A 72,089-nucleotide genomic window follows, 5' to 3' on the forward strand; every position below is an offset into this window, starting at 1 on the left:
CTTAAACGCAAACCTCCAATTGGGGAAAGTAAACTTTTCGAAAATCCTGTTCTGGGAATAGGTCACGTGTGTTAAAGATACCAGGAGAGAGTCCTGATGAAAGCGATTCCAGAATAAGATCCCGAGGTACTATAGAGCTACCAGGACAAAGTCCTGAAGAAATATGCCATGGGTTACGATGGTAAGATGTACATTCATGAGCTATGTGATTCCAGGACAGGGTCCTGAGGTTCAAGTCAACAATATTCCTGCAGGTTAGAAAAACATTGTAAAAGAAAATGTATGAATCAGTGTACTGGTAAAACAGTTGGTTAGGATTGGGAAACCAGCTGTAAATGTAAAACCTACATGGAAATGTGCATAGGAGGAACTACCACGTGGGTATAGCATTTAAAGTTACATAGAATAATTTCATATATTAAAAAAAATGTAAAAAGGAAGACGTTCCTAATTAAACATTGTTGTTTGTGCGTTTGTGCTTGAGTGTGTGTGTATAGTGGAGTTTCACAATGACAGCCAAGAGCAGCAAGGGAGAACCTTCCCTGCCCGATCCACTGACCAGACCAGTGAAGGTCATGGCAATGAATGGGGCAGGGGCATTCTGTGGTCTCTCTCTCTGCATGAGCATGACCAGGGGGAGAGAGTCTCCGCCAGGAATTTACGATCTGAGATAACAGAAACTGGGTGCAGGAGAGCGTGAGAGAGGGGGAAGCCACAACATACACCTAGAAAGGGCCACATCATGACATTCCCACCACTGGTGGTTTGAGTCTTGTGATTATTCTGCAAGTTACAAATCAACATAAAAAGAATTACCACGTGACGTCCTGTTCGTAGATGTTCGTTGCCGCCCCCCTCTGGTGGTTGAACTTGGTAGGGTCTTTGACAGCGGGGCAGGCCTCCACAAGGATGGGCGACTGGGTGTCTCAGGTTTGGGATCGCCGTTCCGGACCCGTCATCTGGTCGTCCAGACTGGAAGATCTGGGCAGTAACTTAGGCAGATGTCAACAACGCACACACACTCACGAAATATATAATTACATTAATTCCCCAATGAGCGGCGTTGTGGCACTAAGTGATAGTTGTATGGGGACTTTGTTTATGGCTCTATCGCTTCTTAAGTGATCCTAGCATAAATCCTAATTGGATGTTCCGTTGTACATGTGCATTTATGTCAAGGGAAGAAAACCAAGTATCCTGGCAGACTACAACTTGTTCAGAATGAGTCTGACGTAATCAGGTAATTTTCAGGTCAATGTCTGGAGGTCAGTCAGAATTGGTGTCGAGGGTGTCTGTAGTGGTTTGTTCAATAACAAAATATAATAATACTTATTATATCAATTTCACAGCCTTGTTGTCTTCAATATCTTGCACTGCCGTCTCATGTGCTTAAATTACAGATATGTCTAAGAACTTTAAACTCCATCCTAATTATCAATTCTACACATTTCCTTAAAGTTAGTATCACATGTGACCCTTTTTCTTCATTATCCAAATGGCCCTCCTATGCGGCTGATCAGACCCCACAGGAGAGCCATAATTGAGGTCAAAGTCATACCACTCCTTCACAGAAGGGCTTCTTCCTAGATTAGACAAATTAACAAAAAAATCATCCAACTTTATCTACATATTGTATCTCAGGTTCCCGGAACTTCCCTTATAAAAATAATTCACGTGTTTAATTAAAACTCAGAAAATAAAATTTCCAAAATACCATGTGTGTATACCCCTTTAAGATATCCTGTCCCTAGGAATTTTTCCAACGAGAGACAACTAAGCGCTCCTTTTTCCATAAAATAACCACAAACATTTGGTCATCATTCCTTACACCGCTTCACAAACCCAAACGTTGACTACAAACAAAACCTAATAATAACTCCACTGTTCGTCCTCAAATCATTAATAATTTGTTTTAAACTTCCTCGATGGTTCTGTGTACTTTAATTGAACATACACTACCCTTGGATACAATCCTGTACTGCAAATCTATGAAACTCCCATATTTAACGTACTATTTGACTAATTTGACCCAAACTTGCTTTACAACATTAAAATCCCTTCAGTTTGTCTGCAAACAGGCCCATTCTGTTTGCTAGGAATACCCTGCTATTATACACACAACTGTGTTTAATGTGCATCGTCCCTGTAAAATTAAAATTAACTCAACCTGCAATTCACTTTACTGACTTTACATTTTTCCATGCAATGGAAACAGATTATAATGTTAGCTTACATTCACTTCCTGTTCAATTCACTGGTGTTACTAATCAATCAAACCACGAATCAATAACCAGAATTTATCACCAAACTTTTACGATTCCATTATTCAGACCCGAATCGCTTCCAGCCACATATAGTCCAGCGCTCACAACCAACTCTCCACTTTTAACCCGTAGGGTAAAACATGACCTCTTTTCCAACAACTTTCTGCCTTACCTCTATCGTAAGATTAAGACCAATGTTACAACTTTGTCCTCTCTTTCGGCTTCACTCTTATGAAATGTCTTTAAAAATACCATGTATATCGCCAAATTTATAAAATACTTCTTTCAACTCTTTTAGCATAAAAATAAACACCTTTCGGTGGTTACAATTCTATCGCAATTACCTATCCGCTCCTTATAATTCATTAGATTTAGGTAACTGCCTTCTCCTTGATTCCGTCATTCAAATACAACTCCCATTCTCTATAAATCCTTTAAGCAGGCCTTTTAGACCACAAACAACGTACTTTATCGAATTCGCCTCGCTATTATTTTGAATGAATTAGTCTTTCAATCTAAACTAAACAAGCTATCAAAACGTTCGGTTTCTATCTCAAACAAACACTAACAACCGTATCGTTCCAGTCAAAACATAACAATGATTAAATTAACATTAAGTCCCCTGGTGCATGGGCTGGGATCTGAACACAGGCCTTCCCACATGGCAGGCAAGAATTCTACCGCTGAACCACTAATACTATTGCTTAGGGCTGCAATTTCAGTGGTTGTGTCCTACTCTGTCACAATGTTTACAGGGAGCCTTACACTCCCGGACGAAATGTCCTGTCTTATTAAAAGGCTTTCTATCGTCTGGTTCTATCCCTTTTCTACTCTCCCTGTTTCCCACTTTCTCTTTCTCCTTTTGACAATCTCGGTTATTTTGTCCCGTTTTGTTACAATGTTTACACGGTGCCTCACAATCCCTTGCATAATGCCCCAACTTCTGACAGTTGAAACATGTATTTGCCTTATTCCTATCCCTTTTTTATTTTCTTTTTTCTTCTTGAACACAGTTACCCCTACAGTTACTGTTAGATGCTCTACCTCAACCGGTTCACTCTTTTTACAGTTTCAGTGATTATGACCTACTTTATTGCAGTGTTTACACGGTGCCTCACAATCTCTAGCGAAATGACCCGGTTTGTTACAGTTAAAGCATCTATCTCCCCCTTTCTTTTGACTGTCTCTATCCACTTTTCTCAATAAGTTTGCTAAATCCTGTTCTCCTTTCTGCGTCTCTGTGGGGAACTTGGGAGTCCTCTCCGTCTGGGAGGATTTACTACTCATGTTCGTTCAATTACTATCGTTGTTATTATGCTTCTCCTCACAATCTATGTGTGCGTTCTATTACTCTCTATGTATGTGCTTACACCGTTATTTATCCTTAACCTATGATGATAAATACCTATCGTTAAACTTTCCTAGAATTTTAGAATAATTATTTGCATGAATCCTGATATTTTACTTAAATCTCACACGTATATTACTATAAGTTATACTTATCGTTTCTTGCGACTTTCGACTGTTCAATATATCTATCTCACACGCAAATAATTATCTTCTTATTCTATGTGTGTGCTTTCAAAACTCTGATTCCATTACCTCTGTGTATTCCTTACCTACTGTTCATTTCCTCTAGGATCTTAGAATAATTATTTTGCTGACTTTTGATAGATTATTAGGTCTCGTCTCACATGTACACAACAATAAGCTATTTCCCAGAGGTTGCAAGGCCCTGGTTAACAACCCATTTTTCCGTTGTTTGTTATGACTTTTGACTGATTCATATATCTATCTCACACGTAACTATCTTCTTACCCCCGTGGACATTTCCCAATGTGTCTATGTGTTGCTACTACTCTCTATGTGTGTATCTCTTCTTCCTACTACGCCCGATTCCTATCTTCCAATTACCTAGAATACTACCTATCAGGGTTCTCTATACAACATTCTAAAGACAGGTCACCAGGGTCTTTTAGTTTATACTGGTAGTGCAGATACCCATTTACATGTACGTCATTTAGCAGACGCTCTTATCCAGAGCGACTTACAAATTGGTGCATTCACCTTATGATATCCAGTGGAACAACCACTTTACAATAGTACATCTATATCTTATTTGGGGGGGGGGGGGGTTAGAAGGATTACTTTATCCTATCCCAGGTATTCCTTAAAGAGGTGGGGTTTCAGGTGTCTACGGAAGGTGGTGATTGACTCCGCTGTCCTGGCGTCGTGAGGGAGCTTGTTCCACCATTGGGGTGCCAGAGCAGCGAACAGTTTTGACTGGGCTGAGCGGGAACTGTGCTTACGCAGAGGTAGGGGGGCCAGCAGGCCAGAGGTGGATGAACGCAGTGCCCTTGTTTGGGTGTAGGGCCTGATCAGAGCCTGAAGGTACGGAGGTGCCGTTCCACTCACAGCTCCATAGGCAAGCACCATGGTCTTGTAGCAGATGCGAGCTTCAACTGGAAGCCAGTGGAGTGTGCGGAGGAGCGGGGTGACGTGAGAGAACTTGGGAAGGTTAAACACCAGACGGGCTGCGGCGTTCTGGATGAGTTGTAGGGGTTTAATGGCACAGGTAGGGAGCCCAGCCAACAACGAGTTGCAGTAATCCAGACGGGAGATGACAAGTGCCTGGATTAGGACCTGCGTCGCTTCCTGTGTAAGGCAGGGTCGTACTCTGCGAATGTTGTATAGCATGAACCTACAGCATCGGGTCACCGCCTTGATGTTAGCGGAGAACGACAGGGTGTTGTCCAGGGTCACGCCGAGGCTCTTAGCACTCTGGGAGGAGGACACAATGGAGTTGTCAACCGTGATGGCGAGATCATGGAAAGGGCAGTCCTTCCCCGGGAGGAAGAGCAGCTCTGTCTTGCCGAGGTTCAGCTTGAGATGGTGATCCGTCATCCACACTGATATGTCTGCCAGACATGCAGAAATGCGATTCGCCACCTGGTTATCAGAAGGGGGAAAGGAGAAGATTAATTGTGTGTCGTCTGCATAGCAATGATAGGAGAGACCATGTGAGAATATGACAGAGCCAAGTGACTTGGTGTATAGCGAGAATAGGAGAGGGCCTAGAACTGAGCCCTGGGGGACACCAGTGGTGTCCTCCATTTCGGACAAAGTCACTGAGGACTTAACAATTCCTAGGTGGCTTCTACTCCCAATTCCTATCTTCCAATTGCATAGAATACTACCTATATCAGGGTTCTCTATACAACATTCTAAAGATAGGTCACCAGGTTAGAATGCACAATCAAATCTAGAGATCAATGTCCAAACCACACAAGAATCAATATTTATCTGAATGTAGCATAGACGTCAATTCCCCAAATCCGTGAATAAAGATTTACTGACCTTCGTCTTGTAGGCTGGGAAAAGCAATGTAGGTTGGATTCCGTCACCGTCTCTGTCGACCTTAGATATTTACCGGCCTGTTATGGAACCCCAATTTCAGGGGACAGGTCTTTAATTAACGAGTCTATGACCCGCCCGTGCACGGTTTTCGGCGTGTTACCTTAGGAAGACAGGGACAGATTTTTGGATTCGGCTCAAAGGACCAATTTGTTAAGAGAATTATGTTCTCAATGTTAACTTCATCCAGTCTGCCATCCAGAATGTGTAAGATTCTGGTTTACAAGCTTACATAATCAGAATAGTTTATTCAGGAGGGCGCTCTGCAGTTCATACACAAAACATCTATTATATAACAGGCTCCTCATCTACGCACACACATTACACACTAACACTAAGGGAATTTAATTGTTCTTCCCCAGAACTCTCAACACCGTAAATTCTTACCCAGCTGACAGTTTCAGTACTCTGAGATTAGGGAAACCTGGAAGGTTCAAGCTAGGTCAGGTCAACCACAGTTTAACAGTTCTTGATGTTTACTTAAACACACAGACCTCCATTCCTCTCTTATCCTAGTCAATCTCATGAGACTTATACTTAACCCTTTAGTTACCTATGCTACAGGCTATATAGACCATATCCCTAAATTCAGGGTAGAATTATTTAATCACTTACACTCAAGCAGGAATTCCTTTAACAATGTCCAAACCTCCCATGTCAAATGAATCAGTTACCAATGTAGGAGCCTCGGGAGTGACTATGAAAGAGTTGCTCACGATGCCCCTACCTGTTAAAGTTGACAACACATGCATAAACCATCTATTAATTCTTTCTGCATGTTGTCCTGTAAATTTGTCAGGAAGATATCTTCTCTGTAAATTGGGAATTAATATTCTTTGTAAAGGAAAAGGTCTCACTGTTGTACAGCCTCAGGAGACATGTCATCGCATGATGTTGTCCGACACGGTCTCAACATGTGATTGGTACTATGCGTGGGACGTACAGGATATTGATGGGTCACATTATGACCCTACTGACAACATTTTCTCAACTGCTCACAGAAAGGCAGTTTTATGTCACAGACTGGCTTACATTGCACTGCACATTTCTCACCATTGACAAGAGATTTAGATTATGAACAAAATTAGCTGACAGGAACCATACCCCAAGAAAGCTTACTTTGCAGTGACATGTATAGTGGGCGCCAATTTTGCGCTTTAAGTGTTAAATTGACTAAAGAGCAGGCTTTGTTGTATGTATTTACAGGGTGCCTCATGTATCAGTAGCTAAAACAGATGATGTTGCTTGGGAGGATACTGGTATTTGGTTGAAGTCTGTCTTGCAGGTCACTGACTGGGAATTCAGAGTGGATGGGTCTAAATTCTCCCCCAGCATACATACTTATTGTGTTCAATTTTTTGGGCTGTACATGTTCAATGAAGTGTAGCACTAAACCAACTAAACAGATGATTTCTGTGGAGAATGAGTCACCCTTGTTGATTGGTCTCCCGGACTCTCTATGGGCTAAAGATAAGTATGACATTGGGTGAATGAGGGGGGTTGAACCACTTACTGTCACACCTAAAGGAACACACAGACCAAGCAGAACTCAGTATCCCCTAATTCAGGAAGCTGTCAAGAGGATTACCCCTGTTCATTGGTAGAAAGAGGAGCTATTGTGCCTTGTATCGACTCTCCCTGTAATACCCCTATTCATCCTGTCCGAAAAGCCTCAGGTGATTGGCGTATTGTTCAAGATCTCAGACCTGTTAACGATGCAGTTTATGCAAGGGCTCCTGCTGTGCCAAACCCCTTGAATATTCGAGCCAATCACGGCGCAACTAGAGAACATTACCAACCCCTACACTCTGTATTTTCTGCTGGTTGACACCACAGAAAGCACTTACTCAAGAAAACAAAAAAGACCATGTTGTATTTAGCTTTATTAACTCAATTATATATTTTTAACACTGTTTGCAAACTGATATGTGACACCAATAATGTCAAAATTACATGCAAGAAAGGCAACAACCAAAGCATTTTTGTTTTTGTTTTGCTAAACAGGTGGGGCTGAAAACAGGTTGGGCTCTGCCCTGAATGACGAGTCGCCATTGTCTCCATAGACTCCATACTTCATTTACTGACTCCACACTATAAATACTCCTCCTTAATGGCTTGATCTCTCTGTGGCTTTATATGGCTCGTGTTCAAAGTGTAATCTAAAAATCTTTTATCATGTGACCCAGATGTTTTGAGTTCATCCATGAGTTCAGCCTGGTCCCAGTTTGTTTGTGCTTGTCTGCATTGACCACAGACTTTAAATATGCACTGACAAGCTGTGAATAGAACAACTATTATTTTCACAAAATATAGATTGATGCTGTTGCATGACAAACAACTTGGAAAAACAATCAGATGCCAAGTTTCTAGTTAGATTCCTCCAGTCCAATGGTTATCTCCTGTTATCTGGACAGAATAGTGACTATTATAATGACAGCATAGTGGATATTATAATGACAGATTAATAGATATTATAATGACAGAATAAAATATATTATAATGACAGAATAGTGGATATTATAATGTGAATACTGAATACACAGTATCACTTCCTGAAGCTGCTTGCTGCAACGTAACAAGGGTGTGTATTTCAGCAGGAGTCGTCATTGTTGACAACCAGTACCTAACAGACATTAAAAAAAAATGCCTGAGAGGTGTTTCTGTCTTTCTGGTCCTGATGAGAAAAAGATGAAATGTTGGGGGAGGTTCTCTTCTGTCCTGTTGAACCAATCCAGTAAATGTGGAGGAGTTAAGATGTAGTGTTGCTTTGTTAACGTCCAAAAGAGTAAGTCACATCACAGGATCTCTTTCCATTTCTCCTGAATGTTTCTGACCACACAGGGGGTGTTGTACCAGGGATGACAAAGAAAGGAGATTCCCTAAAAACACACTACTAAGATACAGCTACGACCCCATTGAAGGTGACATTTTACACAGTTAAGATCTGTGTGTATGATCATAAAATCTTCCTTTTCAACTGAATAAGACCCTTTTCTATGTACTGAACACAACCCCTATTACTGTACTCTATTTACTGTACTGTCATATTCTGATCAATATTAAAACATTTACACCTCTCTTCTTTCATCTGGTTGATGAACCTTTAGTGGTCAAATCTGTCACATGTACATTTCATTCAGTGGAATTGAGTTTATACAGAAACAAGATTGTTGTGTCAAGAATTAGACAAATAAACATTTTACAGACAATATTTACAAACACCAAGAAGCCCAATAACAACAAGATCAGTGATTTGTAAATGAAACCAGGTTTTACAAGACAGTGTTGTGATTCATTCTATTAATAAATGACTCTAGTTAACAATGTCTGACAAGTTCAATGGTGTTTATTCATGAATATGTACAATCATATGTTTACACACTAGAGAGATATTCTACATTGTTGCCCCTGTGTGTCTTACTGAACATGACTAGAGAGATATTCTACATTGTTGCCCCTGTGTGTCTTACTGAACATGACTAGAGAGATATTCTACATTGTTGCTCCAGTCTGTCTTACTGAACATGACTAGAGAGATATTCTACATTGTTGCTCCAGTGTGTCTTACTGAACATGACTAGAGAGATATTCTACATTGTTGCTCCAGCTTGTCTTACTGAACATGACTAGAGAGATATTCTACATTGTTGCTCCTGTGTGTCTTACTGAACATGACTAGAGAGATATTCTACATTGTTGCTCCAGTGTGTCTTACTGAACACGACTAGAGAGATATTCTACATTGTTGCTCCAGTGTGTCTTACTGAACATGACTAGAGAGATATTCTACATTGTTGCTCCAGTGTGTCTTACTGAACATGACCAGGATTAGAGTGAAACATCATGTTGTGTTTGACACAGGGACCACCTGACACAGGGACACTGAGGTGTCATACCAAACATAAAACCCTGGGTAGAGGGGCTCAGTGAATGTGGTGTGGAATGTGTACAGGTGGGTCAGTGTGTCAGAGGAGACTCTGTAGAAGGACAGAGTGCCGGCTGGCCAGTCCAGATACACTCCTACTCTGTAGGAGCTGGAGGAGGGGACGTCTATGATAGTGTGATTATTATTGTGCCAGGCAGAGTAACTGTTGCCAGAGCAATTCAGACTCCAGGACTTGTCATTGTATCCAATATCACAGTCATTGCGCCATCCTCTCCTGCTGATTTCTTTATATGTCACTCCTATAAGAGCCATACTCCCACTCCACTCTGCCTCCCCTCTCCCACTCCACTCTACCTCCCAGTAACAGCGCCCAGTCAGACCCTCTCTACACAGCACCTGTTTATGGTCCTGAAATCTCTCTGGGTGATTAGGATACGGCTGCTTCTCTCCCCTACATGTCACCTTTCTGTTCTCCTCAGACAGAGAGAGGAGTCTGTTTACTGTGTTTGGGTCCAGTGTGAGATCACAGCCATCTGATGGATGAAACCAGACACAATATTAGAAATCATCATTCACAGTAGAATGTTAACTCATTTTCACTAATTCATTTCATGTTTCTCGGTATCAAAAGGAAAAGTTAAGGTAATTTGAGACTTGTTGAATGATCATATGTTATACTGTATGGTAATATAAAACACAATTATTCCCATTAATTACACACACACTGTCACAGTTGTCGTAAGGCGAGGACCAAAACGCAGCGGGAATATGTGCACTCATCTTCTTTTATTAAATTGGCAAAGAAGGAGAACCAAAATAAATACGTACACCAAAAAAAAACACAATGCCGAATACCATGCCGGTGACAGTGTGTGTGTAATTAATGGGAATAATTGTGTTTTATATTACCTGTAATGTCACTAGGACTGTAACTCTCTGTCAGACACTGTAATGTCACTAGGACTGTAACTCTCTGTCAGACACTGTCATGTCACTAGGACTGTAACTCTCTGTCAGACACTGTAATGTCACTAGGACTGTAACTCTCTGTCAGACACTGTCATGTCACTAGGACAGGCACAAAGCTATAGACAGCACAATCTCCCATAAAAACCCATGAAAACAAACTCCTAATTATAGGACTTTCAATCAGAAGCAACGATAACCAGCTGCTTCCAATTGAAGGTCCAACCCCAATAAACTAAACATAGAAATAGACTAGACTAGACAGAACATAGAAATACACTAACATAGAACAGTGCCCAAACCCGGAAATAATAAATCAAACACCGTTCTAAACAACCAACCACCCCGAACCACATAAAACAAATACCCCCTGCCACGTCCTGACCAAACTACAATAACAAATAACCCTTATTACTGGTCAGGACGTGACACACACACACACACACCTGTATGCACGCATGAACACACACACACACACACACACACACACACACACACACACACACACACACACACACACACACACACACACACACTGGACACACACAAACACCTGTATGCATACACGAACACACACACACACACACACTGGACACACACGCACTTGTACACATGAACACACACACACACATTTCTAAAGTAACACGAACACGCCACACATATACACACACATTGTCAAAGCAACTCTTTCTAAACTTTGGTGTCCCTGATTTCTGCTTCTGTAGAACTACAGCTGATATTTAATATGACCAAGTAAGTTATGATGGTGGTCTTTGACTTTGACTTAACTTGAATTAAGACTTATGCTTGGTCATATTCTTCACAGTAGTCAATACTCACATTTTCTAGGCCCAGGTTTCATTGTGTTCTCTCCACCATGTTCCACACTGTAGCGGTAAGCAGAAGAACAGACAGTCATTGAGTGATACACGTGAACTCAAGCATTCACACACGTGCACATACACACACGAACACATACACACACAGTCAGCATATAACTTTGTCCAAGAGGTGGTAAGAATGTTTGTCTTAACTAGCCTGATGACTCAAACATGTCTGATGTGAACATTGACATAAACCCTCAACATACTTGAGTTTCTCCAGTCTGCAGTGTGGATCCTCCAGTTCAGCAGAGAGCAGTCTGACTCCTGAGTCTCCTGGGTGATTGTAGCTCAGGTCCAGCTCTCTCAGGTGTGAGGGGTTTGACCTCAGAGCTGAGACCAGAGAAGCACAGCCTTCCTCTGTGACTAAACAGCCTGATAGGCTGCAAAGAGTAAAATCATATTAAAATCACACTGCTTTTCTTTGGTGGTGAAAATGGAGTGGCAGTATATTTTTTCTACATTTTCAGATAGATCAGTGTCCTGAAACCTGCCATATCTATTCATAAATGAATGTATCATTGTTAGAAATGACAAAATATTGAAGTATTGCTTGTTGAGAGAAAAATGTATAGTACAAATATTTGAGTAGACTGACCAGACCATTTTAAAAAGCAGTATCAGTAAAAAGACAGACAGAGAGGTATCAGATTTACATTGTGTTGAGTCCACACCCTATCTAGTTTGACAGTGAAGCTAACATTTTAAATTAAATGACAGGACATTATTCACCATTCAGTTTCTATTGGGAAAAACATCATCCACAACACAACCAAAACAAACTGCAAATGCATTCATCAATTTGTAGAATCACAAGCTTGATGTAATCCTTGTGAGTAAGGAATATGGGACCAAATAATTAACTTATGACTACTTTAATACAGTATAAGTGAATATGCCCAAATTATTAAGACTTATTCAAATGGAAGAACTAGATACATCAAGTGCTTTCATTTCTGAACAGTAACACAGATACATTACATTGCCATAAGTATGTGGACACCTGCTCTTGTCGAACATTATATATTCCAAAATCAATGGCATTAATATGGAGTTGGTCCCCCCTTTGCTGCTATAACAGCCTCCACTCTTCTGGGAAGGCTTTCCACTAGATGTTGGAACTTTACTGCAAGGACTTGCTTCCATTCAGCCGTAAGAGTATTAGTGAGGTCGGGCACTGATGTTGGGAGATTAGACCTGGCTCGCAGTCGGCGTTCCAATTCATCCCAAAGGTGTTCGATGGGGTTGATGTCAGGGGTCTGTGCAGCCCAGTCAAGTTCTTCCACAACGATCTCAGCAAACCTGTTCTGCATGGACCTCGCTTTGTGCACTGGGCATTGTCATGCTGAAACAGGAAAGGGCCTTCCCCAAACTGTTGCCACAAAGTTGGAAGCACAGAATTGTGTAGAATGTCATTGTATGCTGTAGAAGATTTGCCTTCACTGGAACTAAGGGGCCTAGCCCGAACCACGAAAACAGTCCCAGACCATTATTCCTCTTCCACCAAACTACAGATTAGTAGAATGTCAGATTAATTTAAATTTTTTATTTAACCTTTATATAAATAGGCAAGTCAGTTAAGAACAAATTCTTATTTACAATGACAGCCTACCAGGGAACAGTTTGTTAACTGCCTTGTTCAGGGGCAGAACGACAGATTTTTACCTTGACAGCTTGGGGATTCGATCCAGCAACCTTTCGTTTATTAGCCCAACACTCTAACAACTAAGCTACCTTCATCATACAGAGAACGCGTTTCCAATGCTCCAGAGTCCAATGGCGGCGAGCTTCAAACTACTCCAGCCGACGCTTGGCATTGCGCATGGTGATCTTAGGCTTGTGTGTGGCTCAAGACAAACAGTTATTGTGCTGACGTTGCTTCCAGAGGCAGTTTGGAACTCGATAGTGAGTGTTGCAACCGAGGACAGACAATTTGTACGCGCTACGTGCTTCAGAACTCAGCAGTCCTGTTCTGTGAGGTTGTGTGGCCTACCACTTCGCGGCTGAGTCTTGTTGCTCCTACACATTTCCACTTCACAATGACAGCTCTTACAGTTGACGAGAGCAGCTGAAAAAGCTGAATCCACAAATTTGAAGGGGTGTCCACATACTTTTGGCCATGTTGTGATTGTATGAATACCCTCAAATAAAAAGGTGACATTCTGTACTGTCGCCTAATATGAAACATTCTATCTTAAATCCAAAATGCTGGAGCACCAAATTTAAAACTGTAAGCTTCACTGTCCAAACACATATGGTGTGGACTATGTGTGCCTGGTAAACACATGTGGATCTGGTGAACAGTTATCACTTGTTGACCAACTACAGGAATACTGACCTCAGAGTCTCCAGTTTACAGTGGGGAATCCCAAGTACAGCAGAGAGCAGCTTCACTCCTGAATCTTTCAGGTCATTGTTACTCAGATCCAGCTCTCTCAGGTGTGAGGGGTTTGACTTCAGAGTTGAGACCAGAGAAGCACAGCCTTCCTCTGTGACTTGACAGCCTGACAGCCTGCAAAGAGTCAAATCATATTAAAACCACACTGTTATTCTTTAGTGGTGAAAATAGTGGCAGTATATTTTTCCAACATATTCAGATTTATCAGTGTCCTGAAACCTGACATATCTATTCATAAATTAATATATCATTATTAGATATAATCAATCTATTGCTTGAGGAATGAAAAATGTATAGTACAAATATTTTAGTAGACTGACCAGGCCAGTTTAAAAAACAGTATCAGTGAAAAGACAGACAGTGAGGTATCAGATTTAGATTGTATTGAGTATACAGTCCACACCATATCTATGTTGACAGTAAAGCTAACATTTTAAATGTGGCTCTCTACTCCAGCATTTTAGATTTAAGATCAAATGTTTCATATGAGGTGACAGTATATAATGTCACCTTTTATTTAAGGGTATTTTCATACATATCTGTTTCACTGTTTAGAAATGAAAGCACTTTATGTATCTATTCCTCCTATTTGAAGAAGTCATAAGTATTCTGACCAATTCACTTATAATGTCTTAAAGTATTCAAAACTTTAGTATTTGGTCCCAAACTCGTTGCTTGCATTTGCAGTTTGTTTTGGTTGTGTTTTGAGTTATGTTTTTCCCAATAGTAACTGAATGGTGGATGATGACCGGATTAATCTTCTTTCTAAGTGAGTAGATAACATGTTTCTAAACACTACTAAATTAATATTGATGCCATGATTAAGAAAAGCATGAATGAATCATGAATAATAATGACTGAGAAAGTTACAGAGGCTACAACAAAACATGCTAACCTCTCACCATTACCAATAACAGAGGCTACAACAAACATGCTAACCTCTCACCATTACCAATACAGAGGCTACAACAAAACATGCTAACCTCTCACCATTACCAATTACAGAGGCTACAACAAAACATGCTAACCTCTCACCATTACCAATAACAGGTGAGGTTGGCATTTTTGGGGGGGTGGGAATATGATATTTCTGCCTCTAACTTTCTCATTCATCATCATTCACGATTCATTCATAATTAAGGTAGTATACACATGTTTGTAGAAGTGTTCAGAAACATCTTCTATTTTTACTTACAACGCAAGTGAAGTGACTCCAAAATAACAGTACATTATTCACTATTCGGTTACTATTGGGAAAAACATAATAAAACACAACCAAAACAAACTGCAAATGCATTCAACAAGTTTGTAGAATCACAAGCTTGATGTAATCACCGCAGGCAAAGAATACTGGATCAAGCACTAAACTTTTGACTAAATTAATTTGTCTAAATAATTACAATTTTTTCAAATGGGAGAACTACATACATAAAGTGCTTTCATTTCTAAACTGTAAAATATATATGTGTGAATACCTTCAAATAAAAGGTGACATTCTGTACTGTAGCCTAATATGAAACATTTTATCTCAAATCCAAAATGCTGGAGCATAGCACCAAAATTAAAACTGTAAGTTTCACTGTCCAAACACATTTGGTGTGGACTATGTGTGCCTGGTAAACACATGTGGATCTGGTGAACAGTTATCACTTGTTTACCAACTACAGGGATACTGACCTCAGAGTCTCCAGTTTACAGTGGGGATTCCCCAGTCCAGCAGAGAGCAGCTTCACTCCTGAATCCTTCAGGTCATTGTTACTCAGATCCAGCTCTCTCAGGTGTGAGGGGTTTGACTTCAGAGCTAAGACCAGAGAAGCACAGCCTTCCTCTGTGACTAGACAGCCTGACAGGCTGCAAAGAGTCAAATCATATTAAAACCACACTGCTATTCTTTGGCTGATAAAATCGAGTTCCAGTATATTTAAACATATTCAGATATATCAGTGTCCTGAAACCTGCCATATCTATTCAGAAATTAATGTATCATTTTTAGAAATGACAAATTATCAAAGTATTGCTTGAAGAGAGAAAAATATAAAGTACAAATATTTGAGTAGACTGACCAGAACCGTTTAAAAAGCAGTATCAGTCAAAAGACAGACAGTGAGGTATCAGATTTAGATTGTATTGAATATACAGTCCACACCATATCTATTTTGACAGTGAAGCTAACATTTTAAATGTGGCTCTATACACCAGCATTTTGGATTTGAGATCAAATGTTTAATATAATGTGCCAGTATATAATGTCACCTTTTATTTGAGGGTATTTTCATACATATCTGTTTCACCGTTTAGAAATGAAAGCACTTTATGTATTTAGTTCCCCCATTTGAAGAAGTGAAAAGTATTCTGACCAATTCACTTATAGTGTGTTAAAGTAGTCAAAAGTTTAGTATTTGGTCACAAACTCGTTGCTTGAATTTGCAGTTTGTTTTGGTTGTGTTTTGGGTTATGTTTTGCCCAATAGTAATTAAATGGTGTATGATGACTGGATTAATCTTCTAAGTCAGTAGATAACATGTTTCTAAACACTAATAAATTAATCCTGATGGCACCATCATTAATACAAATCGATAATGATGTTGAATGAGAAAGTTACAGAGGCACAAAGATCATACTCCACCCCCACCCCCCAAAAAACAATGCATACCTCTCCTGTTGTTGGTAATGGTGAGAGGTTAGCATTGTCTTGTTTTTTGGAGGGGGTGGGGAAGTATGATCTTTGTACCTCTGTAACATTCAACATCATTCACGATTTTTCATGATTATTCATAATTAATGAAGTATCGACATGAATGTAGAAGTGTTCAGAAACATCTTCTATTCTTACTGACAATACAAGTGAAGTGACTCCAAAATGACACAGGACATTATTCACCATTCAGTTTCTATTGGGAAAAACATCTCCCAAAACAACCAAAACAAACTGCTAGTGCATTCAACAACTTTGTAGAATCACAAGACTGATGTAATCACTGCAGGCAAAGAATATGGGACCAATTACTAAACTTTTGAATACTTTAATACAATATAAGTGAATTGGTCAGAATACTTATGATTTCTTCAAACGGGGGGACTGGATACATGAAGTGCTTTCATTTGTAAATGGTAACACAGGTATGTATGAATACCTTCAAATTAAAGGTGACGTTCTGTACGGTCATCTAATATGAAACATTCTATCACAAATGCAAAATGCTGAGCATAGCTCCAAACGTAAAACTGTAAGCTTCAATGTCTAAACACATTTGGTGTGGACTATGTGTGCCTGGTAAACACATGTGGATCTGGTGAACAGTTATCACTTGTTGACCAACTACAGGAATACTGACCTCAGAGTCTCCAGTTTACAGTGGGGATTCCCCAGTCCAGCAGAGAGCAGCTCCACTCCTGAATCCTTCAGGTCATTGTTACTCAGGTCCAGCTCTCTCAGGTGTGAGGGGTTTGACCTCAGAGCTGAGACCAGAGAAGCACAGCCTTCCTCTGTGACTTGACAGCCTGACAGCCTGCAAAGAGTCAAATCATATTAAAACCACACTGCTATTCTTTAGTGGTGAAAATAGTGGCACTATTTTTTTTCAACATATTCAGATATATCAGTGTCCTGAAACCTGACTTATATTTTTACAACTTAATGTATCATTATTAGAAATGATCAAATCATCACTTTTTGAGTAGACTGACCAGACCAGTTTAAAAGCAGTATCAGTCAAAAGACAGACAGCGAGGTATCAGATTTAGATTGTATTGAGTATACAGTCCACACCATATCTATTTTGACAGTGAAACTAACATTTTAAATGTGGCTCTATACCCCAGCATTTTAAATTTGAGATCAAATGTTTCATATGAGGTGACAGTATATAATGTCACCTTTTATTTGAGGGTATTTTCATACATATCTGTTTCACAAATGAAAGCACTTCATGTATCTAGTCCCCCCATTTGAAGAAGTCATAAGTATTCTGACCAATTCACCTATAAAGTCTTAAAGTAGTCAAAACTTTAATATTTGGTCCTAAACTCGTTGGTTGCATTTGCAGTTTGTTTTGGTTGTGTTCGGGGTTATGTTTTTCCCAATAGTAACTGAATGGTGGATTATGACTGGATTAATCTTCTAAGTGAGTAGATAACATGTTTCTAAACACTACTAAATGAATAATGATGATTCCCTGATTAAGAAAAATAATGAATCACTCATGAGAAACTATGAATAAGAAAGTTACAGAGGCTATAACAAAACATGCTAACCTCTCACCATTACCGATAACAGAGGCTACAACAAAACAAGCTAACCTCTCACCATTACCAATAACAGAGGCTACAACAAAACATGCTAACCTCTCACCATTACCAATAACAGAGGCTACAACAAAACATGCTAACCTCTCACCATTACCAATAACAGAGGCTACAACAAAACAAGCTAACCTCTCACCATTACCAATAACAGAGGCTACAACAAAACATGCTAACCTCTCACCATTACCAATAACAGAGGCTACAACAAAACATGTTAACCTCTCACCATTACCAATAACAGAGGCTACAACAAAACATGCTAACCTCTCACCATTACCAATAACAGAGGGGGTATGATATTTGTGCCTCAGTAACTTTCTCATTCATCATCATTCACGATTCATTCATGATTATTCATAATCATGGTAGCATCCACATGAATATAGAAGTGTTCAGAAACATCTTCTATTCTTACTTACAATACAAGTGAAGCGACTCCAAAATGACAGGGCATGATTCACCATTCAGTTGCTGTTGGGAAATATCATCCAAAACACAACCAAAACAAGCGGCAAACGCACTCAACAAGTTTGTAGAATCCCAAGATTGATGTAATCACTGCAGGCATGATTAAAATACTACTACTATTTTGTCCAAATATTTAGTACTTCTTCAAATGGGAGAACTAGATACATGAAGTGCTTTTATTTCTAAACGGTCAAACAGATATTTATGAATACCCTCAAATAAAAAGTGACATTCTGTACTGTCGCCTAATATGAAACATTCTATCTCAAATCCAAAATGCTGGAGCACCAAATTTAAAACTGTAAGCTTCACTGTCTAAACACATATGGTGTGCACTATGTGTGCCTGGTAAACACATGTGGATCTGGTGAACAGTTATCACTTGTTGACCAAATACAGCAATACGGACCTCAGAGTCTCCAGCTTAGAGTTGGGATTCCCCAGTCCAGCAGAGAGCAGTTTCACTCCTGAATCCTTCAGGTCATTGTTACTCAGATCCAGCTCTCTCAGGTGTGAGGGGTTTGAGCTGAAAACTGAGAGCAACACTTCACAGGATGTGTCTGTGAGTTTACAGCCAGTGAGTCTGCCAACACAGAAGAAATACAATGGCAGACAGGTTGTATTAAAATGTTACACTTAGCTTTCCTTGCTCCCACTGTTTGCCGTGAACTAATAATGTGTACGCCGTGCATACATGGCTCAATGTTATACCTTTTTCTGATCAGTTTGTATTATAGTTTAAGAGTTTTCAGATGATAGAAGGTTTAGTCAGCCAATGAAAATACTGTTGTTCCTACGTACAGTAAAGTTTGGTCTGAGGGATAGTCACATGAGTACTTACAGAGCCAGTCAGCCAATTAAAATGCTGCTGTAACTACAATTTCTTTTGTTGTGCAATATTTACATTAATACTTACAGGGCTTTCCTGCAGCCTCTCACAGCTGGGAGCAGTCTCCTACGACCCTCTTGTGATGTCTTGTATTCCTTCAGGTCAAACACATCCAGAACCTCCTCTGATATCTGCAGCATGTAGGCCAGCGCTGAACACTGAGTAAGGGAGAGGTTTTTGGATCTCTTCTCTGACGTCAAGAACGCTTGGATTTCCTCTTGTACTGAATGGTCTTTCATCTCTATCAGACAGTGGAAGAGATTGATGCACCTCTCAGGGGAGATGTTCTTCCTCTGCATCACCTTAAGGGATCGGATTGTTTTCTGGACACTCTCTGGACTGCATTCTGTCTGTGCCACCAGACCTCGTAGGAGTTTCTGATTGGACTCCAGTGACATGCCATGAAGGAAGCGGACAAAAAGGTCCAGGTGTCCATTCTTACTCTCCAAGGCTTTATCCACGGCACTCTTCAGCAGCTCATGCAAGGTTAGCTCTTCAGACGTAGCTCTAGACTTTCTCTTGAGGAAGGTCTTCAGTTCATCCATGTTCTTGGTTGTGTAACAATGGTACATGTAAACAGCTGAGAGAAACTCCTGAATGCTCAGATGAATAAAGCAGTACACCATTCTCTGAAATAACACAGACTCTTCTTTGAAGATTTGTGTGCACACTCCTGAGTACACTGAGGCTTCTTTGACATCAATGCCACACTCTTTCAGGTCTTCTTCATAGAACATGAGATTACCCTTCTCCAGATGTTCAAACGCCAGCTTCCCCAGCTTCAGAAGAATGTCCTTATCTGACTCCATGAGCTCCTCTTGATCCATCTCATCTCTTCCATGATACTTCCGGTTCTTCAGGCTGGTCTGAATGAGCAGGAAGTGTATAGACATCTCAGTCAGAGTCGTGGGCATCTCTCTCCTCTTGTCTATACTCAATATGTGTTCAAGGACTATTGCAGAAATCCAACAGAAGACTGGAATGTGGCACATAATTTGGAGGCTCCTTGATGTCTTTATATGCGAGATGATTCTGCTGGCCAGGTCCTCATCACTGAATCGCTTCCTGAAGTACTCCTCCTTCTGTGGGTCATTGAACCCTCGTACCTCTGTCACCTGGTCAACACACCCTGAAGGGATCTGATTGGCTGCTGCAGGTCGAGTAGTTATCCAAAGGAGAGCAGAGGGAAGCAGATTTCCCTTGATGAGGTTTGTCAGCAGAACATCTACAGACGATGTCTGTGTGACATCAGACACCATTTCAACATGCTGGAAATCCAATGGAAATCTGCTTTCATCCAAACCATCCAAGATAAACATAGCTTTACAGGCTGTGAGTTTCTTTGCATTGCCTATGTCTAGTTCTGTGTGGAACACATTTAAAAGTCTGAGAAAACTGTACTGGATATCTTTGATCAAGTTCACCTCCCGGAAAGGAAGCAGAAATATGATATCCACATCTTGGTTTGCCTTCCCTTCAGCCCAGTCTAGGATGAACTTCTGCACAGAGACTGTTTTTCCGATGCCAGCGATGCCCTTGGTCAGCACAGTTCTGATGCTTCTCTCTTGACCAGGTAAGGGTTTAAATATGTCATTGCAGTGGATTGCTGTGTCATGTGAGGTTGGTGTCCTGGATGCTGTCTCTAGCTGCCACACCTCATGTTCATTGTTAACCCCTTCACTCTCTCCTTCTGTGATGTAGAGCTCTGTGTAAATCCTGTTGAGGGGAGTTTGATTCCCTGCTTTTTCCATGCCTTCTATCACACATTCATAACTCCTTTTCAGACTGTCTTTATGGTTTACTATAACTCTCTGCAGGCTGTCATCCACTACAAGGGAAGTGTAAAATGTTGTGTATCAGACACATTCATTGACAGGATGAAAAGTGGGCCTTCACTTCTACAGTAACTTATATTATTGTAGTTAACTACATTTAAATCATATTGAGGTATTGACTTCGAACATGTCTACAAGTGGTCTTACTGATTTCAGAGCCTCTTGCATCATTGGGTTCACTCAGGTGCTGTAGTACAGGAAGTGTTCTGGATCTCTTTCTACACTGAGGACAGTCATAGTCTCCTGAAGGAGCAGGTTTCTCCCAGTATCTGGTGATGCACTTTCTGCAGAACCTGTGTCCACAGGTGATAGAGACTGGATCCCTCAGCACCTGCTCACACACTGCACACCTGGACTGATCCTCTTGCAGAGAGCTGAAAGAACATTATAAAAACATAAAGACATTGTGATCCTTCACTGCTATTTCTCAAATATTGTACAGTCGTGGCCAAAAGTTTTGAGAATGACATAAATATTAATTTCCACAAAGTTTGCTGCTTCAGTGTCGTGATACTTTTGTCAGATGATACTATGAAATACTGAAGTATAATTACAAGCATTTCATAAGTGTCAATGGCTTTTATTGACAATTACATGAAGTTGATGCAAAGAGTCAATATCTGCAGTGTTGACCCTTCTTTTTCAAGACCCCTGCAATCCGCCCTGGCATGCTGTCAATTAACTTCTGGGCCACATCCTGACTGATGGCAGCCCATTCTTGCATAATCAATGCTTGGAGTTTGTCAGAATTTGTGGGTTTTTGTTTGTCCACACGCCTCTTGAGGATTGACCACAAGTTCTCAATGGGATTAAGGTCTGGGGAGTTTCCTGGCCATGGACCCAAAATATCAATGTTTTGTTCCCCGAGCCACTTCGTTATCACTTTTGCCTTATGGCAAGGTGCTCCATTATGGCATTGTTTGTCACCAAACTGTTCCTGGATGGTTGGGAGAAGTTGCTCTCGGAGGATGTGTTGGTACCATTCTTTATTCATGGCTGTGTTCTTAGGCAAAATTGTGAGTGAGCCCACTCCCTTGGCTGAGAAGCAACCCCACACATGAATGGTCTCAGGATGCTTTACTGTTGGCATAACACAGGACTGAACAATCGGAAAGGGGATTCATCAGAGAAAATTACTTTACCCCAGTCCTCAGCAGTCCAATCCCTGTACTTTTTGCAGAATATCAGTCTGTCCCTGATGTTTTTCCTGGAGAGAAGTGGCTTCTTTTCTGCCTTTCTTGACACCAGTCCATCCTCCAAAAGTCTTTGCCTCACTGTGCGTGCAGATGCACTCACACCTGCTTGCTGCCATTCCTGAGCAAGCTCTGTACTGGCGGTGCCCCAATCCCGCAGCTGAAACAACTTTAGGAGACGGTCCTGGCGCTTGCTGGACTTTTTTGGGCATCCTGATGCCTTCTTTACAACAATTGAACCGCTCTCCTTGAAGTTCTTGATGATCCGATAAATGGTTGATTTATGTGCAATCTTACTGGGAGCAATATCCTTGCCTGTGATGCCCTTTTTGTGCAAAGCAATGACGACGTGTTTCTTTGCAGGTAACCATGGTTGACAGAGGAAGAACAATGATTCCAAGCACCACCCTCCTTTTGAAGCTTCCAGTCTGTTATTCGAACTCAATCAGCATGACAGAGTGATCTCCAGCCTTGTCCTCGTCAACACTCACACCTGTGTTAACGAGAGAATCACTGACATGATGTCAGCTGGTCCTTTTGTGGCAGGGCTGAAATGCAGTGGAAATGTTTTTTGGGGGGATTCAGTTCATTTGCATGGCACAGAGGGACTTTGCAATTAATTGCAATTCATCTGATCACCCTTCATAACATTCTGGAGTATATGCAAATTGACATCATACAAACTGAGGCAGCAGACTTTGTGAAAATTAATATTTGTGTCATTCTCAAAACTTTTGGCCACGACTGTAGATATTAATACTGAACCTCTAACAGAGTAGACCATCCACTACAGAGATAAAGGCGAGAGAGAGATACTGATCCTCTAACAGAGTAGACCATCCACTACAGAGATAAAGGAGAGAGATAGATACTGATCCTCTAACAGAGTATCCACTACAGAGATAAAGGAGAGAGAGAGATACTGATCCTCTAACAGAGTATCCACTACAGAGATAAAGGAGAGAGAGAGAGACTTGTAGATATTAATACTGATCCTCTAACAGAGTAGACCATCCACTACAGAGATAAAGGAGAGAGAGAGACTTGTAGATGTTACTACTGATCCTCTAACAGAGTAGACCATCCACTACAGAGACAAAGGAGAGAGAGAGATACTGATCCTCTAACAGAGTAGACCATCCACTACAGAGATAAAGGAGAGAGAGAGACTTGTAGATGTTACTACTGATCCTCTAACAGAGTAGACCATCCACTACAGAGATAAAGGAGAGAGAGAGATACTGATCCTCTAACAGAGTAGACCATCCACTACAGAGACAAAGGAGAGAGAGAGATACTGATCCTCTAACAGAGTAGACCATCCACTACAGAGATAAAGGAGAGAGAGAGATACTGATCCTCTAACAGAGTATCCACTACAGATATAAAGGAGAGAGAGAGAGACTTGTAGATATTAATACTGATCCTCTAACAGAGTAGACCATCCACTACAGAGATAAAGGAGAGAGAGAGACTTGGAGATGTTACTACTGATCCTCTAACAGAGTAGACCATCCACTACAGAGACAAAGGAGAGAGAGAGATACTGATCCTCTAACAGAGTAGACCATCCACTACAGAGATAAAATACTTGCAGATCTTAATACTGATCATTTGGCAGAACAGACAGACAGACAGACAGACAGACAGACAGACAGACAGACAGACAGACAGACAGACAGACAGACAGACAGACAGACAGACAGACAGACAGACAGACAGACAGACAGACAGACAGACAGACAGACAGACAGACAGACAGACAGACAGACAGACAGACAGACAGACAGACAGACAGACAGACAGACAGACAGACAGACAGACAGACAGAGATTCATACAGTATGAATCAGGACCTTAGTGATGTTTAGAGTCATACAGTATGAATCAGGACCTTGGTGATGTTTAGAGTCATACAGTATGAATCAGGACCTTGACATTTACAGTAGATGGAATGGAACAAAGAACTAGATTGATTTGTAGATGGGTTTGTTAATCCATGGAAATATCTTAATGATAAATGACAATCTTTTCGGTACTTACCCTGGATCAGCTGTACAATCAATATCAGTCGTAAAATCAATATCTGTGAGAGGAATCCATCAAGTAGTGGTAGTAAGAAGTCGTAGCAGTAGGAATTGGTGGTAGTAGTAGTGGTATACAGTGCCTTCAGAAAGTACTCAGGCTTTATTTAAGTACTCAGGCTTTAACACTGCATCCTTGGCAGCGATTACAGCTGTGAGTCTTTCTGGGTAAGTCTCTAAGAACTTTCCACACCTGGATTGTGCAACATTTGCCCATTATTCTTTTAAAATTCTTCAAGTTTTAGGCTATTGTCCTGATGAAAGGTGAATTAATCTCCCAGTGTCTGGTGGAAAGCAGACTGAACCAGGTTTTCCTCTAGAATTTAAATTTTTTAGCCTGAAAAACTCCCCAGCCCTAACAATTATAAGCATTGCTTTGCCACATTGGTTTGCAGTATTACTTTAGAGCCTTGATGCAAACAGGATGAATGTGTTGGAAAAGTTTCATTCTGTACAGCAGGGGTTCTTAAACCTTTTCAGCTCAAGACCCAAATTAGAAATGTACCATCTTCCCATGATCCAACTCTTCCTTCAACGACCCAAATTAAGAAGAAATATTGTGTTAGTGTAGATGTATTGTCATGACTCGCGACCCACCTCTCACATGCCCAGGGCCCACTTTGGGTCCCGACCCATAGTTTAAGAAACCCTGCTGTACAGGCGTCCTTATTTTCCCTCTGTCATTTAGGTTAGCATTGTGGCGTACCTACAATGTTATAGGTTAGTATTGTGGAGTTCCTACAATGTTATAGGTTAGTTTTGTGGAGTACCTACAATGAACCAGGATCTCTAGTGGCACAGCGAGCAACTACGATGCAGTACCTTAGACCACTGCGCCACTCTAGTGGTGAAGAATCGCCAGTACATCTCTTGGAAAAAGTAGGTGAACCCAAACGTTAATCACGTTAAGATATCCAGCCAATCGCAATTGACTGGATATCGATGTCTCATTCAATTTAACTGAAATCGCCAGATTTACCTTTTCAAGTGGATCTTTTAAATAATATCCAAATTGATTAGTTGCTAAATGAGACAATTTAAACGTTTTCCACATTAACCTAGATGAAGGAACACTCTCAGGTTAATTTAAAGTTTAATTCCCAGATAGCCTATACAGGTTTGATTTATCATTAAAATAGATTAATCAGTAAAATCTGCTTTTGCAAAGCACACTCAGTAAAACCCATTACTGACGGGAGCGAATCCCATGTGGCTTTGGCCTTAGGAAGTATCCCCAGTACATTTCTTGAAAAAGTATTCGGTGACACCCAAGTGGTTACTTATGATATCCAGACCGATATCATTGTCTCATTGAATTTAATAAGTTAAATTGTCGAACATACCTTTCAAGTGGATCTTTTAAATAATATCCAAATTGATTGGGTTTCTACAATGAGACAAGTTAAACTTTTTCCACATTAACCTAGATGAAGCAATGATCCCAGGTTAACTAAAGTTTAATTTCCAAATAGCCTATACAGGTTTGATTTATCATTAAAATGGATCAATCAGTAAAATGTGTTTTTTGCAAAACCCATTCAGTAACCCAGTACTGACAGAAGTCCCGACCCAGCGGGAATCCCATGTGGCTTCGGCCTTAGGGGGAAGTGTACCATAGTGGTGAATGTACCCTAAACATTTAAACTACTGGTTACTTTTATGATAATCCAGACACTCTCAATTGCTTGGATATCATCGTCTCATTCAATTTAAATTATTGAAATTGTCGAACATACCTTTCTAGGTTCTTCCAATTAAATGAGACATTTTAAACTTTGCAATAGTAACCTAGATGAACCAACTTCCCAGGTTAATTTACAGTTTAATTCCCAGATAGCCTATCCAGGTATGATTAATCATTATCATTGATTAATTAATTCAATTTGCTTTTGCAAATTCATTCACGATCAACTCTCACAGTACTGGTACAGTACTGATGGTTCATTAAAGTCTATAAATAGATTAAAATCGTCTTTGCAGCTCCCAACGTATTCCAAAACCAAAGTTTGTAAAATTAGGAAAAACATTTTTACTTTCAAATGTTCTAATAATGTGCAAGCTATCAGAGGGGGTAGTCCCCCCTCGCCTGCTAATTAGTGAACCTCCACCCATAAATGGATTGATCTCTGACCTCAGCAGCGATACCAACCCTAATTATGCCATTAGCGGAAAAACAGCAGGCAACAACGGTTTCCAAAATCAACCATCGGGCGCAGGCCTCGTAAAGGTTCTCTCCAGTCTAGCCCTGATGTCTTGCCATCCGAGATTGGCATCGGTCCAATACCGCAGTGCACAGCTGAAGCACAAGCAGGTAATGGTAGACATAAAGGGACAGGTGGAGAGAACTGGGAAATCAATGACAAATGCAGAAAAGGGAAAAATTCTGCTAGCTATGGAACTGCGGTTGAAAAGTGAACAATTAAATGTAATTGCAAAAACTTATGACGATGAACAAGCACATACTCTTCTACAAAATCGTCTTCTACAGGAACAACTCGATTTAGCCAAAACTAAATACAATGATGTCCACGCCAAACTAGATAATTCTGAAGAGTTATCTACAAACAGGAGCGCTCTACGTGATAACATGCATGCAGTTTTGTTGAACTTTACTCAAAGTAACACGGTTCTACTCAAAACGCTGCAGACCAAAGACGATCTGTTAATGAACACAGTGACAAAGTTGGATGACAAATCAGCAGAACTCATTGAAGTCGCCAACCAAATGAATGATGCGAGAACTCAGGTGATGAAGATAGAAATATTGATTTCTAAGCAAGCGGAGGAAATCTCATCACTGAATCTCTTGCTCCGTACTCAAGACCTCTATCTGCAAATCATGACAGATAAGTTTGAGACCGAAAGGAGCAAGTGCGACACTCACGTGTCCGAAATCAGTACTCTAAGCACTCAAGTGGACTCTGCAATTCAGCAGAATACCACCCTTAGGTACCATCTGGAGGAAGTCCAGAATGATCACGCTCTACAGCGTGACTACCCATCCAAGCAACCGGAGCCCTGTACTCAAAGGAGTAAAGACGATAGGTTTCAGACTTTGCCTCCCTCACGTATCCGTCAGTCTTCTCCTCTTGGCCATTCGGCACTGAGTAATATGGCGCCTCTTGGCCAACAAAGCCAATGCTTGGCTTCTCCTCTTGGCCTTTCGGCCCCAATGAAGCCAACCCGCTTGGCGCAGAATACCTTGACAAATTCGTCAAGAATTTCCCCACCTTTGACCCCGTCCCAGGTCAGCCAAACGATACTGAGACATTCCTAACTGACATAGAGGATGTGTTGGATGGCTACCCGAACGCTACGGGTTCTGACTGGGTTTACCTGTTGAAGCGAACGTCGAATAGACACGTGACGAGGTTCATTCGTATACAACAGCAACACGTGCTAAATGACTACGCTAAACTTGCCACAGCTTTGAAATTAGAATTCAGTGGTTCTGCAACTCGCAAACACGATAGCTCACTGGCTAACACCGTCAAACAAGCTCGGAACGAACACCCACAAGCTTACTATCATAGGCTTTGTTCAGCTTACTTTGGCCTACTCACTGAAACAGGAATGGAAGAGCTGTTACCATTCAAACAAATGTTTCTGTCGAACATGTATCCCACCTTCATTACCTAGTTGGGCCCTGCAGCCCATGTTGGTTTGCCTATCTTACAACTCAGAGAGCTTGCAAGCACAGCTTTTGAGGCATCAAAAGTTCACAACGCTAAGAGCCCTGACCACTCGGTTTTGAAGTTTGACCAGGAGCACTCACTCCAGTTAGAGGGTGCATTATCAGGTATTGGAGCGTTGAGAGATGACGCACAACAACGGTTTCTACCACGAAACCATGATTCCAATATCCTCAGCGGTCGAAATAACTGTAAAGAACGTCGCCATCAAAACGACTATCGCTACAATCGACCCGTTCGCTACGTTCCTGCACCCAACCCACAAAAAGTGTCAGAGCACAAGGGTAACAAAGGGTTGAAGGACGATCAAAACGTAGACCAATGTTCTCCAGAAGTTCCACTACGGGAAGAACTAAAGCGAGAACAATTTGAGAAAAGGGTCAAAGATAAGACACAAGGACTAGACGGGGAATTACCGGACACCAGGTCTGCAGGAATTAACACCCATGGCAAGAACGTTGTAAGTTCAAATGTCTCCCACTCTCATTTGAGACCCTATCCAGGGCCCGCTTGATCAAGAAACAAGCCCACTGGATTTGTCTATAGACTCTGATACAAAGGTTGGGAAGAAAAAGGTCAAACGCTTCATTAAAGCCAAGCCCACTCGAAATCTGAAAAGTCGATCTGCTTCCACCTTGAACAGGAATGGCACATCACGTCATTGTGAATGACCACTCCACTTTGTGGGGAATATGTCCACTAAACACAAATCTAAACGTCCATACCTGGAAACAGTCATGGAGGACTGCTTAACTTGTCATGCGCTAATTGATTCGGGTGCGACAATATCGCTCATCTCTCAAACATTGTTCGATGATCTCAAAAGGGCTTTGAAGCCAACTAAACATTGTATAAAAGTGGAACGGTGCTACACTACACTTTGAGGGGTCACTCAGACTGCGTCACCTCTCACATTGAGAGTCATGCTGAAACTACACTTCCAGGACGTATTGCTCGTTCACCCTGTGTATGTTACCAGCCTCGAATCTGTACCCCTGCTACTTGGAGCAGACTTGATGGATCGATTACTCCCACTGATGGATTGGAAAACCAACCAGGTATGGTCACAGGCCACAGTGCCTTCTCCACTGACCACACTGTCTTCCCCTAACGCTAGTTGCAATGCAGTCATTCACGAGGGGTACCTGTCGAAAGCACCCCTTGGGAAAAATACATTTCGAAACCTCTTGGTGCAGAATCCGATCCAAGGAGATACAACGATATCTCGACACATTCCATCAGCCAATCTGATTGACCATTCTTTTCAGGATTTCGAGCCAGCTGTCTCTGTGAATGAGCAACTTCCCTCCTCCTTGCAGTCGTGCAATACGGTAGTTGAGACGAACTTATCTTGCCCTTCGGACACTTCCACAAGCACTGCGGCCGTCTCAGCAAGAAAAAACATCGATGCGCACAGTATACTCTGCTTCCGATGATACACATTCCGCTTTGTGGGGGACTGTCACCCCTTTCAATGACACTAATGGCCTCAGTCCAGCAGCTGACCCAATGACTCCCACTGGTGAAACACTTTGCGATATCACAGACCAATATCCTCGTCTCAATTCGCAGGTACTGAAGAGGTTGCCACACGCGGACGCGGTGGTGACTGACAGGCCTCGACAGCCACTGAGCGTTTTGAAGCACAAACACCAGGAGATTTGGTTGAAAGGTTACAGCCATTCTCATAACAACGCGGTCGCTGACAACTCGTACATAGGGTCCGACCTTTTCGTTTCTGCCTCGGATACCAACAACACCGGCTGGTGGGGGGGTTCCGAGACACAAAGCGGGGGAATAGTAGCCCAGGCGCATGATGAGCCTCATCGAGGCCGGTGGGGGGGTCGAGACTACAGGCAACGCCGTACAAGGCCGCCAGAGCATAAAACAAATCTAGTTGTAAACTCCCCTAAGAGAACAGTGAGGAGCAGACAGGCCCCTAGACGGGGATTATCTTAGAACACATCTAAGATAGTACTGAGGTGTACAACACTGGTCGTAGAAGAAGTCCAGTGGACTTCCACCTCAAACAAATGGCAAACATTTTCTTTTCTCATACCTTGCCATGTGTAGGTTCAACTACAACACAACTAGTAAAATGCTCTAATCATGTGTTCCGGTAGAATATTTCAGAATAAATCAGTAGGATAACTGTCCCCTTGAGTACCAGTACCAATACCAGCAACAGTCAGTCCAGCTACAATCAGTAAAAAGGTTAGAGACCTAACCAATCAAATTACCCTTGACAACAGCGACATAGGAGTCACTCAGAGTGCAAAACGGGGAAGGGAATCTCCAGTGCACTCTTCCAATGGTTAACACACATGCCACTAATAAATAGAACCCTCCATTCAGGATGAAAGTGTACGTCTGGTCCAATACTTAGAGTACTTCCGTCGTAAGGTTAGCTCCTCCGTGGATAAGATAGCTATGAAATAGACATCTTCATACCTATCGCCACTACAATAGTGGAAGACACAGTGACTTGTAGTAAAACCACTACAGACTCCCTCGACACCAATTCTGACTGACCTCCAGGCATTGACCTGAAAATTACCTGACTACGTCAGACTCATTCTGAACAAGTTGTAATCTGCCTAAATTCTGCCTAAGTTAAGTTCTGCCCAAGTTGTAATCTGCCTACATCTGCCTAAGTTACTGCACAGATCTTCCAGTCTGGACGAGCAGACAACGGGTCCGGAATGGCGATCCCGAATCCGGACACCCACTGCCCATCCTTGTGGTGGACTGCTCCGCTTTCAGAGAGCCTACCAAGTTCAAACACCAGAGGGGGACTGCAGTGATGATCTACAAACAGGATATCACGTGGTCATTATTTTTATGTTGATTTGTAACTTGCAGTATAATCACAATATCCAAACCACCAGGGGGGGACTGTCATCGCTCTATCTCTCTCTCCCTCCATCCCCCTCTCTTACACCCAGGCTTCTACTATCGCAGGTCATAAATTCCTAGAGAAGTCTCTCTCCTCATGCCCAGGCAATATAGAGAGAGAGTTTCATAGAGAGAACAAAGGAACTTCTTCTACATCACAGAACGTGAGAACCGAACAGTACCTATGTTCTGGAGAATGTATACACGGTCAGTGAAGAATCCAGCTATGACCGGCCCATTTCATTTAATGTTTGTGAAACTCATGAGAGACAATACAGCCACATTACCATAACTCTGTTTATACAAGCGTCTCCGTTGTGGGGGTTGCATCTAATTGTTGTATAAAATGAAGAGTAAAGATGAAACTATTTGTGAAATGATGTGATATGATATAATGTGAGAGAATTTTAGTTCTGTTTAAAGTTTCACTAAGTCATTAACCCGCCCCAGGAGCACAGACATGACCTGGCGTCATGGGACAGACCTTTTCTATGTTCCGAATTAACCCCCCAACCTGCGTTTTCCCACTCCAGACCAGTACCTCATCACAGAGGGCTAAGGTTTGAGTAGAGACCATGCATTTCTCTTGCTGAATTCTTAACCATACCACTTGGTTAAACTCTTAAGACTATCGATACCGACAGAATAAGAGCAACTCTTCGATACTGATTTCTAGACTGCAGCTAGAAATGATGTACCACTGAGACGCGAGAACCGACAACCGCCGAAACATCTATCCTATGAGAACATTTCTGAATGGGACTCTGAAGTATCCATTCTAACCACGAAGCAGAGAGACGATCAGATGAACTTCCAACAGAAAGAAGGACGATTCCAACAGAGATCACGACGACACATTGAGCGTAAATATATATATTGATTGCAATTATTCCCAAATGAGTGAGCATTCATGTGCAGAGGATTAGCATTTCTAATGTTATAATTATCAACTGTGTAGTGACTCATTGGTGTAATTCCCGCCTTTCTCAGCCAACCCCCACTTCCCTTTTTGTCCACTGAAGCCGTAATATCGGTTTAGCCCACTAGGGCACATCCCCTATTATTTCCTCGTAACCATATGTACTGTTTGTTTACGCATTTCTGTGATTATTTAGTTCATTCATCAATAAATGATTTAAGACAATTGATGTATGGATGATTCATAGTAAAGACTGGGTTCGTGCAGATAACCAACAATTTATGACGTTTGGAATGAGACTAACATGAGGTAAAGAATAGTTCATTAATTAGAAGACTAATTGATCAGATATTTTAATATCTGAAAAGTTGTATTGGGAAAATTATAACTTTGTAATCTGAATATTTTCCTTGGTGCCCCGACTTCCCAGTTAAATACATTTACATGATTAGTTTAATCACGTGATAAAATAAAATAAACGTCTTCAATTTAATGATGCCAAAGACACGACATAGTCATAGCGGTAGAAGTAGCAGTAGTAGTAATAGTGGTAGTAGTAGTAGCAGTAGTAGTCATAGTAATAGTGGTAGTAGTAGCAGTAGTAGTCGTAGTAGTGGTAGTAGTAGCAGTACTAATAGTAGTAGTAGCGGTAACATTAGTAGTAGTCGTAGCAGTAGAAGTAGCAGTAGTGGTAGTAGTAGCAGTAGTCGTAGTAGTAGTAGTGGTAGTAGTAGCAGTAGTAGTCGTAGTAATAGTAGTGGTAGTAGTAGTAGTAGTAGTAGTAGTAGTAGTAGTAGTAGTCGTAGTAGTGGTAGTAGTAGCAGTACTAATAGTAGCAGTAGCGGTAGCAATAGTAATAGTAGTAGTTTTTTAGTTCTTACCCTGGATCAGTGGTACAATCTCCTGTTCTGAATGTGATTGGCTGCTCCATAGATGAGTCACTCTTCATGGACATACAGCTGGGTCCAGGTGAGTCTGGTCTCTTCTGCTGGACCCTGGCAAACATACAGTGATTTTTTTTCTCAGTTTAAAAACTAAGAGGAATCCACCTAGTAGTAGTAGTAGTAGTAGTAGTAGCAGCAGTAGTACTAGTAGTAGTAGCAGCAGTAGCAGTTGTAGTAGTAGTAGTAGTAGTAGTAGTAGCAGCAGTTGTAGTAGCGGTAAAAGTATTAGTAGAAGTAATAGTAGTGGTAGTGATAGCAGTAGTAGCAGCACTAGTAGTAGTAGTAGTAGCAGCAGTGGCAGTAGTATTAGCGGTAGTAGTAGTAGTATTAGTAGTAGTAATAGTAGTGGAAGTCATACTAGTAGTAGTAGTAGTAGCAGCATTAGTAGTAGCAGTAGTAGCAGTAGTAGTAGACATAGTAATAGTAGCAGTAGCAGCACTAGTAGTAGCAGTAGTAGAAGCAGCAGCAGTACTAATAGTAGTCGTAGCATTAGTAGTAGTCATAGCAGTAGAAGTAACAGTAGCAGTAGTGGTAGTAGTAGCAGTAGTAGTCGTAGCAGTAGCGGTAACAGTAGTAATAGTAGTAGTAGCAGTAGCAGTAGTAGTTGTATGTAAAACACTGCCACATTTTTCAGTTCTTACCCTGGATCAGTGGTACAATCTCCTTTTCTGAATGTGATTGGCTGCTCCATAGATGAGTCACTCTTCATGGATACACAGCTGGGTTCAGGTGAGTCTGGTCTCTTCTGCTGGACCCTGCCAAACGTACAGTGATTTTTTTTCTCCCAGATTAAAAACTAAGAGGAATCCACCTAGTAGTAGTAGTAGTAGTAGTAGTAGTAGTAGCACTAGTAGTAGCAGTAGTAGTAGCAGTAGCAGCAGTAGTACTAGTAGTAGTAGCAGCAGTAGCAGTTGTAGTAGTAGTAGTAGTAGTAGTAGTAGCAGTAGCAGCAGTAGTAGAAGCGGGAAAAGTATTAGTAGTAGTGGTAGTTATAGTCGTAGTAGCAGCACTAGTAGTAGTAGTAGTAGCAGTGGTATTAGTATTAGCAGTAGTAGTAGTAGTAGTAGTATTAGCAGTAGTAATAGTAGTGGTAGTGATAGTAGTAGTAGTAGCAGCATTAGAAGTAGCAGTAGTAGTAGACATAGTAACAGTAGCAGTACTTGTAGTAGCAGTAGTAGAAGCAGCAGCAGTACTAATAGTAGTCGTAGCATTAGTAGTAGTCATAGCAGTAGTAGCAGCAGTAGCAGTAGTGGTAGTAGTAGCAGTAGCAGTAGTTGTAGTAGTAGTAGTCGTAGTAGTAGTAGTGGTAGTAGTAGCAGTAGTAGTGGTAGTAGTAGCAGTAGCAGTAGCGGTAGCAGTAGCAATAGTAGTAGCAGTGGCATTAGTATTAGCAGTAGTAGTAGTAGTAGTATTAGCAGTAGTAATAGTAGTGGTAGTGATAGTAGTAGTAGTAGCAGCATTAGAAGTAGCAGTAGTAGTAGACATAGTAACAGTAGCAGTACTTGTAGTAGCAGTAGTAGAAGCAGCAGCAGTACTAATAGTAGTCGTAGCATTAGTAGTAGTCATAGCAGTAGTAGCAGCAGTAGCAGTAGTGGTAGTAGTAGCAGTAGCAGTAGTTGTAGTAGTAGTAGTCGTAGTAGTAGTAGTGGTAGTAGTAGCAGTAGCAGTAGTAGTGGTAGTAGTAGCAGTAGCAGTAGCGGTAGCAGTAGCAATAGTAGTAGCAGTAGTAGTAGTATGTAAAACACTGCCACATTTTTCAGTTCTTACCCTGGATCAGTGGTACAATCTCCTGTTCTGAATGTGATTGGCTGCTCCATAGATGAGTCACTCTTCATGGACATACAGCTGGGTCCAGGTGAGTCTTGTCTCTTCTGCTGGACCCTGGCAAACATACAGTGATTTTTTTTCTCAGTTTAAAAACTAAGAGGAATTCACCTAGTAGTAGTAGTAGTAGTAGTAGTAGTAGTAGCGGTGGTGGTAGTAGTAGCAGCAGTAATAGTATTAGTTGTAGTAATATTGCTGGAAATGAATTGCCAGATAATGTGTTAGGTTTGGCTTCTTAAGCCAATAGTGGCTAACCAGAGGTGGGATCATGTCAATCTAGCGTTGATGAGCTAGTAGCTTGCGCTGTCTGATACTTGTGAGATTTGTTAATTAATGAGTTTGCGTTGGAACACATGAAAATGGCAAGTACTTTCAGAATTGGTAGCTCATGATCAACCTGTTGGAGACCCCTGTGGTACAGGTAGTAATGGTAGTAATAGAAGTATCAGTTTTAGTTGTAGTATCAGTTGTAGTAGGAGTAGTATCAGTAGTAGTATCAGTAGGAGCAGCAGCGGTAGCAGTAGCAGTAGTAGTGGTAGTAGTAGTAATATTAGTAATAGAAGTATCAGTAGTAGTAGTAGTATCAGTAGTAGTAGTAGTATCAGTTTCAGTATCAGTAGTAGCAGCAGCGGTAGTAGTGGCAGTAGTAGTGGTAGCAGTAGTGATGGTGGTGGTAGTAGTAGTAGTAGAAGTGGCGGTATTTGTTAATTTTTTATTTAACGAGGCAAGTCAGTTAACCTGTTGGGGGTAGAGGGCAGTATTTACACGGCCGGATAAAAAACGTACCCGATTTAATCTGGTTATTACTACTGCCCAGAAACTAGAATATGCATATAATTATTGGCTTTGGATAGAAAACACCCTAAAGTTTCTAAAACTGTTTGAATGGTGTCTGTGAGTATAACAGAACTCATATGGCAGGCAAAAACCTGAGAAGATTCCTGACAGGAAGTGCCCTCTCTGACCATTCCTTGAGCTTCTTGTCTCTGTTTATTGAAGAGTGAGGATCTTTGCTGTAACGTGACACTTCTGACGACTCCCATAGGCTCTCAGAAGGCGGGAAAAAGCTGAATGATGTAATTCCAGCACCAGGCTGAAACACATTAGCGCTTTTGGCAAGTGCTCTATCAGAGGACAATGGGCGGAGGCGCGTGCACAAGGGGATCCCATGCTTTTATTTTCTTTCGTCTTTGAACCTTAACACAGATTCCCGGTCGGAATATTATCGCTTTTTTACGAGAAAAATGGCATAAAAATTGATTTTAAACAGTGGTTGACATGCTTCGAAGTACGGTAATGGAATATTTAGAATTTTTTTGTCACGAAATGCGTCGTGCTTGTCACCCTTCTTTACCATTCGGATAGTGTCTTGAACGCACGAACAAAACAGAGGATATTTGAACATAACTATGGATTATTTTGAACCAAACCAACATTTGTTATTGAAGTAGAAGTCCTGGGAGTGCATTCTGACGAAGACAGCAAAGGTAATAACATTTTTCTTATAGTAAATCTGACTTTGGTCTGGGCTAAACTTGGTGAGTGTCTAAATAGCTAGCCCTGTGATGCCGGGCTATCAACTCAGAATATTGCAAAATGTGCTTTCACCGAAAAGCTATTTTAAAATCGGACATAGCGAGTGCATAGAGGAGTTCTGTATCTATAATTCTTCAAATAATTGTTGTGTTTTTTGTGAACGTTTATCGTGAGTAATTTAGTAAATTCACCGGAAGTTTGCGGGGGGTATGCTAGTTCTGAATGTCACATGCTAATGTAAAAAGCTGGTTTTTTATATAAATATGAACTTGATTGAACAAAACATGCATGTATTATATAACATAATGTCCTAGGGTTGTCATCTGATGAAGATCATCAAAGGGTAGTGCTGCATTTAGCTGTGGTTTGGGTTTATGTGACATTATATGCTAGCTTGAAAAATGGGTGTCTGATTATTTCTGGCTGGGTACTCTGCTGACCTAATCTAATGTTTTGCTTTCGTTGTAAAGCCTTTTTGAAATCGGACAGTGTGGTTAGATTAACGAGAGTCTTGTCTTTAAAATGGTGTAAAATAGTCATATGTTTGAGAAATTGAAGTAATAGCATTTCTAAGGTATTTGAATAACGCGCCACGGGATTCAACTGGCTGTTGAGTAGGTGGGACGATTTCGTCCCGCCGACCCTAGAGAGGTTAAAAACCTCTTCCGACGACAATCCCGTGAGTGGGACCGAGTTAGTGAAAAATCAGAGCGCCATACTCAAAACCACAAATCTAATCATTTCTATTTCTCAAACATAGGACTATTTTACATCATTTTATAGATACACTTCTCCTGAATCAAACCACGTTGTCCGATTTCAAAAAGGCTTTACAGCGAAAGCAAAACATTAGATTATGTTAGGAGAGTACATCGACAAAAGTAACCACACAGCCATTTTCAAAGCAACTACATGCATCACAAATACCCAAAACACAGCTAAATGAAGCACTAACCTTTGACAATCTTCATCAGATGACACTCCTAGGACATCATGTTACACAATACATGCTTTTTCTGTTCGATAAAAGTTCATATTTATATATAAAAACAGCATTTTACATTGGCGCATGACGTTCAGAAAATATTTTCCCTCGGTGATTCAGCACTACAATTTACAAAATTACTCGTCATAAACGTTTATAAAATATTAAACTGTCATTCAAAGAGTTATAGATGAACATCTCCTTTATGCAACCGCATTGACAGATTTCAAAATAACTTTACTGGGAAGGCACACTTTGCAATAATCTGAGTACTGAGCTCAGAAAAATACACTACGCAATACAGATAGCCGCCATCTTGGAGTCATCTAAATGCATAAATAGCATTATAAATATTCACTTACCTTTAATAATCTTCATCAGAAGGCACTTCTAGGAATCCCAGGTCCACAACAAATGTTGTTTTGTTCGATAAAATCCATAATTTATGTCCAAATAGGTCCTTGTTGTTCGCTCGTTCAATTCAGCTACTCCAAATGTAGGAAGAGCGTGGAAAATCTCAGGACGAAAAGTCAAAAAAATATCTATTTACGTTCGTTCAAACATGTCAAACGTTCTAAAGCATCAATCTTTAGGGCCTTTAGAACATGAAGATTCAGTAATATTTCAACCGGACGAAACCAATGTCTTGAAAAACGTTTTGGAACGGAGCTACCTCTCGCGTGAATGCGCGCCAATGAACAGATATCCTTCCCTGGGTGACCAACTTCCCGGCCTTCTCATTAGGTCTCTGTTCATCGTAGACGCCTCAAACAACTTTATAAAGACTGTCGACATCTAGTGGAAGCCTTAGGAAGTGCACAATGATTACCACGCCACTGTGTGTTCAATAGGCAATGACTTGAATAGAGCCCACGCATCCAGATTTCCACTTCCTGGTAGGATTTCTCTCAGGTTTTTGCTTGCCATATGAGTTCTGTTATACTCACAGACATCATTCAAATGGTTTTAGAAACTTCAGAGTGTTTTCTATCCAAATCAACTAATAATATGCATATCCTAGCTTCTGAGTTTGAGTAGGAGGCAGTTTAATATGGACACATATTTTTTTCGAAATTGACAATACTGCCCCCTATCCCTAAAGGACAAGAAGAGGTTTTAAGAACAAATTCTTTATATGTAATAAAAACATTTCTTATTTACAATGACGGCCTACACTGGCCAAACCCGGACGACGCTGGGCCAATTGTGCGCCACCCCATGGGACTCCCAATCACGGCCAGTTGTGATACAGCCTGGTAGTGTTGGAGACCGCTGAGGTACAGGTAGTAATAGCATTAATAGTATCATCAGTAGTAGTTGTATCAATCACATTTATTTATAAAGCCCTTTTTACATTGGCAGATATTGAGACACGTGCCACGCAATAATATGGTGTTAGCAATAGGAGAGTTGAAAGGTTGATTATGATAATTCAGAAAGTTTAATGATGTTTGTAGTCATATAGTATTAAGCATTTAGTCTCATTTACTCTGAGCTCAGCTGGGGAACTTAATTCTTAAATATATATTTGTTTGTCATTTTAAATATTATCATCTTACCTCTTAGCTTTGGTGTCATGTTCCCCAGAGAGTCTGCTTTTAGAGGCAGGGCCCCCCTCTTCTCTCTCCCCAGAGAGACTTCTTTTAGAGACAGGGCCCCCCTCTCTCTCCCCAGAGAGACTCCTTTTGGAGGCAGGGCTCCCTTCCTCTCTCTCCCCAGAGAGACTCCTTTTAGAGGCAAGGCCCCCTTCCTCTCTCTCCCCAGAGAGACTCCTTTTAGAGGCAGGGCCCCCTTCCTCTCTCTCCCCAGAGAGACTCATTTTAGAGAACTGAGCCCTAAACAAAGATACAACATGTTGGTTGTGGTTAACACAGTGACAAGATAGTATTGAATATCAATTGTTCTCTATTATTCATAACATCTATTAGAAATAAAACATTTACCAACAGATACTGTATAATATTTGACTAAAACAATAATTTCAAACCTTGTATACAATCATATTTTCTTTAGAATTTTATACCATCAGCTCGGTCACCATGATAAAGGACCATATCACAAGCCTGTGACTACTGAATGTCCAACAACTTATCATCCTCACATGGGCATCCTAGGTGGCATATTTAAAATGTGAATTTAACAAATATTTAACTAGGCAAGTCAGTTAAAAACAAATTCTTATTTACAATGACAGCCTACCCCAGCCAAACTCGGATGACGCTGGGCCAATTGTGCACCGCCCTATTGGACTCCCAATCACAGCCGGATGTGATGCAGCCTGGGTTTAAACCAGAGACTGCAGTGACGTCTCTTGCAGTGCCTTAGACCGCTGCACCACTCGGGAGCCCACTCGGGAGCCCATACAATGTGGAGGCCGTAAAAATAGGGCTGCTATTCGGCAAAACATTTCAGGGGGTTACCAATTGTTTCCGAAAAACCTATTACTGAAGGCACATCTATAATCCGTGACTCATTCTTTGTCCGGATTGTTTTTGTGGATATCTGTATAGAAACCGTCTGAACCTAACTTTTCTCCAAACTGGCACCTATAACTGGGCTGTGGTAGGTTAAGGAGAAACGCGTTTTGGGCGCTGTCTACCCCAGCAACCTAGTCACCACACAGCTGAGTTGTGGCTCCGCATTGTAGTCACCTATACACGGCATCCTATATAGAGCTAACGACCACTCACATTTAAACTCAGCAAAAAAAGAAACGTCCCTTTTTCAGGACCCTGTCTTTCAAAGATAATTCGTAAAAATCCAAACAACTTCACAGATCTTCATTGTAAAGAGTTTAAACACTGTTTCCCATGCTTGTTCAATGAACCATAAACAATTAAGTAACCTTCTTAGGGCTAGGGAGCAGTATCCTGAATTTTCGCCTGTCTGACGTGCCCAAAGTAAACTGCCTGTTACTCAGGTCCAGAAGCTAGGTTAGGCATGTAATTGGTAACATTGGATAGAAAACACTCTTGAGGTTTCTAAAACTGTTAAAATAATGTCTGTGAGTATAACAGAACTGATATGGCAGGCAAAAACCTGAGGAAAATCCATCCGGAATTTTCTTTTTTTGGAGGTTACAGGCCTTTTCAATGCAAGCCTATGGGCTATACAAAAAAAAAAATAGCTCCATGATTTCAGTACCCATGGCTTCCACAAGATGTCAACAGTCTTTATACAAGGTTTCAAGCTTGTTTCTTGAAAGACAAACAAGTAAATGTAGTTTATCCAAGGTGAGCCTCATTAGGAAAGTAGTCTTTTGGCACACTTGAATGAGGGCCGCTCTTCGTTATTTATCTTCCCTATTGAACATCCTAGTCTCCGTATTAAATATTATAGTTTATTTAGATATTAGAGTACCTGAGGATTAATTAGAAACGTTGTTTGACTTGTTTGGACGAACTTTACCGGTAACTTTTTGGATTCCTTTGTATGCATGTTGAACGAGTGGATTACTGAAATCAACGGCGCCAACTAAACTTACTTTTTGGGATATAAGGAAGGACTTTATCGAACAAAACGACCATTCATTGTGTGGCTGGGATCCTTGGGATGGCAAACAGAGGAAGATCTTCAAAGGTAAGTGATTTATTTTATCGCTATTTGTGATTTTGTGACACCTGTGCTGGTTTGAAAAATATGTTGATATGGGGCGCTGTCCTCAGATAATCGAATGCTAGCAGTCCGCTAGCGGTCCGCGAGCCCTAAAAGGTTTTTAATTCATTTTAATGAACATGCACCTGTGGAACGGTCGCTAAGACGCTAACAACTTACAGACGGTAGGCAATTAAGATCACAGTTATGAAAACTTCGGACACTATAGAGGCCTTTCTACTGACTGAAAAACACCAAAATAAAGATGCCCAGGGTCCCTGCTCATCTGCGTGAATTTGCCTTAGGCATCCTGCAAGGAGGTATGAGGACTGCAGATGTGGCCAGGGCCATAAATTGCAATGTCCGTACTGTGAGACACCTAAGACAGCACTACAGGGAGACAGGATGGACAGCTGATCGTTCTCGCAGTGGCAGACCACGTGTAACAACAACTGCACAGGATTGGTACATCCGAACATCACACCTGCGGGACAGGCACAGGATGGCAACAACAACTGCCTGAGTTACACAAGGAACGCACAATCCCTCCATCGGTGCTCAGACTGTTCACAATAGGCTGAGAGAGGCTGGACTGAGGGCTTGTAGGCCTGTTGTTAGGTAGGTCCTCACCAGACATCACTGGCAACAACGTCGCCTATGGGCACAAACCCACCGTCACTGAACCAGACAGGACTGGCAAAAAGTGCTCTTCACTGACGAGTTGCGGTTTTGTCTCACCAGGGGTGATGGTTGGATTCGCGTTTATCGTCGAAGGAATGAGCGTTACACCGAGGCCTGTACTCTAGAGCGGGATCGATTTGGAGGTGGAGGGTCCGTCACGGTCTGGGGCAGTGTGTCACAGCATCATCGGACTGAGCTTGTTGTCATTGCAGGAAATCTCAACGCTGTGCGTTACAGGGAAGACATCCTCCTCCCTCATGTGGTACCCTTCCTGCAGGCTCATCCTGACATGACCCTCCAGCATGACAATGCCACCAGCCATACTGCTCGTTCTGTGCGTGATTTCCTGCAAGACAGGAATGTCAGTGTTCTGCCATGGCCAGCAAAGTGCTCGGATCTCAATCCCATTGAGCATGTCTGGGACCTGTTGGATTGGAGGATGAGGGTTAGGGCCATTCCCCCCAGAAATGTCTGGGAACTTGCAGGTGCCTTGGTGGAAGAGTGGGGTAACATCTCACAGCAAGAACTGGCAAATATGGTGCAGTCCATGAGGAGGAGATGCACTGCAGTAATTAATGCAGATACTGACTGTTACTTTTGATTTGCCCCCCGCCCTTTGTTCAGGGACACATTATTCAATTTCTGTTAGTCACATGTCTGTGGAACTTGTCCAGTTGTTGTCTCAGTTGTTGAATCTTGTTATGTTCATACAAATATTTACACATGTTAAGTTTGCTGGAAATAGATGCAGTTGACAGTGAGAGGAAATTTCTTTTTTTGCTGAGTTTATAATAGCACGTCTTGGGCGCTGCCTATCCCAGCAACCTGGTTGCCACACAGCCGAGTTGTGGCTCCGATTTGAAGTCACCTATACGAGGCGTCCTATATAGAGCTAACGACGACTCACATTTATAATAGTTTGTCTTGGGTGATGTCTACCACAGCAACCTGTTTGCCACACAGCCGCGGTCGTTCCACGAAACGAGTCCGTTTTGATGTACCAATTTTTTGGTCACAATTCGATAAAAAAATAACCATTCACAACATGTCCGATGTGGTCCCTTCCCCCCCTTTCCGTAATATTCGCATAATGTCACAAAAATGTATATAAGTAGCAGCGAACAGGGCTGCCAACTTTTGAAGACAGCTTGGTGTAAGATTTTCTATGTGAATTTCATTGCCCACTGGCAAAACCCCTAGAAGGGTCAATGTAATAGTCGGATGGCAATTTTATTAATTGTTCAGCAGTCTATGGCTTGGGGGTAGAAGCTGTTAAGTAGCCTTTTGGTCCTAGACTTGGTACTCCGGTACCTCTTGCCGTGCGGTAGCAGAAAAAACAGTCGATGACTTGAGTGACTGGAGTCTCTGACAATATTATGGGCTTTCCTCTGACACCGCCAATTATATAGGTCCTGGAATGCAGGAAGTTTGGCCCCAGTGATGTACTGGGCCGTACATACTACCCTCTGTAGCGCCTTACGGTCAGATGCCAAGCAGTTGCCATACCAGGCGGTAATGCAACCGGTCAGGATATTTTCGATGGTGCAGCTGTAGAACTTTTTGAGGATCTGGAGACCAATGCCAAATCTTTTCAGTCTCCTGAGGGGAAAAAAGTTTTGTCATGCCCTCTTCACAACTGTCTTGGTGTGTTTGGACCATGATAGATCGTTGGCGATGTGGACACCAAGGATCTTGAAACTCTCGACCCGCTCCACTACAGCCCCGTTGATGTTAATGGGGGCCTGTTCGGCCCGCCTTTTCCTGTAGTCCACGTTGAGCTCCTTTGTCTTGCTCACATTGGGGGAGAGGTTGTTGTCCTGGCACCACACTGCCAGTTCTCTGACCTCCTCCCTATAGGTTTTCTCATCATTGTCAGTGATCAGGCTTCCCGCTGTTGTGTCATCAGCAAACTTAAGGATGGTGTTGGAGCTTTGTTTGGCCGCGCAGTCGTGGGTGAACAGGGAGTACAAGAGGGGACTAAGTACACACCCCTGACGGGCCCCAGTGTTGAGGACCTGCATGTCAGATGTGTTGTTACCTACCCTTACCACCTGGGGACAGCCCGTCAGGAAGTCCAGGATTCAGTTGCAGAGGGAGGTGTTTAGTCCCAGGGTCCTTAGCTTAGTGATGAGCTTTGTGGGCACTATGGTGTTGAACGGTGAGCTGTAGTCAATGAACAGCATTCTCACGTAGGTGTTCCTTTTGTCCAGGTGGGAAAGGGCAGTGTGGAGTGCGATTGAGATTGTGTCATCTGTGGATCTGTTGAGGCGTTATGCGAATTTGAGTGGGTCTAGGGTATCCGGGAGGATGCTGTTGATGTGAGCCATGACCAGCCGTTAAAAGCACTTCATGGCTACCGACGTGAGTGCTACGGGTGGTAATCATTTAGGCAGGTTACCTTTGCTTCCTTGGGCACAGGGACTATGGTCGTCTGCTTGAAACATGTAGGTATTACAGACTCAGTCAGGGAGAGGTTGAAAATGTCAGCGAAGACACTTGCCAGTTGGTCCGTGCATGCTTTGAGTACAGGTCCTGGTAGTCCATCTGGCCTGTGGCTTTGTGAATGTTGACCTTTAAATGTCTTGCTCACATCAGATACCAAGAGCATTATCAAACAGTCATCCAGAACAGCAGGTGCTCTCGTGCATGCTTCAGTGTTGCTTGCCTCGAAGCGAGCATAAAAGGCATTTAGCTCATCCGGTAGGCTTGCGTCACTGGGCAGCTCGCGTCCGTGTTTCCCTTTGTAGTCCGTAATAGTTTTCAAGCCCTGCCACATCTGACGAGTGTCGGAGCAGGTGTAGTAGGATTCAATCTTAATCCTGTTTTGACGCTTTGCTTGTTTGATGGTTCGTATGAGGTATAGCGGGATTTCTTATAGGCGTCCGGATTAGTGTCCCGCTCCTTGAAAGTGGCAGCTCTAGCCTTTAGCTCGATGCGGATGTTGCCTGTAATCCATGGCTTCTGGTTGGGATATATACTGTACGTACGGTCACTGTGGGGACGACGTCGTCGATGCACTTATTGATGAAGCCGTTGACTGAGGTGGTATACTCCTCAATGCCAGTGGATGAATCCCAGAACATATTCCAGTCTGTGCTAGCAAAACAGTCCTGTAGCGTAGCATCCGCGTCATCTGACCACTTCCGTATTGTGCGAGTCACTGTTACTTCCTCCTTTAGTTTTTTCTTGTAAGCAGGAATCAGGAGGATAGAATTATGGTCAGATTTGCCAATTGGAGGGCGGGGGAGAGCTTTGCATGCATCTCTGTGTGTGGAGTAAAGGTGGTCTAGAGTTTTTTCTCTCTGGTTGCACATGTGACATGCTGGTAAAAATTTGGTAAAACTGATTTAAGTTTGCCTGCATTAAAGTTCCCGGCCACCACGAGCGCCGCTTCTGGGTGAGCATTTACTTGTTTGCTTCTGGCCTTATAGAGTAGGTTGAGTGCGGTCTTGGTGCCAGCTTCGGTCTGTGGTGGTAAATAGACAGCTACAAATAATATAGATGAGAACTCTCTTGGTAGATAGTGTGGTCTACAGCTTATCTTAAGGTACTCTACCTCAGGAGAGCAATACCTTGAGACTTCTTTAATATTAGACATCGCGCATCAGCTGTTATTGACAAAAATACACACACCCCCCACCCCTCGTCTTACCAGACGTAGCTTCTCTGTTCTGCCGGTGCATTGAAAATCCCTCCAGCTAAATATTATCATACCACTACAACAAGGTTCTACACATGCCAGAGAGTGTTACCACTAAACCAAGGTTCTACACAGGAAATTGTAATATTAATGGTTGGCGGCAGTGGGTAATCAAATCATAGTTTGCAGTCTGCTGGTCCATAGACTGCTTTCAAGGTAAATACATAAACATTTTATATTTTGTAATTAGTGTGAACTATATATTGCAACTCAATAAAACGTGAAACTGGTTCCGGCTGCTCACTTGATGTGCGCCTGCTGCTGAGGAGAAAGAGAGGGAGTGAACGGAGCCCTGGCCTATGTGAGTGCGAAGCTAGAGGACTTTGTTATTTAAATAAAACAAAAGTTAGAGGAGAAGACATGTACCCTGCACAAATACTTTATGTTCAGTTTCAACTGTCGTCACGGCGTCACTCCTTTATATAACAGTAACCAGAGGGTGGAGCTAACAGTCAGTCGCATGCAGTAAATAGTGACATTGTTTCGAATCTTACTTCAGTTTATTTTATTATTTGTAGTCCTTCTTCAATACATAATTGTAGCTAAATGTATAATTTACTCGAGAACAGATTTAGTTGTGTTTTTTCATAAGAAAATGTGAATTACTCTAGGCATATAATTGTAAACAGGCCTACAAACCAAAACATTTTAATTTGAGAATGTTCATTTATATGCCTCAAATATTAAACTCTTAAAATATTTTATTATTAGTTGAATCAGGTGTGCAAGTGCTGGACAATAACCAAAATATTAAGAACCCCTGGGATAAACATAAAACCCTATAATTTAAGAGCTCCACCATCTTTAGCAGACTTTTGACTGATAACACGTAGGACTAAATGATTAGTTTCCACATTGAAAACTGCTGTTTGTCAGCAACTAAGCCCAAGGATCAGTTCTACTAACTAGTAATATCTCATTCCAGATATTCATTCTCTTACTCTGTCCTTTAGATTGTTCAGAAATACTTACTTTATTTTCTACTCTCCAAATAGTGGTTTCTGCTCTGTCGTCTCAAAATGGATCCTGTACAAAACAACAAATGTACTTTCAGTTTCATCTCAGCCGTCTCCACACCCTCATCAATGTGTTTATTAGTATATTCCACTAGATGGCAGTAAACACCTGCTATAGACTAGACTTTACAACAGTGACAACGTTCACAGTCGCACATATTAGTAGCTCATATTCCGCTTAAGGTGTTATTCGGGATAAACTGTTTACTTGCACCTTTGATATCCCGCTCACGAGTATCCCTGTGTCCACGAATAAACCGAATATTCCTCATTTAAGCTAATTTGGGTTAATTGGAATAGTAACTAAAATAGGGATACTGACTGTAGGCCTGTAACCTCTCAGCTGTAGCGTGGTATTAACTCCTGCAGAATTAAGCATGATACAACAAATGCACGTGTTGTCTTGGGAACAGGAGTGGAGAAATATGGTTTATTTTGGTAATGGGCATGTAATGTGTTATCTTTGATTATGTTATTCAAGCAGACAGTATTTCAACTACATAAAATATGCACCCAAGATTAAACGTATTTAATGGTTTCTCAGCTTTTCATTTCCTTAAAACCGGTCAAACTGATGACATTTGGACATTTTACACAGGACCAATCTTTCAGCTGTTTTGGAGTTAATGCGTCCCTAAACAAAACAGACAACTTTACCTGTGTTAACTAGATTACTAATGCATTCATTCTATCGATGTAAAACATTATTCAGCGGAGCACTACTTTATTAAGTCTTCTGGGGCAACAAGACAGAAGAGAAGCTGCATGTATCTAACTATAGTTGACAAACAAATGGGCTACCAAATGTGGGAAATTATAATATGGCCTACCAAATGTGGGAAATTATAATATGTCCTACCAAATGTCAGAAATTATAATATGGCCTACCAAATGTGGGAAATTATAATATGGCCTACCAAATGTGGGAAATTATAATATGGGCTACCAAATGTGGGAAATTATAATATGGCCTACCAAATGTGGGAAATTATAATATGGCCTACCAAATGTGGGAAATTATAATATGGCCTACCAAATGTGGGAAATTATAATATGGGCTACCAAATGTGGGAAATTATAATATGGCCTACCAAATGTGGGAAATTATAATTTGACCGAAATTCTAAGCAGAAACATCTAAATTAGGGGTAAATGTAGTCTAAGCCAGCAGGCAATAAGGTCCAGAACAGTGTATCAGCAAAATACAAAATATATGGAATTATGGTGGATCAAACTGCACAGGTAGAATACTTTTTGAAGTGATTGGTTTGACAATCAGATGAAAACATCATCACACAACACCTATGAGAAGTGAAACTGAGCCTGCGTGAAAAACAACAGTAAACAGGATAAGGTGTTGACATGCCACAGTATCCCGTCTAAGATCAGCATATCCCAGGCATCTTATCCGGGGTTCTCATAACCAGTATACAAGCTTTTTCGGGTTATTGTAAACGGGATATGATGTTTATATGCATCAACTCAAAAACAGAATACTTGAGTATTGTGAATAACAGCGGGATATTGGTGTGCATGTAAACGTGGTCAGTATGTGTTTGGTTTCTGGGCCTGGTGACTCATGATCCCTTATTCATAAAGGCAGAGTCTCAGAGGAGGAGTGCTGATCTAGGATCAGGTCACCCTCTCCATGTAATCTGATTCATTATGATCTAAAAGGCTTAACTGATCCTAGATCAGCACTCCTACTCTTTATGAATACTGTCACAGGTGACTCCTCCAGGTGAGGAAGAGTTGTGCCTTACCGTTTTGAACTGGAGTAATACAGGAAGGAAGGAAAGTCGAGGACCAGACCGTGACTGCTGGTGCACCTGTCTACTTCTGTCAACAGAGTTAGAATGTCTGGCTGATTCCCTTAATGGAGGTCGAGCATCAGATCTACGATGCAGAAGAACAGGACTTATGTGGATGTTCTGGCTTTCATCAACCATGGGATTCTGGAGACGTTTTTCAGAATGGCAAGGATCAACTGGAAGTGACGCGCCACACCTGAAGGCCTTAGGTATTTGGTTGGATGACAAGTTGTCCTTTAAAGTTCATGTGGATAATCTTGTTACAAAGCTTAAATTGAAATTGGGTTTTATATTTTCGTAATAAGGCTTGCTTCCCGATTATGGCTAGAAAGAAGATTGTTCAGGCCACTTTTCTCTCTGTAATTGATTATGTTGACTTGTTGTATATGCATGTAGCCTCCTCTGTCTTACAGAGACAGGACTCTGTTTATCATGCATCCTTGTGCTTTATTACAAATGCCAAGTCACTCACCCACCATTGCACCTTGTACCAAATGATAGGTTGGACCTCACTTTATGCACAGAAAGATACATTTGTATGTGTTCATCTACAAATCCCTTTTGGTTAAAGCCCCTCTTTACCTCTGTAGTCGTGTCTCCTTCACCACCAACAGTTACCATACCGGTCTGCTAGGTGGTTGATACTTAAAGTCCCCAGGACATTCACAGTATTAGGCAAGACTGCCTTCTCTTCTTGTGCACCAGAGGCATGGAATATTATACAATCCATGCTTCATCTAGATATGTTAATGCCACTGAATTCATTTAAAATATTGATGGGAGACTGTTACGGAGGAGTGTACATGCTTTTTTAGGCTGGATCATGTTGTTGTATTGTTGTATGTTTTAATTATGTCATGTATTGATTGTTCCTGCCTTCTTGCCCAGGTCTCCCTTGAAAAAGAGACTATGGGTCTCAATGGTCTTTCCCTGGTTAAATAAAGATTAAATACATTCTAAAAAATGGGGTGCACACTTCACAATATGGTCTAAATAATCAATATTGTATATTACAAAACAGTGTCAGAAGTATAAAGTCAATAGTGGTAGTGAACTAAATGTTGCTTGTAATTACCAGTCTATCTTTTACACCACTAGTATCCTGATTAGCATGTAAACCCACACACTAAAGAGGAACACAAACAGCCTCACACTTGACCTCTCATCCCCTTTCAACAATGAGCTGGCCATACAGTCTTCAAGTCTGCAAAACCAAGAGAGCTGTCAATAGTTTTGTGCCATCATCAATATGGCTTCTAAATGAATAGGCCTCATGATCCCTGAGACTAATGTTATATTTTATGTTGTAAAGACCTCATGACCCCTGAGACTAATGTTATATTTTATGTTGTAAAGGCCTCATGACCCCTGAGACTAATGTTATATTTTATGTTGTAAAGGCCTCATGATCCCTGAGACTAATGTTATATTTTATGTTGTAAAGGCCTCATGATCCCTGAGACTAATGTTATATTTTATGTTGTAAAGGCCTCATGACCCCTGAGACTAATGTTATATTTTATGTTGTAAAGGCCTCATGACCCCTGAGACTAATGTTATATTTTATGTTGTAAAGGCCTCATGATCCCTGAGACTAATGTTATATTTTATGTTGTAAAGGCCTCATGATCCCTGAGACTAATGTTATATTTTATGTTGTAAAGGCCTCATGATCCCTGAGACTAATGTTATATTTTATGTTGTAAAGGCCTCATGATCCCTGAGACTAATGTTATATTTTATGTTGTAAAGGCCTCATGATCCCTGAGACTAATGTTATATTTTATGTTGTAAAGGCCTCATGATCCCTGAGACTAATGTTATATTTTATGTTGTAAAGGCCTCATGATCCCTGAGACTAATGTTATATTTTATGTTGTAAAGGCCTCATGATCCCTGAGACTAATGTTATATTTTATGTTGTAAAGGCCTCATGATCCCTGAGACTAATGTTATATTTTATGTTGTAAAGGCCTCATGATCCCTGAGACTAATGTTATATTTTATGTTGTAAAGGCCTCATGATCCCTGAGACTAATGTTATATTTTATGTTGTAAAGGCCTCATGACCCCTGAGACTAATGTTATATTTTATGTTGTAAAGGCCTCATGATCCCTGAGACTAATGTTATATTTTATGTTGTAAAGGCCTCATGACCCCTGAGACTAATGTTATATTTTATGTTGTAAAGGCCTCATGATCCCTGAGACTAATGTTATATTTTATGTTGTAAAGGCCTCGTGATCCCTGAGACTAATGTTATATTTTATGTTGTAAAGGCCTCGTGATCCCTGAGACTAATGTTATATTTTATGTTGTAAAGGCCTCGTGATCCCTGAGACTAATGTTATATTTTATGTTGTAAAGGCCTCGTGATCCCTGAGACTAATGTTATATTTTATGTTGTAAAGGCCTCATGATCCCTGAGACTAATGTTATATTTTATGTTGTAAAGGCCTCATGATCCCTGAGACTAATGTTATATTTTATGTTGTAAAGGCCTCATGATCCCTGAGACTAATGTTATATTTTATGTTGTAAAGGCCTCATGATCCCTGAGACTAATGTTATATTTTATGTTGTAAAGGCCTCATGATCCCTGAGACTAATGTTATATTTTATGTTGTAAAGGCCTCATGATCCCTGAGACTAATGTTATATTTTATGTTGTAAAGGCCTCATGACCCCTGAGACTAATGTTATATTTTATGTTGTAAAGGCCTCATGATCCCTGAGACTAATGTTATATTTTATGTTGTAAAGGCCTCATGACCCCTGAGACTAATGTTATATTTTATGTTGTAAAGGCCTCATGACCCCTGAGACTAATGTTATATTTTATGTTGTAAAGGCCTCATGATCCCTGAGACTAATGTTATATTTTATGTTGTAAAGGCCTCATGACCCCTGAGACTAATGTTATATTTTATGTTGTAAAGGCCTCATGACCCCTGAGACTAATGTTATATTTTATGTTGTAAAGGCCTCATGATCCCTGAGACTAATGTTATATTTTATGTTGTAAAGGCCTCATGATCCCTGAGACTAATGTTATATTTTATGTTGTAAAGGCCTCATGATCCCTGAGACTAATGTTATATTTTATGTTGTAAAGGCCTAATGATCCCTGAGACTAATGTTATATTTTATGTTGTAAAGGCCTCATGATCCCTGAGACTAATGTTATATTTTATGTTGTAAAGGCCTCATGATCCCTGAGACTAATGTTATATTTTATGTTGTAAAGGCCTAATGATCCCTGAGACTAATGTTATATTTTATGTTGTAAAGGCCTCCTGATCCCTGAGACTAATGTTATATTTTATGTTGTAAAGGCCTCATGATCCCTGAGACTAATGTTATATTTTATGTTGTAAAGGCCTAATGATCCCTGAGACTAATGTTATATTTTATGTTGTAAAGGCCTCATGACCCCTGAGACTAATGTTATATTTTATGTTGTAAAGGCCTCATGATCCCTGAGACTAATGTTATATTTTATGTTGTAAAGGCCTTATGATCCCTGAGACTAATGTTATACTTTATGTTGTAAAGGCCTCATGATCCCTGAGACTAATGTTATATTTTATGTTGTAAAGGCCTCATGATCCCTGAGACTAATGTTATATTTTATGTTGTAAAGGCCTCATGATCCCTGAGACTAATGTTATATTTTATGTTGTAAAGGCCTCATGATCGCTGAGACTAATGTTATATTTTATGTTGTAAAGGCCTCATGATCCCTGAGACTAATGTTATATTTTATGTTGTAAAGGCCTCATGACCCCTGAGACTAATGTTATATTTTATGTTGTAAAGGCCTCATGATCCCTGAGACTAATGTTATATTTTATGTTGTAAAGGCCTCATGATCCCTGAGACTAATGTTATATTTTATGTTGTAAAGGCCTAATGATCCCTGAGACTAATGTTATATTTTATGTTGTAAAGGCCTCCTGATCCCTGAGACTAATGTTATATTTTATGTTGTAAAGGCCTTATGATCCCTGAGACTAATGTTATATTTTATGTTGTAAAGGCCTCATGATCCCTGAGACTAATGTTATATTTTATGTTGTAAAGGCCTAATGATCCCTGAGACTAATGTTATATTTTATGTTGTAAAGGCCTCATGATCCCTGAGACTAATGTTATATTTTATGTTGTAAAGGCCTAATGATCCCTGAGACTAATGTTATATTTTATGTTGTAAAGGCCTCCTGATCCCTGAGACTAATGTTATATTTTATGTTGTAAAGGCCTCATGATCCCTGAGACTAATGTTATATTTTATGTTGTAAAGGCCTCATGATCCCTGAGACTAATGTTATATTTTATGTTGTAAAGGCCTAATGATCCCTGAGACTAATGTTATATTTTATGTTGTAAAGGCCTCATGATCCCTGAGACTAATGTTATATTTTATGTTGTAAAGGCCTAATGATCCCTGAGACTAATGTTATATTTTATGTTGTAAAGGCCTCATGATCCCTGAGACTAATGTTATATTTTATGTTGTAAAGGCCTCATGATCCCTGAGACTAATGTTATATTTTATGTTGTAAAGGCCTCCTGATCCCTGAGACTAATGTTATATTTTATGTTGTAAAGGCCTCATGATCCCTGAGACTAATGTTATATTTTATGTTGTAAAGGCCTCATGATCCCTGAGACTAATGTTATATTTTATGTTGTAAAGGCCTAATGATCCCTGAGACTAATGTTATATTTTATGTTGTAAAGGCCTCATGATCCCTGAGACTAATGTTATATTTTATGTTGTAAAGGCCTAATGATCCCTGAGACTAATGTTATATTTTATGTTGTAAAGGCCTAATGATCCCTGAGACTAATGTTATATTTTATGTTGTAAAGGCCTCATGATCCCTGAGACTAATGTTATATTTTATGTTGTAAAGGCCTACACTGATCCCTGAGACTAATGTTATATTTTATGTTGTAAAGGCCTAATGATCCCTGAGACTAATGTTATATTTTATGTTGTAAAGGCCTCATGATCCCTGAGACTAATGTTATATTTTATGTTGTAAAGGCCTAATGATCCCTGAGACTAATGTTTTATTTTATGTTGTAAAGGCCTCATGATCCCTGAGACTAATGTTATATTTTATGTTGTAAAGGCCTAATGATCCCTGAGACTAATGTTATATTTTATGTTGTAAAGGCCTCATGATCCCTGAGACTAATGTTATATTTTATGTTGTAAAGGCCTCATGATCCCTGAGACTAATGTTATATTTTATGTTGTAAAGGCCTCATGATCCCTGAGACTAATGTTATATTTTATGTTGTAAAGGCCTAATGTTTCTTTTGATTGTTGAATATTACATTGACATGTAGTTGTTTTCTCTCTCGTCTAGACAATAAAGACTGGTTTCCTACAGGATCGCTTTGGAGTGGATGCTGAGGGGAGAACGTCTCGGTCAACGCCAACGCCAGGTACTCCCATCTTGTGTGGTCGCAGCAATTCAATATAAATACCCGGACCCCAATGCTGACCCCAAGCTACGTTGGATTCCAGGATGTAGAGGAGGCTCATGACATAGTATACAAATAAATGTTTTAAAGAAATGACGTTGCATTCCACGAATTTTAAATAGACACTTTAAACACATAATAAACTATAAACACATTGTAAAACATATAAAACAACAATTACTGTCACTCAGCATTAGTTATGCTCTGCTCATAACCAATATATCATGCTTGTTAAACAATTTGTGTTCAAAAACCATATAAAAACATCACATTTTATAAATAATATTTTTTGTTGTATTTGTTGTTTGTTGGAAAGGAGCTGAGTCAGAGCTGCAGTTATCACTAGTACTAGAAGCAGAGCTGAGTGGATGGAAACATGTCTTTTTCATCTAATGGTGTTTCTAATGAAGTGTCCAGGAACAAGCGCCTCCCTACTGGGGTTGATACAGTCACAGGTGGGAGGAGTCCTATTTCCATCTCGCCAATCACCTCAGGCAGGCTGTTCTAGATCAACTCATACAAACTTTGTTAGAGCCACTTGTGTGACAACAGTTATGCTGAAACATCCTGAGATATATTGCCTGGCCTGGCAGCCCAAAGCCTGGACCCTGGGACAACTGTACCTGGTGGTCGCCTGCCGATGGCATCACTTAGTCTTGGGTGTGGAAGCCTCCTACAACCGAAGACAACAGACACCATGGTCACTATTGACCCCAAACATGCTGTGCCCACTGACCACCAGAGGAGGCTGGTAACGGGAGGATGAACGGCTCATAATAAGGACTGGAATGAAGTGAGTGGAATTGTACTTGTGTGTTTGATACATTCCATTCATTTTATTCCAGCCATTATTATGAGCCTGTCCTCCATGCCACCAGCCACCACTGCTGACCACAGACCAGAGACCAGACAAACAGTCTAACTGGCAACCCACGGATACATTAGTCTGGTCCCAGATCTGTGTGTGCTTTAGCCAACTCCTTTAGATATACATAGCATGACAGTCAGAAGAGTTGGTTTAAACATATCTGAATCAGGAAACTATGAGTTGGTTTGAACAGATCTGAATCAGGAAACTAAGAGTTGGTTTAAACAGATCTGAATCAGGAAACTAAGAGTTGGTTTGAACAGATCTGAATCAGGAAACTAAGAGTTGGTTTGAACAGATCTGAATCAGGAAACTAAGAGTTGGTTTGAACAGATCTGAATCAGGACACTAAGAGTTGGTTTGAGGTTGTCAAGGGTGTCAATAATTTGGGACCCCACTGTATACTTCAAAGTTATAGATATGTTGAAACTGGATCCATCATAATGATTCTACATGTTATAATCTACCATGGCCTTTACTGGCCAAAGGTTAAACTACTGTTATGTTTATGATATACTATGGTGTTGTGTCACTAGACTTTGACCAGATATTATTTCATCCAAAGATCTACTGTACCTAAAACATAGATACAGAGCCACTTGTCATCAGGAAGGTGCTCCCTCAGCACAACGGACAATATCTCAATGACTTGACATGTTCTGGTTGTGAATTCAGGCTACAAGGTAAGAATCTTCCCAGGGATTATTGTAAAGTGTGTAGGGACATTAAATGTATGGTGTTGTCTTAGTATAGAGAATGAGAGTAAAACAGTCAGATCTAACAGTCCATTTCACCTGGGAGAGGTACGTGACAGTTCAATCATACAAAATGGCGCTAACTGGGCGTAGGCAAGTCAAATTTAAGAACGTATTGTTCATTTATCATGTTATAGGAGTCGTATATCGTGGTTATTTTACAATTTGTAAAAATGTTGATGTATCATAGTTATAAATCATCTGACAGAATATCAGAACATTTGTTGTTTTCAAAATTACAACGAGCTCCTGCTTCCTGTGTAATTTGGTATGAAACCACTGAACATACTTTTCTTCACATTGTTATTTTGAATTATATTTAGTAATACCATAATAATAGCATACCTGTTGAACAAAGCAACACACTAGAATGAGTGAAATGATTAAAAGAGAAAGTGAGATATTATTATCAACAGTTCCACTACATGGAGAAGAGGTGAAACATATCAGTCACAACTACATGTTCATGTGATGCATTAAATCACCTGACTGTTTGGATGTGTCTGTTAGCAAATGTTTTATTTCTAAGAGATAATGAATAAATGAACAATTGACATTCAAAAATTAGTTGTCACTATGTTAACCACAACAAACATGTTGGATTTTTGTTTAGACGTCAGTGCTCGAAAATGAGTCTCTCTGGGGAGAAAGAGGGGGTCCCTGCCTCTAAAATGAATCTATCTGCTGAACACGACACCAAAGCTAAGAGGTGAGATTACATTTTTGTTTTAGAATATATAAGGAGTTTATTTCCAAAACGCTATATCCATCAGAAATGTTTTTGGGGCCTGCTACAGACGGCTATATGGGTCCACTAATACAGGACTGGTAAAGGTCCAGTGCACTACTTTTGTGTAGATTTTTTTAGTTTTTCAATTCAGATCCTTCAGCACCTTCAAATCAAATCAAATTTATTTTATATAGCCCTTCGTACATCAGCTGATATCTCAAAGTGCTGTACAGAAACCCAGCCTAAAACCCCAAACAGCAAGCAATGCATGTGAAAGAAGCACGGTGGCTAGGAAAAACTCCCTAGGAAAAACTCCCTAGAAAGGCCAAAAACCTAGGAAGAAACCTAGAGAGGAACCAGGCTATGACGGGTGGCCAGTCCTCTTCTGGCTGTGCCGGGTGGATATTATAACAGAACATGGTCAAGATGTTAAAATCTTCATAAATGACCAGCATGGTCAAATAATAATAATCATAGTAGTTGTCGAGGGTGCAACAAGCACGTCCGGTGAACAGGTCAGGGTTCCATAGCCGCAGGCAGAACAGTTGAAACTGGAGCAGCAGCACGGCCAGGTGGACTGGGGACAGCAAGGAGTCATCATGCCACGTAGTCCTGAGGCATGGTCCTAGGGCTCAGGTCCTCCGAGAGAAAGAAAGAAAGAGAGAAAGAGAGAATTAGAGAGAGCATATTTAAATTCACACAGGACACCGGATAAGACAAGAGAAATACTCCAGATGTAACAGACTGACCCTAGCCCCCCGACACATAAACTACTGCAGCATAAATACTGGAGGCTGAGACAGGAGGGATCAGGAGACACTGTGGCCCCATCCGATGAAGCCCTACTTCAGCAGCCCTACTTCCAGTGGCTATGGACTGTGATATGGGGTTGTCTCAAATAGCTATCTTAAGATGAATGCACTTACTGTAAATCGCTCTGGATAAGAGCGTCTGCTAAACCAGGGCTTCTCAATCCTGACTGTACTCGTTGCAATGTAAGACATTTGATAGAATTTCAACATGACATGGCCACTTTGCCTCCTGTTAATTGTTGCCTAGTATGTTGGCATGATTAACCTTATTGTTTTAACTAATTCTGATTGTTACAAGCTGAATTTGGACAATATTACCATTTTATCAACACACTCTTCACTCCTGTTTAAACCAAAAAAGGGTTCTATCTTGCTTAATGTATGGAACCACTAAAAGTTCTATATAGAATCCTTTATAGGGTTCTTTGATCAGAACTCTAGAGGGTCTTCTTCACTGAACCAAAATGGTTCCATATAGAACCCTGCATGGTGCCATTTATTAATTATGGCTATTACTATTAAAGAGTAACATTTTTACAAAATAATATCATTTAATAAACAATTAAATAATGAGACTAGAGACTTCATGCATAGCTTTAATTAAAATGTCTTTATTCTCAGCACTCATACAACCAATGTTCTACTCTAAGATGCTTTGTTTATATGGGCCCAGATCTAAAAATATTGTGATTAAAAAAAACGTTGAATTTTTGTTTTACATTTAAAAAAAATGTATATTACTAATGTAACCCACTGTAAAGAGTTGGTTTAGTTATTGTGTGGCACTGCTCATGTCCGCGTTCTGGAACTGGCCGCGTTTCCGTACAGAACTGTCCGTAACGGTGTGGAGCAAAGGATTTTGTCCAGGTACGCGCAGAGTGGGCTGAGGTGGAATAATGACAGAGTTCGCTCCAGTGTTGAGACACCAAAGTTTATTGTTTAATTTGCTTTTTGCTTTACGGTCAGGGACAGTATGAGTGTAGCCAGATCCTTTTCACTCGCTATCCTTGTTTCATTTTGTGGTTCACGGGATTCGTCATCATCCTCGAGATGAGTGACAGATGAACGACCTGCTTGTTAGCCAAGCTAGTCGGTACAGCTAGGTAGGCTAGCTAGCTACTCTACCAGCAGCATCGTAGCATCGTAGTTATTCTAGCTACCACTACAACATCACTGGCTGCCTGAATTTCTTGAGGACCGATGGTCCACCTGTTATCCCTCTCTCGTTGATGGATGCTGGCTCCCTCTGTCCGATTCTCCTCTCTTCAGTAGATGGACGGTCATTTTAGTGTTTAACCCCTCTGTATCCAAGGACCAAACTTTTTAATATTATTTTCGGGGCACCTCAAGTAGGCTGGACACATGCCATTTTTAACAACACTTTCTTTCGGATAAAAATGAGTTCATTGCATCCACAATGGAGCCCTGTTTCACAATATTACGTTATGTCCCTAGTTATGAAGTAATGGCGAAAAAACAGGCCTCATTTTTGGGCATTTTTCACCCTGCCAGCTCCTATTAGTTCTATCGAGCACCGTGGCACCAACTCGCCTTCTAAAAGTTGTATTCCCAGCCCATTGTTCTGCGTCACAATGTCAGCTTTGCTATTGTTATCAATGAGACCTGCCTGGGTTAACCCTGTAGGCTTACCTCAGGTAACTTATTATTAACAAGGTTATGGCTACTTGGTGAACATGCTCACTGTTCGCCTGGGTACACGCTGTGGTGACCCACAGTTCTAGGGATGGCTGGCACATAGCCATCAATGTTAAACATTTTCTGGTCATGGTTAACCATGTTTTTTTTCTTCAGAAAAAGCTATAAAACCTAATCAAAACGCATGTCCCTGTCCTGTTTTTCAAGATGTGGCTGATTTTAAACAGCCAGAATAAATGTTTTCATTAAGAAATAAAAAAATGTTGATGATTTGTTGTTTCTAAATCGCTGCTGGGTAATTTGATATGCGTCTAAATATGTTTGTTCGTAGGCATCGAATTGAACGAATGCTGCGCAGTTTCGCTGAGTTGCAAACCAAATGTCTAGCTCATTGATTTGTAAATCTGACGCAGTTGCAACCTCAGATTATGAGCCTAGAAAGTGTCGCGAATGAGGTGCCTGTAGAAGGCCACAGGGAGGCGCAAGAGAGCTATAAACCCATACTGTTTTTTTGCCTTGAAAAATCTTTACATTTTCTTTATTTAACCAGGCAAGCCAGTTAAGAACAAACTCTTATTTACAGTGACGGCCTACACTGGCCAAACCCAGACAACGCTGGGCCAATTGTGCACCACTCTATTGGACTCCCAAGCTCAGCTGATTGTGATACAGCCTGGATTCAAACCAGGGTGTCTGTAGGACCCCTCAAACACTGAGATGCAGTGCCTTAGACCGCTGCGCCACTAAACCTATGTATAATCTATTTTAGCCTTAACCCTAATTCTAGGGTAGGGTAGCCTAGAACGCTTTTAGAAACTATTTTTGTAATTATATTATGTTAGTAAATACCAAAACCAATGTAAGCATCTTCATTTTTGGTTTTTTATTATTGCAAGGCAGAACACATGTGGTTTGAACTGGGTGTGACCTTGTAACCTCTATGTCCAGCAATTGGTGTGGGATAGTTGGGGCAGGTTTGAGACTGATTTCAGGAATGAATAAGAAAAATACACTTTATTTCTCAGCTGCCTCACCAATGTCTTTATGTGAATGAATCACTTTTATTTGCTAAATATTTCCAGTAGAAGGCAGCATAAGACCACGAAGCATCAGTTATAGGCTACAATCAGCAATATGTTTGACATAAAATAGCATGCAACCAAAGACTATATGTCCCATCATTTTCTAAAATGATTACTCATTACTTTACAGTTATATCTATCTATTTATCTATATATATATATTTATAACAGAGCGGGTCGATGCTGGTTGATGAATTTGACAATGAATGTACTAGGAAAATACTTTTCCCGACCAGGTGACTGAATTAATGTTCAGGATTATTGAAACTCGTTATTGGAATAGTAATCAAGTATAATTTCAAAACATGAGCATTAAAATAGGTCATAATAAACACGAATTATCTTATAGCAATTCACAGTAATCTGTTAAAATTATGTTCCTTCTTCTTGCGTCAGCATTGTGGAAAGGGACAGAAATAGCAGGGGGTAGCCGTGTATCCAGGGAGAAAACTACATTTATTTTATGAGATTTTATTTGTGGTCTTATCCTGCCATCTATTGGAATTATGTAGCAATTGCAACACATTTCTTCGAAGCATTGTGTTGATCTGACCATCAGTTTCTATACCTAAGGTCACTGAATAAAGTGTATATCATTATTGAAGTAGTTGAAAAATATACATTTGTTAGTTAATTTTATCACTTACAACCATAAATTAGCCATTTACAGGTCCATATACCCTTAACCAAAACCAAAATGCATTAATTAGTTAATTATAAAAAACACTTTCTGAAGATGGGGAACATTATCTGCCAAAGTAACACCCCCTTAAAGCGCCAATCAGCAGTTGAAACAATAACAAAGTGTTTTCCCTGCCACTGTTTTGGTAAAAAGATGGGTTGGGGCTGGAGAAATGTAACCACTAAAATGTATTGACATGATGGATGCAAAGACTGACCATCCATGGTACAACAATTATAGTTTTAACTATGTTTTGTGGCTTTACAGTGTTTTGTTTTGGAGTAAAACAAGCTTGTATTTTGGGTTCTGATAGAGAATGACAGTTGAACTAAGCTCATGAGGCATTTAGAAGTTATATTGTTTTCTGAATCAATAGGTAGATATAATTAATTAATAAGTAAAAAAATGAATGTGGATCCAAAAATGGATGTAGTAACTGTTGATTCACCTTTAACATAAACACACTGGAAATTAGACGTTTATTGGTCCCATAGCTGATAGTGGATGTCGGAACAAAAACCAAGACATTAGGCCCAAAGAACTGTCCGTACAGCTCTGATACAGGATTGTGTGGAGGCCCACATCTGTGGAATGGTGCCAAAACATTTCTGCAGCATTGAAGGTCCCCCAGAACACAGTGGTCTCCATCATCCATCATTCCACCAAATGGAAGAAGTTTGGAACCACCAAGATCCTTCCTAGAGATGGCAGCCCGGCCAAACTGAGCAATTGGGGGAGAACGGCCTTGGTCAGGGAGGTGACCAAGAACCCAATGGTCACTCTGACAGAGCTCAAGAATTCCTCTGTGGAGATGGGAGAACCTTCCAGAAGGACAACCATCTCTGCAGCACTCCACCAATCAGGCCCTTATGGTAGAGTTGCCAGATGGAAGCCACTCCTCAGTAAAGCGCACATGAAGCCCACTTGGAGTTTTCCAAAAGGCACCTAAAGGACTCTCAGACCATGAGAAGAAGATGATCTAGTCTGATGAAACCAAGATTGAACTCTTTGGCCTGAATGCCAAGCATCACGTCTGGAGGAAACCTGGCACCATCCCTACAGTGAAGCATGGTGGCAGCAGCATCATGCTGTGGGGATGTTTTTCAGCGGCAGGGACTGGGAGACTAGTCAGGATCGAGGGAAAGATGAACGGAGCAAAGCACAGAGAAATCCTCAATGAAAACCTGCTCCAGAGTGCTCTGGACCTCAGACATAGGCGAAGGTTCACCTTCCAATAAAACAACGACCCTAAGCACACAGCCAAGACAACGAAGGAGTGGGTTCGGGACAAGTCACTGAATATCCTTGAGTGGCCCAGCCAGAGCCGGACTTGAACCTGATCGATCATCTCTGGAGAGACCTGAAAATAGCTGTGCAGCGACGCTCCCCATTCAACTTGACAGAGCTTGAGAGGATCTGCAGAGAATAATGAGAGAATCCCCAAATACAGGTGTGCCAAGCTTGTAGTGTCATATCGAAGAAGACTCAAGGCTGTAATCACTGCCAAAGGTGCTTAACCTCTATGGGCTAGGTGGGACGCTTGCGTCCCACCTACGTAACAGCCACTTGCAGCCTGTGGCGCGATTTTCAAAACCTTAAAAATCCTATTACTTCAATTTCTCAAACATATGACTATTTTACAGCTATTTAAAGACAAGACTCTCGTTAATCTAACCACACTGTCCAATTTCAAAAAGGCTTTACAACGAAAGCAAAACATTAGATTATGTCAGCAGAGTACCAAGCCAGAAATAATCAGACACCCATTTTTCAAGCCAGCATATAATGTCACCAAAACCCAGAAGACAGCTAAATGCAGCACTCACCTTTGATGATATTCATCAGATGACAACCCTAGGACATTATGTTATACAATACATGCATGTTTTGTTCAATCAAGTTCATATTTATATCAAAAACCAGCTTTTTACATTAGCATGTGACGTTCAGAACTAGCATACCCCCCGCAAACTTCCGGGGAATTCGCTAACATTTTACTAAATTACTCACGATAAACGTTCACAAAAAGCATAACAATTATTTTAAGAATTATAGATACAGACCTCCTCTATGCACTCGATATGTCCGATTTTAAAATAGCTTTTTGGTGAAAGCACATTTTGCAATATTCTAAGTACATAGCCCAGGCATCATGGGCTCGCTATTTAGACACCCGGCAAGTTTAGCACTCACCATAATCATATTTACTATTATAAAAGTTTGATTACCTTTTGTTGTCTTCGTCAGAATGCACACCCAGGACTGCTACTTCAATAACAAATGTTGGTTTGGTCCAAAATAATCCATCGTTATATCCGAATAGCGGCGTTTTGTTCGTGCGTTCCAGACACTATCCGAAATGGTAAAGAAGTGTCGCGCGCATGGCGCAATACGTGACATTAAATTCTAAATATTCCATTACCGTACTTCGAAGCATGTCAACCGCTGTTTAAAATCAATTTTTACGCCATTTTTCTCGTAGAAAAGCGATAATATTCCGACAGGGAATCTCCTTTTCGGCAAACAGAGGAAAAAATCACAAAGGCGGGGGCGGTCGGGTCACGCGCATAAGCCCAGAGTCCCTTGATCGGCCACTTGAGAAAGGCGATAATGTGTTTCAGCCTGGGGCTGGAATGACGACATTCTGTTTTTTCCCGGGCTCTGAGCGCCTATGGAAGACGTGGGAAGTGTCACGTTAGAGCAGAGATCCTTAGTAAAAGATAGAGATGGAAAAGAAGTTCAAGAAATGGTCAGACAGGCCACTTCCTGTAAAGGAATCTCTCAGGTTTTGACCTGCCATTTGAGTTCTGTTACACTCACAGACACCATTCAAACAGTTTTAGAAACTTTAGGGTGTTTTCTATCCATATGTAATAAGTATATGCATATTCTAGTTACTGGGTAGGAGTGGTAACCAGATTAAATCGGGTATGTTTTTTATCCAGCCGTGTCAATACTGCCCCCTAGCCCTAACAGGTTAAACAAAATACTGAGTAAAGGGTCTGAATACGTATGTAAATGTGATGTATCTTTTTTAATACATTTGCAAAAATTTCTAAAAACCTGGTTTTGCTTTGTCATTATGGGGTATTGTGTTTAGATTGATCAGAAAAAACAATGTAATCAATTTTAGAATAAGGCTGTAACGTAACAAAATGTGGAAAAAGTGAAGGGGTCTGACTACATTCCGAATGCACTGTATGTCAATTGTTTAGCTGGAATGGAATGTTCGTATCCTGATTATTTGACTGTGATATGTGGTTGTCTTACCTAGCTATCTTAAGATGAATGAACTTACAGATGCCATATCTTAATTTGACTCAGTTTCAGCAACAGGAAATATTAATTATTATGTTGATTATAATTCATGGACATTTTCTGTTAGGGCAAATCAAGTCTGACAGGAAAATTCCTGCAACGCAGGATTATCAAATGAACTTCTTACATGTAGGGGGCAGTATTTTCACGGCCGGATGAAATACGTGCCCATATTAAACTGCCTCCTACTCAAACTCAGAAGCTAGGATATGCATATTATTAGTAGATTTGGATAGAAAACACACTGAAGTTTCTAAAATGTCTGTGAGTATAACAGAACTCATATGGCAGGCAAAAACCTGAGGAAAATCCTAGCAGGAAGTGGAAATCTGATGCGTGGCATCTTTTCTAAGCCTTTGCCTATGAAACACACAGTGACTGGTTACTCACTTCCTAAGGCTTCCACTAGATGTCAACAGTCTTTAGAAAGTTGTTTGAGGCTTCTCCGGTAAACACAGATCGAATGAGAAGGTGGGGAAGTTGGTGACAAAGGGAAGGACATCGCTTCATTGGCGCGCATTCACGCGAGAGCTGCTGTGTTCCAAAACGTTTTATGAGACAATGCAATCGTGTGACTGGAATATTATTGAATTTCTGATTGAAAAAGGCCCTAAAGATTTATGCTATACAACGTTTGACATGTTTGAACGAACGTAAATACTACTTTTTTTTTACTTTTCGTCGTCACATTTTCCGCACGCCTCCTACATTTTGAGTAGCTGAACTGAACGCGCGAACAACAAGGAGCTATTTGGACATAAATTATGGATTTTATTGAACAAAACAGCATTTGTTGTGGACCTGGGCTGGACTCTCAGTCCAGCCTCTGTCATGGTCAAACCATGGTTGATCAACAAGTGTTGCCCTAATCTCATCAGAGATGGCTCTCCTTCCTTCTCTTCTTTGCCCTCGTCTTCCTCTTCCTCCAACTCTTCGTCTTTGAATTTGTCCTCGTTGTTGTCCCCTGCCTCTCCCTCCTACTCCTCTTGCTCTCAGTCCATTGTTGGCATCCATTGTTCAAAACAGGTAATCTGACCTTTGACCTATTTATAGGCCTATACTACAGTAAAGCAGTGATTGGTTAGTGATCAGTTAAGCAATTAGTGTTTGCACATGTGAGGAGTGTGTGTGTGACCTGGTGAATAAGTGTAGCATTTTGATTGGTTGTGTTTGGAAAAGGAAAGCAAGTCACTTCCTGTTAGATTTTTGTGTTTTAGGTAGAGAATTGTGTGTAGTGTTTTGAAAAAAAGTGTTTTATGCAATTGACAACTGAGTCAAAGGCTGAGAAATAGCTTAGTTTTGGTTATTTGGTGTGTAGTTTTGCACTGAGTGAGATGTTTCAAAAATCATGTGACATGAAAAGATTTTGTGTGTAAGCAGTTGGAAAAAACTGTAATATCCTCTGTGTTATTTCTAGAATCAAATGAGCTTGCTGTGATTTGCCAACGTGAACTCAAATCTCATCTAAAGAAAAAGTTTCAATGTGTATTTGAGGGGATCGCTAAACAAGGAAACCCAACACTTCTCAATAAGATCTACACAGAGCTCTACATCACAGAGGGTGGAAAAGGAGAGGTCAATAAAGAACATGAGCTGAGACAGATTGAGAAAACAACCAGGAAACAAGCAAGACCAGAGACTGCAATCAAATGTAACGACATCTTCAAACCCTTAACTGGACAAGACAAACTTATCAGAACAGTGCTGACAAAGGGAGTCGCTGGCATTGGAAAAACAGTCTCTGTGCAGAAGTTCACTCTGGACTGGGCTGAAGGAAAAGCAAATCAGGATGTCCAATTTGTATTTTCATTGCATTTTCGGGAGCTGAATTTGATGAAAGGGGAAAAACACACTTTGATTGAACTTCTCAATCACTTCTCAATAGAAACAAAAGAATCAAGAATCTCCAACTACGACAAGTACAAAGTTCTGTTAATCTTTGATGGTCTGGATGAGTGCCGACTACCCCTAGACTTCCAGAAGAACAAGATCTGTTGTGACGTCACGAAGTCAACCTCAGTGGATGTTCTGCTGACAAATCTCATCAAGGGAAATCTGCTTCCCTCTGCTCTCCTCTGGATAACTACCCGACCTGCAGCAGCCAATAAGATCCCTTCAGGGTGTGTTGACCAGGTGACAGAGGGTTCAATGACCCACAGAAAGAGGAGTACCTCAGGAAGCGATTCAGTGATGAGGAACTGGCCAGCAGAATCATCTCACACATAAAGACATCAAGGAGCCTCCACATCATGTGCCACATTCCAGTCTTCTGTTGGATTTCTGCAACAGTCCTTGAACACATGTTGAAACATAAGAGAGAAGATATGCCATAGACTCTGACTGAGATGTACACACACCTTGAGGTGTTTCATACCAAACAGAAGAATGAAAAGTATCTTGGGAAAGAAGAGACAGGTCTACACTGGAATAAAATGAGCATTCTGTCGCTGGGAAAACTGGCTTTTCAGCAGCTTGTCAAGGGCAATCTGATTTTCTACGAAGAAGACCTGAAAGTGGCTGGCATTGATGTCAATGAAGCCTCAGTGTACTCAGGATTGTGCACACAGCTCTTTAAAGAGGAATGTGGGCTGTACCAGGACAAGGTGTACTGCTTCGTGCATCTGAGCATTCAGGAGTTTCTGGCTGCTGTATATGTGTTCCTTTCATTCATCAACGACAATGAGAATCTAATGGACAAACCTCAATCAACGTCCAGGAACTTTTCTGTGCTGTTCAGAAACAAGCCAGAAGTTACTGTATTCACGAGTGCTGTGGATAAAGCCTTACAAAGTGAGACAGGAAACCTGGACCTTTTCCTCCGCTTCCTTCTGGGCCTCTCACTGGAGTCCAATCAGAAGCCCTTACGAGGTCTACTGACAAAGACAAGAAGCAGCTCACAGAGCCATGAAGAAACAGTCGACTACATCAAGGAGAAGATCAGGGAGAATCCCTCTCCAGAGAGGTGCATCAATCTGTTCCACTGTCTGAATGAACTAAATGACCATTCTCTAGTGGAGGAGATCCAAAGCTACCTGAGCTCAGGAAGTCTCTCAGAAGCCAACCTGTCACCTGCACAGTGGTCTGCTCTGGTCTTTGTGTTGCTGACTTCAGAAAAGGAGCTGGATGTGTTTGACCTGAGGAAATACTCCAGATCAGAGGAAGGTCTTCTGAGGCTGCTGCCAGTGGTCAAAGCCTCCAGAGCTGCTCTGTAAGTACATAAAACAACATTTAAGTACTAATCATCAGGAAGAAATATTCAGTTTAGATAAAATATGTATTATTGAATAACATATTTAATTAGTGTGTTGGTGTTTACATTAGAAAAACATAACCATACAATTCTAAGATACAGAAGATGAATCTATATGTTGTTTGAGAGAATAAACCAAATGCATCTGCCGTTGTCCTTCTACACTACTGGTGTTAAATTAACAGTGTGTTTGTGAAGTCATGATGATCTCTTTGTCAGGCTGTCAGGCTGTGGAATCACAGAGGAAGGCTGTGCTTCTCTGGTCTCAGCTCTGGTCTCAAACCCCTCACACCTGAGAGAGCTGGATCTGAGTAACAATGACCTGAAGGATTCAGGAGTGAATCTGCTCTCTGCTGGACTGGGGAATCCCCACTGTAAACTGGAGACTCTGAGATCAGTATTCCTGTAGTTTGTCAACAAGTGATAATTGTTCACCAGATCCACATGTGTTTACCAGGCACACATAAGAGAGAATAAAGTAGACGGCATCGGTCAAAATCGTGATTTATGACCCTATGCGGCTGATTTATGACCCTATGTCCGGCTGGTTTGTACATGCCCAAATAAGGGCATCCGGTCTGGACATCCTGGCGGGAAGGTGTCACGTGGTTAGGGTCATATAGTTTTATCCTGTTCTGTCACGTGTTAGAGTGTGTTATATCTATATTGCATCTCTTTGAAGTTGTCATGATGATTGATGTGTAGGGCCCTCATTGAACTGGGGGGGTTGTGTTTGAACATTTCAAAGAGGATGACCCCATACCCCCCTATTTTATTGCTCTTAGGGTTGTTGTCTATGAATTAGGAATATCCGGGGGGTTATGTGTTGGAGGCAGACGTCTTATAAATACGCCCCAGACACACATGCGGCCCCAGAACACTAAACAAGATTTTAAAAATAAAAACCCTGAACATTAAACAGAAAATTATGACTCCTAGGCCAATTCTTGGGGTACTATGCGTCACTTGTCGCGAACCCAATGATAAAAGCATCGAGGATCTTTGGGGTGAGGCCCCAGAATGTTTTAAAGAGTTTTTGGATACTAGTGATGGCCACATGACATATATGTTCAAACCTGAGGATTCAACGGTGAAGATTTTCGCAGACAGCGGCCCCAGACCCCTTTATCATGCAAAAGCCGGGAGTTTTTCTCCTGCACTGCGTATGAGAGAATGGCTTAAGATACGGCTAGCGCTCTGTCAAATTGAACAGGCCCTGAGTGGTACAGCCGTGCCAGGTTATGCTATGGAAGAGAGGGTGGAGGGTCGCTATGATTTACAAGCCATCAGGATCTCTTCAATGGCTTATAGCCCCGACTCCAAAGTGACAATTTTAGCATGTGAACAATTTGATAGTACAAATGCTACCAAGTCTGTAAATTCATATGTATTATCGAAAGCCTGCAAGGATGTGCATTTTTTTATGCCTGTGTTTAGCTTTAAATGGAGGGATTACCCTATATTCATAACCCTGATGAATAAGCTGGACAATCTTTTCAAAAATCGTGAACAATTACGTCGATGGCCGCTTCTATCCTTAAGACACACGGGCGAGAGTCTACAGGCCAGACGTAGGATCTATCCCTGGGGTGAAAACTTACCGAGTCTTGATGCTGGGGAGTTGGACACAGACGGCGGTTGGGGTTCAGTGACAACCCTATAGCCGGGCCCGTTATCCGTAAGAAAGGAACAGTAAAAATGTATTGTATTAATTATTCAAAGGTCTGTACTAAATATTATGAATTAAATAAAGGGTTTTAAAGCTACCCCTTAACGAACGGGAATCTGTCATTTCTTCAAACGTTGTTTATACATAAAAAACATTAATGCGTGTTACAATATTGCACAAGCTGTTTTTAAAAAGGTCTGTACTAAATATTATGAATTAAATAAAATGGTTTTAAAGCTGTATCTCACCTTTAAAGTTAGGGGCTATGCATTTTCGAGCCATCCCCAGGCAGCGCTTGAGAAAAAAGGAATTCCGGAAAGACTTGTGCGTGCGCAGGGGGGTGTGTGCGTGTGAGGGAGGGTAATTGTGTGTGTGTGTTTCAAGAAAAAAAAAAAGGGGTGTGTGTGTCTCTGCATGGGGGGCTTTTGAAACCAGAAAAAGTGTGTGTGTGTACGTTTGTTTAGGACTGGCACGTGCGCAGGGGGGTGTGTGCGTGTGAGGGTGGGTAATTGTGTGTGTGTGTGGGTGTGTCTCTGCATGGGGGTGCTTTTGAAACCAGAAAAGGTGTGTGTAAGTTTGTTTAGGATTGCCGGCGTCTCTTCAATTGGTCTAGGCATTTTCCATTTTATTACCCCCCCCAAGCCCTTTCAAATACGTATTTATCTCACCTTCAAACATGTGGGGGCTAAAAAAGTGAAAAAGCCCAGGCATAAGACATCAGGTCTAGACGAACTCCTAATGTTTAAAACATATGTTATTTTCTAATCAGCGCATATACTAACGGTCCCCCACCCCCGGGATATAAATTTACAACAGACACCCCAACGCTGTGCTATGAAGCATAAGTGCAATATCGGCAGACCGAATATGTCGAGACACCCGCCTGTGGTTTTGGGTCTCTAGACATTCGAGTACTTTATATGGCCCTTTTTTTTTTGCATACAGGATGACGCCCGAAAAAACGGCACCCCCGCTCTGTAAACTCATTGCAGGATAGTGAAGCCAGACGGTAAGACATCCTATAGAGCACCTCGAAAAGACTCCGGGCCAACAGACAGAAGAGTTATCAGGCCAACAGATAATCTCGGAATCGGTCCTAATGGAGCTTTCTGAAGGTGAGTTAGTGAAAATAATATATTAGATTTGGAGAGGTATTTTCAGGGAATTGTATGGATATTAAAAATGTGATATCACTATTCTAAAACTGATGGACAATGATTTTTAAGGTAATATGTCAAATGCCCGTATTCTCATATTTTAAAAATGTGTATATTTCGTATATATGTTAATATTATCTAACGTCTGTAGGCTCGCAATCCTTTACGCAGATGCTCCGTGGGCTAGATGATTTGGAACCGAATTTGTCAGAGAGGGATTCTCAGAATAAAACTGCATGCAGCGCCGAAAGCAGCCAGTCTCCATCACACTATTGTAGACGTAAGTTCAATAGTAAAAAAAAAAAAAAAAAAAAAATCCCTAAGAAAATGTATACATTAAAAACAAAAAGTGTGAACCCTATATTAAAAGCTAGTTTTTGTGTTTACAGCGGACAGACCCAAAAGAAGGATCACGGGTGCTTCGTGTACTCTGAACGAGGACATCGATGCTATTCTGCCTTTCTGTTCGAACGGGTTTACCCTAACACCACCCAGGAACCAAGCGACATATTTCCGCCCCAAACAGGGCACAACATCGGCGCAAGTGCATTGCGAAGAATCTCCCAGGCCCAACAAGTTACTTCTTCAAGAAACGGCCCTACACGGACATGGTATGTTATGTTATTAGTAATACAGAGTTTATTATAATTTATACATTTTTATGTTTGAAAATGCTAAAACAATGACAAATAATGTTTTTACAGACTCCTCCCCGGCGTATAACGGCACAGAAGACCATACACACCGAGAACCCTTGGAGGATTTCGGAGCACCTGACATTCACAATAAAACAAGGAAAACGGATGATTTAAACGTTTTAAATGACATTTCACAGGTAGACGACTGGCTATTCTGTAACGCAGCCAATCTTCTTGATTCCTCCAATTCTTATGTAGAAACACCCAAACCTGAAATAGACCAAGCAGAGTTTATCAAGGCCTTTTCAAAGGCTCTAAAATCCAGAAATGTCTTGCTACACCAACGAATGGTTGATTTACTCGAGCGGCAATACAGTCAGGATCTATCCTTCTGGCATAGAACAATGCCCCGGTTGTTAAAACGCAAATACCGGCGCTAAAACCAGTTACCGAAATGGACGTGCCTATAATTGAGACAGTTGAAAGCCTTTTGGCGAAAATACCCCCCGATCTACTAGCTTTAATTGAACGGATGAACGAGGGTGGGGTATCAGACATAATTCCGATAGACGAAAATCTATTTTCCCAAATTCCCGCCGACCTAATTGAAATAATTAAACATATGAACGAGTCAGGAACAACATATGAAAACCAATTATCTCAAATCCCGCCAGCCCTAGTTTTTTTAATAAACTAGATGAACGAGAGCCTGAGATCTTCTACACCAGACCTTCCAAGCAGCCCGCTATTAATGTCCCTTTCAGAAGAGTCTGAAACGGAATATGATGTTTTTGAGGAATTGGAAAATTGTCTAATAAATCAGGAGGGAGATGGTCTTGATAGAAGTGTCAGGGTTGTGTACAGAAATAAATTCAGCAATACAGAGATTAGACAGTTTTTCAATTTCACATGGGTGAATCAAAATCTCGATTATGCTGTTTTTTACGTGATGATTTTGGATACTCTGAATGAACTGTTAGAGAGGGCAAGAGATTATGGCGAACCTCGTGATGTCTTACAGTTGGAAATTTGTGGAGATAGCATGCAAAACACTGTATCTCTTATTTTACCCAATGGTGAAGCAGATCTTGAACAATTTATAGCCCTGCTGGAACGACTTGTTCAATCAAATTTATCCATCATAGCCGATAGGTCGCTGGAGCTTGTTGTGCAAATAATACGGCAACCCCTGGGTGGTGGGGGCAGAGAAGGAAGCTAGATAGCCTAATGCAATCAGAAATCATAAACAATAAAAGGGCATGCCTCATAAACGTTCACAATCACGGTAATAAGCTATGCTTTGCAATAGGCCTAGCACATTTACTAAACCCTGGATGTATGGATCTAGAGGCGTTGCAAAAGGCTAGAGAGCTTCAAAATGCTGTCGGTCTGGGTATACAGGATGCTGTCGCATTCTCTGACATAGTCAAATTTGAAAACTTTCTGAACATCAAGATTGTGGTTTTGTACCACAGTAGAGCTAATGCTTCTCTCTTGAAATTCCAAAACAACCCCCAACCTCATCCTCAGATCCTGTACTTTTATGTGCAAAACGACCATTACTATGCAGTTACCAACATCGGAGCGTTTTTAGGCGCACCATATGTGTGTCCAGCCTGTCATACCGGCTACACCCGAAAGGGTGGCCACTCGTGCCGTTATAACTGTTCCGTATGTCTGGATGAAAAATGTCCGATGCAGCCCTTAAACCTGACACCCTGTGCCGATTGTCACAGGACGTGCCGTTCGGCCTACTGTTACGAAAAACACAAAATTGAAACATGGCACCCCAA

General features: G+C 41.0%; 2 protein-coding genes across 9 annotated transcripts in view; one reads left to right on the forward strand and one right to left on the reverse strand.

The window, feature by feature from the left end:
• Positions 1–7,543: 7,543 nt before the first annotated feature.
• Positions 7,544–46,419, reverse strand: LOC106606278 (uncharacterized). Of its 4 annotated transcripts, XM_082976294.1 has the most exons (15): positions 46,325–46,419; positions 38,937–39,212; positions 38,539–38,649; positions 34,800–34,913; positions 33,674–33,787; positions 32,970–33,083; positions 21,454–21,680; positions 19,499–21,299; positions 18,992–19,165; positions 17,145–17,318; positions 15,487–15,660; positions 13,750–13,923; positions 11,621–11,794; positions 11,371–11,417; positions 7,544–10,097 (listed from the first exon to the last, which is right to left on the reverse strand). In XM_082976294.1, exons 2-15 carry the CDS (start codon positions 39,194–39,196, stop codon positions 9,520–9,522), a joined length of 4,236 nt encoding a protein of 1,411 aa, XP_082832420.1. In that variant the 5' UTR covers positions 39,197–39,212; positions 46,325–46,419; the 3' UTR covers positions 7,544–9,519. The 4 variants fall into 4 exon arrangements, with proteins under 4 accessions (XP_082832420.1, XP_045575672.2, XP_082832421.1 ...); XM_045719716.2 differs by lacking the exon at positions 38,539–38,649; XM_082976295.1 differs by lacking the exon at positions 33,674–33,787.
• A 7,812-nt stretch (positions 46,420–54,231) lies between these two features.
• LOC145879799 (NLR family CARD domain-containing protein 3) overlaps positions 54,232–72,089 on the forward strand; it is a 20,821-nt gene continuing 2,963 nt past the window's right edge. Inside the window, exons 1-7 of one of the 5 annotated variants that reach the window (XR_014392600.1) lie at positions 54,232–55,230; positions 55,916–56,011; positions 65,000–66,790; positions 69,447–69,616; positions 69,810–69,938; positions 70,048–70,269; positions 70,363–72,089. The exon at positions 70,363–72,089 is cut by the window's right edge and continues 2,963 nt beyond it. Coding sequence is in view for 1 of the 5 variants with exons in the window: in XM_082976318.1 (XP_082832444.1) it covers positions 65,928–66,790; positions 67,052–67,241 (1,053 nt within the window). In the remaining 4 variants the exon portion in view is untranslated. The other 4 variants (XR_014392601.1, XR_014392603.1, XR_014392602.1 and 1 more) reach the window with 4 other exon arrangements.

Source organism: Salmo salar, chromosome 06 (assembly GCF_965601325.2).
Source record: "Salmo salar chromosome 06, fSalSal1, whole genome shotgun sequence".
Taxonomy (NCBI): Eukaryota; Metazoa; Chordata; class Actinopteri; order Salmoniformes; family Salmonidae; genus Salmo; species Salmo salar.

Bases quoted from the DNA above. Each gene is read 5' to 3' on its own strand.
- LOC106606278 (XM_082976294.1), bottom strand. From the start codon at position 39,196: ATGAGTCTCTCTGGGGAGAGAGAGGAAGGGGGCCCTGCCTCTAAAAGG. The intron at 21,300-21,453 runs GTAAGACCACTT...CTTCCCTTGTAG, and splicing joins TGCAAGAGGCTCTGAAATCA to TGGATGACAGCCTGCAGAGA. The intron at 17,319-18,991 runs GTCCGTATTGCT...GACTCTTTGCAG, and splicing joins TCTAAGCTGGAGACTCTGAG to GCTGTCAGGCTGTCAAGTCA.